The 67,870-nt window shown below is 38.6% G+C and overlaps 1 protein-coding gene across 3 annotated transcripts; it reads left to right on the forward strand.

Annotated features, from left to right (window-relative positions):
- The first annotated feature begins 16,184 nt into the window (after window positions 1–16,184).
- LOC143861780 (uncharacterized) lies at window positions 16,185–40,948 on the forward strand. Of its 3 annotated transcripts, none has more exons than XM_077372705.1 (7): window positions 16,185–16,391; window positions 19,037–19,418; window positions 19,595–19,751; window positions 32,835–32,879; window positions 37,201–37,366; window positions 39,961–40,331; window positions 40,502–40,948. In XM_077372705.1, exons 1-7 carry the CDS (start codon window positions 16,221–16,223, stop codon window positions 40,818–40,820), a joined length of 1,611 nt encoding a protein of 536 aa, XP_077228820.1. In that variant the 5' UTR covers window positions 16,185–16,220; the 3' UTR covers window positions 40,821–40,948. The 3 variants fall into 3 exon arrangements, with proteins under 3 accessions (XP_077228820.1, XP_077228821.1, XP_077228822.1); XM_077372706.1 differs by having other exon boundaries at window positions 16,186–16,391; window positions 39,964–40,331; XM_077372707.1 differs by having other exon boundaries at window positions 16,251–16,391; window positions 19,029–19,418.
- Window positions 40,949–67,870: the final 26,922 nt, after the last annotated feature.

Here is a 67,870-nt window from a genome sequence, read left to right on the forward strand (position 1 = left end):
GGGGAAAAATTGATTAGATTAGAAGGAAACCTAACTAAGAAGCAAGCCCTAATCTAATAATAAATATATACATATATATACATCCTAACCAGGGGCACCAACCCTAGTCTAATCTAGCGGAGTCGAGAGAGTCTCGACTCATGACAGACAAGTGAGTGTACTAGGACTGCGTCTGTAGCCACATAAGGTGGGCTACAATAATCTATAGATAGGACATGGCTCCTAAACCTAGGCTCCAACATGTGTAAGCCACACATGTTCGTCCTTATATGAATGCAATATACTTATATAAACACGGGTACTTCCTAGTTGGGTTTCACTAGGTCAGTAAGTATATACATAATATATAAAACAAAGTAGGGCTCCGAACTCAATCTATCGGGTACTATGCGTATGAAACATACTTAATATGTATAACTCAAGTGCACCGAGTGTTATACATAGTATGCTTCATTGCTCATCGGCTGCTGTAAACACAAGTGCACCGAGTGTTTACGGCCGCAGCGCTGGCGCATAGCTTGGAAATAGATTCAACAGCACCATCAGGGTGTAATGACATCCCAGTCGGGCACGCATCGAATCTATCCCGTGGAGCCAATAATGAAAAACAACGAAAGAAATAAAGAATGAAGGATATGGCAACATATGATGTGCAGTGTGTGAATCCCTCGTTTTATTTACGCACCTACTTGGTGCCCCTGGATTTCTAACGATAAAGTTCCCATTTAACTTGGTTTTGACCCAAATTTCTTCAAAATTAGTAAAAATGGCATTTTTACAGAGTTAGGCAATGTTTCAAGAACTCCCCAGCAGAGTCGCCAGCCTGTGGAACCAGATCCGGGACGGGCGTGAGGGGACGGGCCCCCGCGCGAGTCTCTAGATCATCCACGTGAAGGAGAGCCCCACCAAGGAACCCTCGAAAGAGTGCCCCTCACAGCATGAGCGGCGATGTAAAGTGAGATACCTCTCGATTCGGGAACTAGCCCGGATTCGAGACGCACCTTAAGCAAAGAAAGAGTCGCCATCCAAGGAAGTGGGCCCTGGATCCCATGCTGTGCTCTGTCGCAACAGATAACCAGAGATACAAAGGGTTCGTGCCTGATGACGAATGGGGAAGGGATTAGGCGCCCCCAATTCGCCCAAGTGCTAGCACCTGGTCTCTTATGCCATTTATTATTAATTTTGAAGAGTTTTGGGAGAAAATCATGTGAAATGGGAACGAATATCTCCGAGATAACGTCTAGCTAATCATGCATGTCTCGGAGATGAATAAGAAGCACACACAAAAGAAATGAAAGATATGTCGCCTAAGAATAGTTAGATTATATGTGACATGCCTAATTGGTGTCTAAGTTCTGGTGGACAAGCACATGCATGCTACAGCTAAAGGTATAGGATCTGTACATGAAAATAAGAAAACACAGCAAAATACGCAACACACGACTCAACAAGACAAATCCTAAAATTCTAATGTAGGACTTGACTCGGACCAGGATGGCCATCCATCCTAGCTGCACTACGTATCCCGGCCTCGGGAAGAATCAGAGCCAACGTAGTTCGGTGTCCTATGCTAAACTACAATGCCTAAACCTCTAGGACCGCTATCCTAGACTCGATCAACTAGACTCGACTAGTTTTTAAAGCTTTTTCTGCGATTGCTTAAATTCAAGTGGATTGTGATTTTTAGGACTCTCTATATGTCCTAACTAATGCAGGTTGTTTAGCCTTAAGCTAATGCAGGTGGGCCCTACATCCTATGTGTATCTAGGCTGTGCAACATAAAGAAAACCATGGGCTGACTATATGCTTCCTAGTCTAGCCATCGGTTCGACTAAGTGTCTGACCGATCGACTCGAGGCCTCCTAACTCTAGGGACACTCACACGACAGGACACACCACATCAATACAAATCAAGACCGACTCCTAACTCTAAAACACCCTAAATATCTAGGACAGACTCCTAACTCTAGGGGAAGATCTTTTTGAAAAGGTTTTGAAGTTTTTTGTATTTTTTGGAGGTTTTGAAGTTATGAAAAATGGTGAAAGTTATGAGAAATATTTACAAAAAATGGTGACTGAAAATGGTGAAAGGGTGTAAAGATGGTGTCTAAAAATGGTGACTGAACTCAGGGTGCCAGCAGCACGCCTGAGCTGCCTACGTACCCCTCAGCTAGGGATCAAGCCATCCGTAGTTCGGACCAGAATTCCTAACTACTCTGCACATGACTCAAGATTTTTTTTGAAATTTTGATTTTTAAAATGTTTTTGGATTTTGAATTGTTTTTGAGATGTTTTTGAATTTTCAAGTGTTTTTTGGAATGTTTTTGTTGTTTTCAAGTATTTTTGAAATGTTTTTATTGTTTTTTGACACCAGAGAATAAAATCCTATCATCATACGGGTAGGGAGACTTCTGGAATCCCGCAAAGGTTGGATAGCATCCTATGCTTTGCGGGGGAACGAACAGGAAAATAACTCGGCAAGGGTTGGACAGCATCCTATACCTTGCAGGAGCGGGTAAAGATCACGACTTGATGAGAGGATGGACAGAATCCTAACCCCTATGATGATAGGAAAAACTCCTGGACTGACTGAAGGACTGACTCCTGTGCTGAAGACTGTTATAATTACTATTTATAATTACTATACAAGATTACTATTCAAAAATACTATTCATAATTACTATTTATAGGTACTATTCAAAACTACTATTCATAATTACTATTTATAAGTACTATTCAAAACTACTATTCATAATTACTATTTATAAGTACTATTCAAAACTACTATTCATAGTAGGACTCGTTGATGTGGGACCCGCTGTTGTGGGACCCGCTGCGGGACCCGTTGTGGGACCCGTTGTGGGACCCGCTGATGTGGGACCCGCGGATGTGGGACCCGCGGATGTGGGACCCTCTGTGGGACCCGCTTTGGGACCCGTTGTGGGACCCGCTGATGTGGGACCCGCTGATGTGGGACCCTCTGTGGGACCCGTTGATGTGGGACCCGCTGTGGGACCCACGGATGTGGGACCCGCTGTGGGACCCGTTGATGTGGGACCCGTTGATGTGGGACCCACTGTTGTGGGACCCGCTGTTGTGGGACCCGCTGCGGGACCCGTTGTTGTGGGACCCGTTGATGTGGGACCCGTTGATGTGGGACCCGCTAATGTGGGACCCACTGCTGTGGGACCCACTGCTGTGGGACCCACTGTTGTGGGACCCGTTGTGGGACCCGCTGTTGTGGGACCCGCTGGGACCCGCTGTGGGACCTACTGATGTGGGACCCGCTGTAGGACCCGTTGTGGGACCCACTGTGGGACCCATGTAGTGCAAAGAATGAATAATTAAAAAATAAAAAATAAAAAAAATGAACTTACGCCACAAGAGATCCAGGAAGGTGTTGACAGAGTCGTGCTTGTGTGGGGCCCGCTGATGTGGGACCCGCTGATGTGGGACCCGCTGGAGGTGGGGCCCGCTGGAGGTGGGGTGGAGGAGATGTGGATGCCGGTGGAGCTCCGGTGGTTGGTTGGGAGGATGTCGGAGAAGGTGGTGGTGATCGGTGGATGGCCGGTCGGAAATGGGTTTGGCCTCGCCGGATTCCGGCTGGGTTGCCGGAGGAGAAGACTCTCTCTCTCTCTCTCTCTCTACAGATCTCTCCTCTCTCTCTCCCCTCTGCAGATCTCCCTCTCTCTCCCTCTCCCCTCTGGTTTTTTCTTCTTTTTTTTTTTTTTTCTCTTCCCTCTGGTTTTTTTCTTCTCTCCCTCCTCTCTTTTCTCCCCTGGTCTTTTGGTTTTTTCTCGCGAGAGAGAAAACAATCATGAGTCATCATGATTTTTTTTTTCTTTTTTTTTTTTTTTTTTTCGTCAAATGGGAGCTGTGGGCCCAAGAAAGGAGAAAAAGGGGGGACAATGATGATGGGTTTTTATTTTATATTATATATATATATATATATATATATATATATATATATAAGAAACCGACGATTCGCTTCTCTCTCTCTCTAAAAAAAACGGATTTTTTATTTTTTTTATTTTTTTTATTTTATAAAAACAGGGTGGTGATATTGGCACTACCAATATTGATGGGCGCACTATTGGCGGAAAAATTGATGGGCGCACCATCCAATCGTGTCTTATTCGAAATCTGCTCTGCACCGTTCCAGGATAATTCACCCCCCTTTTCTGGTTTACACTACGGTCCTTTCTCTGCTCGTTCGCTAGGCGAACGTACTCGGATTTTGACGAAATTTTGCGGGGACCTAGCTGGGACCCAAAGCTAGCCTAGGGTTAAGTTTGGGACCCTAGATCATTGATCTGATGGGGTTTTGCACAAAATTGGAAGGTTTAGGGCACGGTCAAAATGGGGTGTCTACAACCCCTTAAATATTGATGGGATTTTTGAAATGGGATTTTTTTACAAAATAAGTTAAAACACATAAAAACCCTCATCATAAGTTTAGTTCCACATCACTTATTAAAAAAAAGTCAAAACATATTCTTAAGTACCATCGCCATGTCTAATAGACTGCATACTTTTATATAATTGGGAAAATGATCAGAAAAATGTACCTTTTTGTCTGAAATTGTCAGAAAGGGGGCTATTTTCTAAATTACCAAAGAAGGGAGCAGGGAGAAAACTTAGACCAATTGAGGACGAAAATACCCCCTTCCCTCTTGGACCTTCCCCATCCAATCATCACTTTTGCACATTTTCCAAAAGTCACCTTTTTACCTTGTTGTCATGATTGCTGCCTTTTTTACCTTCTTACCTGTTTTCAATCTTCTGATTCCATTGAGTGAACAATAGCTCTTAAAACTTCCATCATAGTACTCTCTGCCATTGTCCATCTTAAGGCACTTGACTTTGTTCCCTGTTTCAGTTTCTACAAGAGCTTTCCACTTCTTGAAAACATCAAACACATCAGACTTATTTTTAATTGCAAAAACCCATGTTTTTCTACTTGCATCATTTATAAACGAAACAAAGTAAGATTTTCCACTGAAAGAATTTACCTGAGCTAGCCCCCAAACATCTGTATGTACCAGTTCCAACCTTTTTGTTTTCTTCTTATTCCCTCATTTCAGAAAGCTAACTCTCTTCTGCTTTACATACACACAATCTTCACATAACTTAAAATCAACCCCCTTTAGACCAGGTAACATATTTCATGAGTGTAAGTTCTTCATGCCAGTCTCACTCAAATGCCTAAACCTGTAATGCCAAAGTGTGGTATTCTCATCTGTAGAAGCTAACGAAACAATATAATCATTAGTGCCAGTAAACATGTACAAAGTACCAACCAAATTATCCTTAGCCATTACTAGCGACCCTTTTGTAATCTTCCATTGACCATTATCGAAACCAACAAAATACGCTTCACTGTCCAGTTTGCTTGTTGAGATGAGATTCTTCTTTAAGTCGGGAACATGGCGTGCCTTTTCCAACTTCAAGTGGACACCATTAGACAATTTTAACAAAATTGTACCTTTTCCTACAATCCTACATTCTAGTCTGTTTCCCACAGTTACATGTCCATAATCACCATAAACATAATCATTAAAATAATGCTTATGAGAAGTACAATGAAAAAAAGCAGCAAAATCTATGAACCAAACTTCATATTTAACATCTATAGATGCAGATAAACACAAATCACCATATACCTCATCATTCGTTGACACTATGTTTGCTTCAACATCATTATTCTGTTGACCTTTTTCATCGTCGTTCTAACAATCTTTTCTCTTGTGTCCAGTCTTGCCGCAATTCCAGCATTTTCCTTTGATTTTTCCTTCAGTTTTTCCTTTTCCACTTGACTTTGATCTGCCTCTGGATTGTGACTTTCTGCCCTTCGAAGTACTTCCTCTCTGTTGTTGTCCGCCCCTTGTTTCAACTGACAGAATAGTGCCAGATGAGACCTCTAAACTTTTTATGCGCAGCTCATCACTCACTATACAACTGACAACATCGTTGAATATAAGTTAGAATTTATTGAGATTTCCTCTGACTCCGAGGAAGAACTGGAAGAACAAAAACCAGAAGAAAAGGAAGACCCGGAAGAAGAGGAGCCTGAAGAAGAAAACCCAGAAGAAGATGAACCTAAAGAAGAGGATTCAGAAGAGGAGGACCCAGAGGAAGATCCTGAAGAGGAACCTGCTCATATCGAACAAGACATCATCAACATATCATCTTACTCATTCGGCGATCATACGCCCCTACATTCGGAAGATGAAGTCACTAGCAAACGTCGCAGATTGTCAGCCTTCGGTAATGTACTAGATGTATATGAGGACGACGATTACGACAGTGGTAGTGATTGAGAGGTAGGTATGTACCATTATTTCCACTCCATTTTGATGCTTAGACACTATGATATCTAGGTTATTGGCATAGGAATTTCGAGGACGAAATTCATTTAAGGGGGATAGAATGTAACGACCACGAATTTACCTAGTATTGTATTGGTATTGAAACCCTACTAAAACAGTAGGATATATAAATAAAGACACCCTTATTTCAATAAATTAGTATGTCCGTGATATGAACACTCAAATTTAAAATCCCCAAGATCAAATTTAGTAGTCTAATTATATTATTAGATAAATTCTTGTAAATCCATAATTTTAGCCATTAAGTGTAGCCTTAAGGCATCAATTGCTCACTAAGAAACCTAATTTAAGTAAACCTAGGATTGATAAGATAATCTAATGTAATTGAAGGATTTACTTCCAAATATATTTATCTCAACTTAAACACTTCCTAATAGAGCCACACCAAATAAAGAAAAAATATGGGAAAATGGAAACAAGATTTAGAAATTCTATTGTGGGTTTTTAAAAAAAAAACCCAACATATGGGTTTTGCTACCCATTTTTAGACCGCCCAAAAAGAGAGAGAGTTGGACGAGAGAGAAAAAGAGAAGAGGCGTGAGAGTTTGGGAGCAAACCAAGAAGAAGAAGGAGAGGGATTGAGACTCACCTTCGAATTCACAAGTAGGTACCATCAACTGTGATTCTTTCCTTCCTTGTTATTGTTTCAATTGATGTAAACCCAAATTATAATAACCCATTTAAGTTCTTGGCAACCATGAAACCCCAATGGAATACCACCATCAATCCACACATCCATGCTCTTGAACCAAAAGAAAAAAAAAGAGAGAAGGGAAAAAGAAAAGAAAGGGGAAAATTATTTCAGCCCATCAAAACCCCAACCGATCCATCTTACTCCAAAACTCTCCATGCCAAACTCCCTTTGAAAAGAACTGGAATTTGAGATGAGGAGATGAAATGGGTATAAGGGAAAGAACAGTATAAAAGAGAATGTAAATTTTGACCCCTTTTTATTCCCTTTTTGCACCCCTTCTAGTGTATTAATGGTTGCACGTTTTACCACTAAGGGGAGTGGCTCGGGTAGAAACAGGGGAGGTGGATTATTTATTAGGTTATACTGTGAACCATCATAGAAGGAATTGAAGGCCGAACGGTTCACGGACATGCAGCCACTTCGAGTGAAATAAATGAATAAGATAGAATCTGTTGCGGTCACACGAAATTGTTCATCTGCGGATGGTTTTGTAGCATTGGTCTCTAGAAAATAAATAAAAAATAAAATAAAAATAAAAATAAATATTTACATAAATGGGGAGACATACTCAAATTAAGGGTGTTTATATTTTTACACCCCTAGGCTTTATGAGTACACTAACTTTCCCTTTTGACATACAAGAATTTATGTTTACAACTTTCCCATTCAAACATAAGCCCGTTGAAATAGTAATATATCTAGACACATGTAAAGCCGGACACCACCATTCGCTCCTCCCCTCGAGTGGCCGACCCCTGCCTTGGGATTTTTATAAGACCAGTAGCCACCTTCACATCCTCTTTGAGAAAGAGAAACCTGAAACATAAGTAAACCCAAAAGTTGTTAGAACCTACAACCTAATAAAGATGGGAACAAAGGATAAAATATGGTGAAATATATATATATCCGGTCATCAATGCCTTAAATTAATTAAGTACTCATTGCATAAATAAACTGAGAAATATATATATATATATATATATATATATGTGTATATATATATATATGTAGATATGTAAATAAATAAAAAAATTCTAACACCCGAGTAAGACGTAATTAACTTTGAAAGACAAACATAGTAGTAGGAAGAAAATGGTTAACGTTGTTGATATGAAATTTATGCAGGGCGTCTTTTTCATTAATTTCTAGAGACTTCGGATTTGTCTCTTAAAAACTTCCTCACACCGTCAGTTGGAAAAGGCAGGTGATACCTAACTTTGCTCGTATGGCTTTTAATTTGTCCAACAAGAATGGTGAAGTATTTGATTTATATTGATTCTAAGTTATTCTATAAATAAATGAAATTATGTCTTTTATATTATATGTTGAAATGGATTCTGAATTCTGATAAAAATATTCAGTTTAAATTGTATTTCTTTTTAACCATATGAAATAACGTGGAAGCCGTATGTACACTTAAGAAATACCCAAAGAAGAAATGGGAAAGGGTGATGGGAAGCCATTGAGCTATCCCCGTAAACAAAGGTATACAACTTGGGAGAACCGCGCAACTCCAAGTTGATGTCGGAATCCTACGGAGACCAAGAGTCCCGAGGCGGTATGATCTATCGTAATAAGTCCCCGCGGAATCGACCGTGTTGGCAAGGGCAACAAGCTAGTGGGAGCTGGAGTGCCCTGGGAATTAAATTAAATCGTTATAATGAGAACGTAACGGATTTGTAATTATTCTGGTTGTTAGTTAATTATTCTCGTTCAGTTCTCAGTAAGTTGTTCACTTTAAAAATGATCTTCTTATATTTAAATTTGCAAGTAGTTGTATTTCTTTAAAATGAATTCTCTTATTCTGGTTTAGAAAATCTCTATAAATTATCATGTTGGAAAAGTATTTGTTCAGTTTATTTGAATTAATAAATAAATATGGATCTTGATCTGTTGTTTAGATTGAACTATCATACCTGCCAGGTTACTATCACTCTGCTTGACGTTGTTTTCTCCCCAGGATTAGAGGATGCCCACGAGGGTGCGTTTGCGCACGAGGACGTTTAGGAGCATAGAGCGATGGGAGAAATAATTGAAATGACGATACCTTCGTCGACGTCTCGGTTTTATTTAAGAAATTTCTAGTTTGGATTTTATTTAGTAGAACATGTTATTGAAATGTCGATGTTATTGTAAGGAACATTTTAGTTATGGAATAAGAATGGCAGTTGTTTAAGTTTCATAGATGGTTGTTTAAAAAAAAAATATTGTGAGTATTTTGACTGGTGTTTGCTTGTAGCGATCCGGTCACGGGAATCGGGTCGTTACAGTTGTGGTATCAGAGCCCGGGTTTACGGAGAACTTGGTACCTGTGGGTTATGTCGTTAAGTAGGGTTAGATAGCTAATAGGTGACATATGATGTGTCACATTTCAAGGGTCAACCGAAAAATTCGAACGAGATAGGAGAACTACCCTAAAAACTTTAGTAAGTAAGCAATTGATTAGAGACTTCATGGTACCTCGAAATTTTAGTTGTGAAATAAAGAGATTTCATTCTGACCCATAGTTTTCTCCTCATTCCATGTTATTCTTGTATCTTATAGATGTATCCAAGAAGGAAGCGAACTGGCAGGAATGGCAACACTAACCAAGCTCCTGCACCTGACAACAATACCCAGGGCCCAACTCAGACTCAGAATCAAGATGGTCTACAATTACTGGCTAAAATCCTCAAGACAAATCAAGAGGCTAATCAAGCTGCCCTTCAGGCTATTGCAGCCAGCCTTGGGACTCGTCAGGAGCCGAGACCCCGTGACAATGCCTCGCAGGTGCACTGTCAGTTCCGAGATTACCAACCATCCGAGTTCAATGGGACAGGCGACCCCTTAACTGCAGACCATTGGCTTACAGAAATAGAAGGGATCTTTACAGTAATTGAGTGCACCGACGTGCAAAGGATCCGTCTTGCTTCCTTCCTATTAAAAGGAGAGGCGGGTGTCTAGTGGCGGACTGTGGTTCAGAACTATCCCGCAGTCTTGTCTGGAACTTGGGGACAATTCAAATCCCGTTTCAACGAGCAATTCTTTCCTACGCGCATCAAGGATCATTTGGCGGGACAATTCGCTGATCTAAAACAGGGAGTCTTGTCCGTGGCTCAGTATAGAGCCAAATTTAGAGAACTTTCACGCTTTGCACCCGGCTACGCAGCCACTGAATCTGACAGAGTCCGAAAATTTATTAACGGCCTTCGCCCTTCCATCAGGGCGAGTATTATTAACCTTGGATCACGGACGATGGCCGAGGCATGCGAGAAGGCAGAGGTGGCAGAAGACTGCGAAAAATCTATGCAAGTAGCTAGATCTTAGTCGATTGCTAGCAGAAGCCAACAACCTCCACCCAAAAAGCCGAGAACGGATAGTGGTCCACCATCAAAGAACTTGTGCCCCCACTGTGGAAAGATCCACGCTGGGCAATGCTGGAGAACCATGGCAGTATGTTTTAACTGCGGAGACCCTAACCACAGAAGAAGGGATTGCTCTAAGGCACCAGCCTACATCCAAAACCGCCCACCTCCGCCACAATATCAACCTGTGCAAACAAATCAACAGAACCAGGGAAGAAGAAATCAGTACCGCCCTTTGACCCAAGATAAGAACGCACAGCCAGGAACTGAGAAGCGTTTCTTCGCCCTAATCAACGATGACAACGAGGTACAGGATGGGGCAACAGAAGGTCAGAAAACTTATTTATAAATTATTATTTTTATTTTTATTTATCATGTTGGTTACTATCTAAAGTTATAATTGGTTTAGAAATTTCATTAAAGGTATGGATTATGGGAAACAAGGGAAATCATAGGAGTAAAATGTCTGCTTAGAATAGAAGGTTAGTAGCGTTTAAGAGGCAGTGTAGGTATGTCAGAAATTGGGATCAGTAAAAGCATACGATCTACAGAGTTAAGGAGCCTAGAGGTGATTTTATCGATCTCGGAAGAAATAGTTAAAACCTGTTGCGCCTTAGATCGCCTAAAAGGGAAAATTTTGAGAATAACTCGAGGAGATCGAAGGTTTGATGGATTTCACAAGATGTTGATTTCTAATCAAAATTAGGACTTACAGAGTAAAGGAGATGATCTTAAATTATCATGTGTCGAGATTCTGATTATCAAGATATCAATAACTGTCACCATACTATAAAGCAAACCTTGACAAGAAAGTTCTATGTGATGAATCATAAAGAAAATTTTTGTGATTGATTTTAGTTAGTGATTTCAAGATGATGATCATGATGAATGAATATGTATGAAAGTTGATGATTTTGGAGAATGGAAATGCATTAAGATCTTATCGACAAAAATATTGATGGAATTGTGAAGATTTTTCCCTTGCATATGGTGATATTGTGATTGTATGCTGGGATCTCTGATACTATTGTTATAAAATTCTTGAAATTTCAGGATGGCACGTACCAAACTAACAGCCAGGAAATGTATGTTGAAACCAAGACTCTGGGAAAAGGCGAAGAAATCAGGAATTGGAAGAAATAGCAAGGAATGAAAGGATTGCAAAAAATGAGTTAGAATTTATTGAGATTTCCTCTGACTCCGAGGAAGAACTGGAAGAACAAAAACCAGAAGAAAAGGAAGACCCGGAAGAAGAGGAGCCTGAAGAAGAAAACCCAGAAGAAGATGAACCTGAAGAAGAGGAAGACCCGGAAGAAGAGGAGCCTGAAGAAGAAAACCCAGAAGAAGATGAACCTGAAGAAGAGGATTCAGAAGAGGAGGACCCAGAGGAAGATCCTGAAGAGGAACCTGCTCATATCGAACAAGACATCATCAACATATCATCTTACTCATTCGGCGATCATACGCCCCTACATTCGGAAGATGAAGTCACTAGCAAACGTCGCAGATTGTCAGCCTTCGGTAATGTACTAGATGTATATGAGGACGACGATTACGACAGTGGTAGTGATTGAGAGGTAGGTATGTACCATTATTTCCACTCCATTTTGATGCTTAGACACTATGATATCTAGGTTATTGGCGTAGGAATTTCGAGGACGAAATTCATTTAAGGGGGATAGAATGTAACGACCACGAATTTACCTAGTATTGTATTGGTATTGAAACCCTACTAAAACAGTAGGATATATAAATAAAGACACCCTTATTTCAATAAATTAGTATGTCCGTGATATGAACACTCAAATTTAAAATCCTCAAGATCAAATTTAGTAGTCTAATTATATTATTAGATAAATTCTTGTAAATCCATAATTTTAGCCATTAAGTGTAGCCTTAAGGCATCAATTGCTCACTAAGAAACCTAATTTAAGTAAACCTAGGATTGATAAGATAATCTAATGTAATTGAAGGATTTACTTCCAAATATATTTATCTCAACTTAAACACTTCCTAATAGAGCCACACCAAATAAAGAAAAAATATGGGAAAATGGAAACAAGATTTAGAAATTTATTGTGGGTTTTTAAAAAAAAAAAACCCAACATATGGGTTTTGCTACCCATTTTTAGACCGCCCAAAAAGAGAGAGAGTTGGACGAGAGAGAAAAAGAGAAGAGGCGTGAGAGTTTGGGAGCAAACCAAGAAGAAGAAGGAGAGGGATTGAGACTCACCTTCGAATTCACAAGTAGGTACCATCAACTGTGATTCTTTCCTTCCTTGTTATTGTTTCAATTGATGTAAACCCAAATTATAATAACCCATTTAAGTTCTTGGCAACCATGAAACCCCAATGGAATACCACCATCAATCCACACATCCATGCTCTTGAACCAAAAGAAAAAAAAAGAGAGAAGGGAAAAAGAAAAGAAAGGGGAAAATTATTTCAGCCCATCAAAACCCCAACCGATCCATCTTACTCCAAAACTCTCCATGCCAAACTCCCTTTGAAAAGAACTGGAATTTGAGATGAGGAGATGAAATGGGTATAAGGGAAAGAACAATATAAAAGAGAATGTAAATTTTGACCCCTTTTTATTCCCTTTTTGCACCCCTTCTAGTGTATTAATGGTTGCACGTTTTACCACTAAGGGGAGTGGCTCGGGTAGAAACAGGGGAGGTGGATTATTTATTAGGTTATACTGTGAACCATCATAGAAGGAATTGAAGGCCGAACGGTTCACGGACATGCAGCCACTTCGAGTGAAATAAATGAATAAGATAGAATCTGTTGCGGTCACACGAAATTGTTCATCTGCGGATGGTTTTGTAGCATTGGTCTCTAGAAAATAAATAAAAAATAAAATAAAAATAAAAATAAATATTTACATAAATGGGGAGACATACTCAAATTAAGGGTGTTTATATTTTTACACCCCTAGGCTTTATGAGTACACTAACTTTCCCTTTTGACATACAAGAATTTATGTTTACAACTTTCCCATTCAAACATAAGCCCGTTGAAATAGTAATATATCTAGACACATGTAAAGCCGGACACCACCATTCGCTCCTCCCCTCGAGTGGCCGACCCCTGCCTTGGGATTTTTATAAGACCAGTAGCCACCTTCACATCCTCTTTGAGAAAGAGAAACCTGAAACATAAGTAAACCCAAAAGTTGTTAGAACCTACAACCTAATAAAGATGGGAACAAAGGATAAAATATGGTGAAATATATATATATCCGGTCATCAATGCCTTAAATTAATTAAGTACTCATTGCATAAATAAACTGAGATATATATATATATATATATATATATATGTAGATATGTAAATAAATAAAAAAATTCTAACACCCGAGTAAGACGTAATTAACTTTGAAAGACAAACATAGTAGTAGGAAGAAAATGGTTAACGTTGTTGATATGAAATTTATGCAGGGCGTCTTTTTCATTAATTTCTAGAGACTTCGGATTTGTCTCTTAAAAACTTCCTCACACCGTCAGTTGGAAAAGGCAGGTGATACCTAACTTTGCTCGTATGGCTTTTATTCTATAAATAAATGAAATTATGTCTTTTATATTATATGTTGAAATGGATTCTGAATTCTGATAAAAATATTCAGTTTAAATTGTATTTCTTTTTAACCATATGAAATAACGTGGAAGCCGTATGTACACTTAAGAAATACCCAAAGAAGAAATGGGAAAGGGTGATGGGAAGCCATTGAGCTATCCCCGTAAACAAAGGTATACAACTTGGGAGAACCGCGCAACTCCAAGTTGATGTCGGAATCCTACGGAGACCAAGAGTCCCGAGGCGGTATGATCTATCGTAATAAGTCCCCGCAGAATCGACCGTGTTGGCAAGGGCAACAAGCTAGTGGGAGCTGGAGTGCCCTGGGAATTAAATTAAATCGTTATAATGAGAACGTAACGGATTTGTAATTATTCTGGTTGTTAGTTGATTATTCTCGTTCAGTTCTCAGTAAGTTGTTCACTTTAAAAATGATCTTCTTATATTTAAATTTGCAAGTAGTTGTATTTCTTTAAAATGAATTCTCTTATTCTGGTTTAGAAAATCTCTATAAATTATCATGTTGGAAAAGTATTTGTTCAGTTTATTTGAATTAATAAATAAATATGGATCTTGATCTGTTGTTTAGATTGAACTATCATACCTGCCAGGTTACTATCACTCTGCTTGACGTTGTTTTCTCCCCAGGATTAGAGGATGCCCACGAGGGTGCGTTTGCGCACGAGGACGTTTAGGAGCATAGAGCGATGGGAGAAATAATTGAAATGACGATACCTTCGTCGACGTCTCGGTTTTATTTAAGAAATTTCTAGTTTGGATTTTATTTAGTAGAACATGTTATTGAAATGTCGATGTTATTGTAAGGAACATTTTAGTTATGGAATAAGAATGACAGTTATTTAAATTTCATAGATGGTTGTTTAAAAAAAAAAATATTGTGAGTATTTTGACTGGTGTTTGCTTGTAGCGATCCGGTCACGGGAATCGGGTCGTTACAGTTATACTAAAGGGAAAAACCCTAATTCATGAAAGTACAAAATTACCCCAGTATAAAAATACCTTAAAGTGTAGAGTACTTTCTAGATTAGACTGAGATCAGGTTTCACCAATAACATATATGGTTTTAACAACTGAAACAAGTATTAAGAAGGTTTGTAGTGCATGAAACTCAACAGATAGAGATTGAGCAATTATAAGATGCGAGGACTAGCACATGACATCACCTGCCAAAAATCAGAGCAGGTGAGCACCAAATCTCAAGGCCGTTCAATATTGATTGTATGGTCATGCAATTCATGAGATGGGAACTTGAGAAATCCAGGTATCAGCCTAGGCCCTGGCTAATACAGCAAGCATGTAGGAAAAAAAAAAATAAAAAATCTTCCGTTCCATTATTCAAATTGCAAAAAAGACTAAACATAATAAACATGGGAGGAAAACATTTCTTCAACCAAGAGGTGAGGAACAAGGAGGATGTGATGATTGAGAGAACAAGGAGTGATTGCAATAGAACATAAGTTGCTTTAGTGATTATTAAAGATCATTGAGCCGTAATGCCGGGTTGGAGAAGGGCAATAACCGTTGTGTATAATCAGAGAGACCTAAAGGAAGAAACCCGAGAGAGAGAGAGAGAGACCCAGGAATCTTGTCGATTTCCAATTCGATGCCATCACGGGCCAAGACGAACATCTCGTTGACGGAAGGAACAGGCATCCCGTTGCCATTGGTATAGAGTTGAGGTTTTAGAGCAGGCACTGCGAAAAGGCAAAATTCGAGAACTAAACCTCAACTTTCTCACAATTTAAAAGAGGAGGATTTTCTAGATTGCTCCCTTCACCGCTTTAAAGTTTAAACCGTATCTCCCAAAATAACCGCCAAAAAGAGAAACACACTTTACCTTTCCTTTGAGACACCAGTGCTAACAATTACAACCCATGAAATGAAATTTGTTATATACGACCCCCTTTTTGCTGTCTTTTTCTGAAAATGATTGCTGTGAGGGGCCCACATTTTGCCTCAAAAGTTGATCCTAACCGATCATTTGTTGGGCCACAACAACGTTAACTGACTCTGAGCCTATATACGTTGTGGACCAACAAATGAAAGGTTTGGATCATCCTTTGAAGTGGGCCCTACATACTGTAAACTCTGAAAAGATACTGGACTTCACGCGCGCACACACACCATAAAAAATCTCCCGTATAAAAATAAAAGTCCCTTCTTTTATTAGGGATCATTGCCCTAGTGAGAGCGATGAACCCGGTGTTGAAGAAGGCCAAGGTGGAAGAAGAATCATCATCGAGGGAAAATGAAGGCGGTGAGTCATCGTTGGAAGAGCAGGAAGAGGCACTCGTCGCTCTCATTGAGCACCGGACTAAAGAAGTCGATCATCTCAACAAGAGGTTAACGTATTATAAATCTCAGGTGCTTTTCCTATTCATTGATGAATGTGCAAATTGCTCTTTTATAATTTCATATTTCCACACCCAAGTCATTACTATCAACAAAAAAGATTGTTAACGATTCCTCCAAACCTGATCTGCAGCAATTTTATTTCGATGCAATGCGAATTTGCTTGCTTCTAATGTGGTCATCCGTATAGGTAATCTTGTAGGATATTGGCCAAATTAAGCGGTTGATTTGGTGTACAAAATATTCATGGGAATGTTGTAAGCAATAATTGCATCCTTTACTAGAAGGTCATGCCGAGTATTATCCTCCTCCATTGCAAAGTTATAGAGATAGTCTTTTTAAAGCACTTATCTTCCCAAAATTTAATATTGCCGTCCCCCACCAACCATCTACTATCATCATGCCAAAGTCGGTATATTTTCCATAATCTCTCCATTGTTTACTTTAGAGAAACTATTTATACTTTCCATATCAATAGAGTTCATGTGCTAGGTGTATGTTAAATTAATGAATCTGCTCTAGAGAGAGAGAGGGAGGGGAGGGATGAGAGGCCGAGGCGAGGCGAGGCGGACGTGGTCCCTAGGGCATCGTAACCCTAGGGCTCTGATACCATGTTCGAAGAAGAAGAGGAGATGAGAATGAGAGAAAGAAAGAGTGAGTTGTGGATCGCTCCCCCTCACTTATGTATTTATATAAAGAGAGAAGAGTACAATGACCACCATGCCCTTAGGCATCAACACACACATGCACATACTTCTAACAAATGCCACTCACTAGAGTCTGAGATCAATAACTGGCTTTATTGATTCAGTGCCCAATATTTTCTTTCAAGCAGTTGCAAACAGTTTTCAAACAAATTCTTTAACAGAAAAGTGTGATTTTAACTTGGAAGCTAGATCTGATGAAACCTGAACTCGTAAATAAAAAATTGGTCTGAGGAATTCTAAACTCGGGCTTTGCCAATCCAAATCATAATATAACTTATAAAGACAGAGTATTAGTTGATTAATTTATATTTTCAGAGTAATTTATTAGTATTAAAATGCTTCTGATGGCTTGTCAAACAAGATAAAACTTCTGAGAAAGAGGACAATCCCCTCCCCCCCTATGTGTTAAGGCTTACTTGATCTAACTATATTCTTTCGTTATCGGATGTTAGGTAACCACATCTATTATCCGCAACTCCTAAGCAGTTTTATCTCTGTAATCGAGTGCTTCAATGTGACTCCTTACTCCTAAAATGTTTGACCAGGGGTTGACCATGGTGCTACCAAAGTTAGTCATTAACTTTTTATTTTCCTTTTTGAAATCAAATGAGAATCGTTAAAGGGGAAGAAAATGTCACACTAAATACATAAAAATAGCTATCTTGTGTTATTCCACAAATGTTCAATGGATACATTGTTGCATTTGTAGTGGGCACACATGGATTTTACTTGTGATCTTTCATGCAATTTAGTTTGTAATGCGTGAAAATTCTTTTGAATTGGAGTGACAAGCAAATAAAATCTTTTGGCAGTCATTTTGAATTCATATGTGATTAAATAATCTAATTTTGAGTCCAATAATTGGTTTTGGACTCACAATCGGTTGTCAAAAATCTAAAAGGACAGGGCCTAAAAGTTGCAAAGAGATCCAGATAACTTACTAGAATATTTTATGAGTAGTATAACACCATATGAACCTTGTATTACATCGAAAGAGAGTGAACTATTACAACCCAAAAACAAAGTTCATAATCCTTAACGAATTATGAGTACACACGTATAAATGTATAAATATATTCATTTTTTAAAAAAATAGTGTATAAATATATTCATATACACACACATCCATACATATATGTATATATGTATGTATCTGTCTATGTATATGAGCTCAAATCCCCTAAAACTCCAATACTTTATAGTAACATTGTCTTAGGCTCAATTTTAGCCCATAGATCAACCTATCAAATCTTAACTTATGTATTAGATCAACCAAAATAGGTTCGAAAGTGAGTTACATGTTGCTGCGCCAAAACATAACTCATTGGGGTTGAGTCTCTAGCTCAATTGGTTAAGGCGTTGTTCTTCAACCTGAGGTCGGTGGTTCAATCCCATCTTACTCAACTCAACGCAACTCAACTCAACTCAACTAAGCCTTTGTCCCAAACTAGTTGGGGTCGGCAGTTCCTATAATATAAATCTGTCTTAAGTTGCCTAAATGCCTAACACAATCAAAAGACACCTACCATTCAAAAAAATAAAATAAAAATAAAAATAAAAATAAAAATAAACCTATTTCAGATCTAATAAAAAAAATCTCAATTCGGAAATATTTCCTAGTCATGTACCAAAACACATTATTCATGTTTTCTTTGGCATGGTTCACCAGAACCACTTTTACTTGATCCAAAAGTTATATTTAAAAATTATTAAAAAATTATATTATCATAATTACCTGGCCTACCATTTTTGTGATTAGTGGGACTTTATTTCCACTCAATTGACTCGTTCAAAAAACTCACTCTGCTCTTTTCATTTTCTGTTCTTGCTTTTCTTCTCTTTTTTCTCTTCATCTTATTCTTCCTTTCAGCTCGATGGATACTCTTGCATTAGTCCAGATACTCATATTTTGAAGTGATTACTGATTGTGTGCTTGGAAAAGATATGCAGCTGCAAGAAGCTGAGAGGAGATTGCGCGATTCGGAATCTCAACTGGCCCGTCTTCGATCGCGACATAATGTAGCGGGATCTTCAAAGACTATGACCAATGGTGTTGGTAATGTTAAAGTGGAACATAGATCAGCTAGCCTTATCCACATTGAAGATAATCCTTCTCAAACGCATATCCAAAGTAGACCTCAACTTCTGATTCCTGCAGTCAACCCCAAAATTGCGCCATCCGTGAAATTGTCAGAGGCTTTTATGAAAACGTCAGTTGCCCCTGCTAGTCAATCTAGCAGTGAAGGAAAGCAGAAAGGAAATGCATCTCGTAGACCCCTTTCTGAGCCTGAAACCATGGAATTGCAAGACAAAGTGACTAAAAGGAAGTTTGGTAATTTTTTTTGCCACTGGATGAGCTAATGCTGCTGTCATTATGCAACTTTCAATGGTTCATTTTTGTTGTGCCTGGTATTATTTTTGTCATGTTTTACTCATATAACATGTTCTTATCAAATGGTAGGCTTTTATAGGATTTAATACTGTTATAATTGCTTTTGAGAGCTGCAGAACAGAAAGAACATAAGGATTTGATTCCATTGATACGTAAGTGTTCATCACCATGCATAATCCGTTTCCATCAGGGTGCCCACATCTCTAGTCAGCACAAGAGGAAGTTGAGAAGTCTCGCCTTAAATCCAATTAATGATCGGCTTTTCGTGACAAGGTAACCTTATCTGTTGGGGAAATAATGTTTCAGATTTTATTATCAGACTGTTAACTGCCCTAGTTTTAATCATTTTTTGAGAAAACGGATACAAGGATTTGTTACATGCATGAATTGATGTTTCACAATAGCTGCATTCTAGTCACTGTTATTAGTGGATATTGTAAGGTCAACTTCAGTGCCTCATGCCTTGATTAGAGTCCGAAGGCCCACACTTGATGCTGCCTCAAAGGCCCACACGTGGGTTTTGTAAGCTTTATTACCCTAGAAAGTCACACATGTTGAAGAGAAATGTGATTGATTAGTGTTAAATCATTCCAAATTAGGTTAAATCACTATTATATAAAGAACCTACACGAGTTACATCAAATGTTATTTAGTTAGGGGCAAAAGGAGAAAAAGGTACATAACTGATAAATTACTGTTAAACCCTAAAATATCAACCGTGTATAATGATTTCATATCACTTCTGAAGTTGGTGTATAAATGTCAATCGTATCTACTTTCTTGTTATGTTCCAACCTGTATCTACCAACAGGCAAGAGCTTTAGTGAGCAATGCTAGTAGCCAAACGACTTTTAGGCCTCACGAATAGAGTGGTCCAATCTACACAGTTTTTCACAAAACGACATTGAATCTTGATATATTGATCCTCCAATGTAGATTGGTTTGGTGGAGAAATACATTGCTGCCTGATTGTTACAAGATGGATCTGTAGGAATATAATGTTAGATGCCATTATTTGAACTTATTAGTTCTTAAAGGCATTTTTAGTCATTTTACTTCATGTTGCTCATAATGTGTTTAAATAGCTTTTGCTCTATTGGATCAATCAACGAAGTTCGACCATTATTATATCTCCCTATCTTTCTCCACATTTCTTTTATTCTTTCTTTTTTTGAGTATAAAAATTTTATCGAAAGGGGAAAGCCCGAGGGATCAAGATGGTCAAAAGACATGCCAAGGCACAAAAAAAAAAAAAAACAACAAAATGCCGGAAAAAATACAGCCTCAAGGGGGAGAAAATAAAAAATCTCCAATTTAATCTTACCAGCTTGATGATTTACTGAACGATTCCCCCAATCCCAAATGTGTTGAAAAGCCATGGAATAATCGTTGATCTAGGCCAAAATATCTTCAATCATATCAACAAATATCTATGGGAAGAGATCCTTGCTATTCATCCATCTAATAACATTGAAAGCATTGTTCCACAATCGATTGTTAAGGTCCGTCGAGTCCGAAAAACGAAATTCATTTAAAAGAGCGTGGACTTTAGCCTCATTAGCGCCCTCGCTGTTGGGGGAGACAAAGCCCACTTAGTAATCCCATTCTCATCTTCGAAAAGGCCACTCACTCCTGCTGGGCATGGGTTTCCCATACTGAATACGTTAAAATTCTGATTAGGATACCGTTTTTTTTTGGTGCGTGTGTGTGTGTGGAAGAGTACTGGCTAGATAATCGATCAACAAAACAACTTTATGGCAAATAGCATTCACTCCTTTGAAAATGCCCCCATTTCTTTTTTTTCCCCGATTGCCCAGTTAACGACAAGAAGAGCCAAACTTTAGATAAACCTTTCCAATGTTTTGAAATTTGGAATCGGTAAATTGTAGTGGGGTCATATCGTAAATCGTAAGATTCATTCAGATTTCTTTTGAATGGCAAGATTCATATTGATTTATATATAGATATTATAAAAAACTAGAGTAAATTGTTAGATCCATTCACACACAAATACACACACGAATACACGATCGATTAGATAACTTATCTACTTTGTCAGCTTAAAATATAGTGGGCCCACACATAGTTACCGGATTCGCCATCCGCCCTCCAACCCGCGATCCGGGGTCGCACGATCCCAAACGAGGTTTGCTAGCGACCCGGATCGCCAAAAATGACGACCCGCGGAGACCCACAGGAGAGAAAGAGAGAGATGCATATAGACTAAGGGAGAGATGGAGAGAGAGAGAGATAGCTACAAATCTTATATATTTTGGGTTAGATTAGAACTAGAGCTTTCTTTTTGAAAAAAAAAAATGTAGGGCATACATGAGATTTTATTTTATTTATTAAATGGATGTAGTTTGGACTATGGAAGGATATTCATATATTCCAACGGGAACGTTCTTTATGAAAAAATATGTATGACATACATGAAGTTTTTATATTTTGTGTATTAAATGTATGTAGTGTATACTATGGAATATTATTCTTGTAAAATATTATATATATATTATATATATATAATATATATATGAGGAATGCTAAGATCATGCGAGTAACCAGCCGCTTGTAGACACCTGAACGCTCATAGGTCCATGTGTAAAGTAACGTAATCCAAAACAATAAATCAGCTCCCTCTTTTCCGTTCAGCGCTCTCAACTCGTCAAAAGATTCCTCTCTCTCTCTCTCTCTCTCTCTCCTTACCGATGAGCATTCTTTGTTAACCCTTCTTAACCCAACTTGTGCTTCTCTCTTTTCCTCGTCCCCTCAATCCCCACGCCTGTGAAAAGTCCATAGCCATCATTTCATCTCCTACCTATGTCTCTCTCCACCTTTTCTACTATTCATTTTTTTAGGAACCCCCCCCTCTCCCGCTTTAATCAAACAACAATGCACAGATAGAGATCTTTCTACATAATAGAAAAAGGAAAAAAATAAAATCCCTCTTTCTTCAATCAAGTTCAAACAAAGGTTAACCGAGAAAATCCAATGATCATCGCAGACCTTGTCGTTGTTGAAAGTAATAGTAGCTCCAAAACTACTGACGTAGTTGATACCATTTCTAATAATATTTGCAATGGTCCCCAGATGCACCATGAAAACAGCAAACCCAAGAGGCGAAGGAGCCAAACCCAAGAGCCTCAAGAATCGATTCCTCCAAGAAGAATATATTGATTGAGTTGAAGAACTTACTTTGATTCTCCATGATTGTTCTTATAAGATCATGAAATGGGGATCTATTGCATACTGTCTAAGAGAAGAAGAAGACCAGAAATTTGGAGAAGAGGAAGGGAGAGAAAGAAGGGTTAAGAAACAACAACGCTTTTCGGTCAGAGAGAGAGAGAGAGAGAGAGAGAGAGAGAGAGAGAGAGAGAGAGAGAGAGAGAGAGAGAGAGAGAGTGTTACCGTTTAACCGGTTGAGAGAGTTCAGCGGGAAAAAAGGGGGCAGATTTATCGTTTCCGATTGCTTTTCCTAGTTTAGAGTTACAAGTGGACCTATGAGAGCTCGGCTATATACAAGCAGCTGGTTACCTGCTCGATCTTAGCATTCATCATATATATATATATATATATATATATATATATATATGAGAAAACTGTTGGTGAGCTTTAGTTGTTATAACACCTCCCATTGGTGCGCTTAAGCGGGACCCAAACATTTAAACGAATGGGAGGCGCTATAACAACTTAAGCGCACCAAAAAAATGGTGCGCTCAATAGTTTTCTCTCTCTCTCTCTCTCTCGTATGATGAGGGTATGCTATGTTGGTTCGCTATTCGGGGTCGCGGGTCAGTTTAGAGTGCTAATTCAAACTCTCACACACACTCTATATATATATATATATATATATATATATATATATATCTGTGTGTGAGTGTGTATAGAGAGTGTGTGTGAGAGTTTGAATTAGCACTCCGAACTGACCCGCGACCCCGAATAGCGAACCAACATAGCATACCCTCAACGTACCGCATACCGGGCTACCATAGGGCTTAGATCAATCAGATGAATGTTATCTGCTCAGTCGGCCAGAAACACAGTGGGCCCACATTTTTTGGGTGATCCAAAGCATTCATTTGATTGGGCCTCACGTACATAGGGTGTGCCCCCAAAATCAGTCCCATAGGATCATCCTAACCCTTCGAATTGTGGAGGTAAAAAATGGACATGTTTGTGGAGGTTTATAACCCGTCCATTTTAACCTCTACAAATCGAAGGGTTAGGATGATGCTATGGAGCTTATTTTTCGGGCACACCCTATCAATGTAAGGGCCCATCAAATGTGGTTTGCATCACCCAAATAATGTGGACCCCCATTGTTTTTTGGCCGACTTTTTCTTTTATATATATATATATATATATATATATATATATATATAAAAGGATTGTATGCTTAAGCGTACCAATCTTATATATATAATGAAAAAAACTAGAGCATAATATTATTCGAATCATTCATTTATTTAATACCCTAATATGTTTGGTCTGTAACAAACTTGTCACATATTAATCATTTATTTTTATCATTAGAAAATACTACTAATTTATCTTCCATCCAAACCCATGCACATTGGATAATAATCTTGAAACTAATAAAAGACACATGATCATATCAATTCTCAAAGTCTCAAACAACAAATGAAAAATATCAATTATAAAAAATTGGTAAATCGTCATTGTTGTCCTCATTATACCCCCTTCCCTCCTCGATGTGAGTAATTCCCTCAGGAATATGCATTGTGCTCGACTGGTTCAAACTGGTTCGATTCATTCGAACTCCTCCTATGTCGCCTTCCTTCTCATGACAGGGTTTTCGAAGGTTTCTTCTAACGTAGAAGGGAAGAGGGTCTTTTGAAAGAAAGTCCTATTTTCTTTTATATAGAACTTAATTAGGATAAATCGCATGAATTGTATGAATCATACGATTTATGATTGAATTGTAAGACTCCATAAAAAATTGCAAGATTCATACAAATGAAGATTCAATCGTGGGATTCAGATCGAATTCATAGGATTTAATTTGAATCCCATTTTGCCATTTAAAAAAAAAAATCATAAGATTTTCAAAACAATTGCCCTACCTCCCATAGGCCAAGGGGCAAATATCCATTCATCGAAGAGCTTGGATAATTTGTTTGGAAAAACCCAAGCAATACCAAACAAGTTTAGAATGAAGGTAAAGATCTTGCTAGTAACCCTGTAATAATGAATGTAAATATGATCATCATTCTCCCCCGCCCGATGGAAAGAGCGCAATGGTCTACTCTAATAATGTTTCGACTGTGCAAGTGATCGACCATCAAAATCTTGTTCAAAAAAGCAGTCCAATCAAAAGCACACTCTTGGTGGGGCAAGAATTCTCTAAATCTTGTAAGCTGACGAGGTAGGTGCTGCCGACACAAGACTGGTAGAAAGAACAGACTGAGAAAATCCCATCTCGGGCCAGTATCCAAATTCTCTTATCCTTGCCATCCCTTCTGATTTATGTCGTTTCCAGTGTCTCCATCAACAACAACACCCTTTCAAGCCCCTCTGTTGAAGAAATTTCTCTAAAAACAATCTTCCAATTCACCCTACCATCTTCAAAGCTGAAGGAATCTTTCACATTGATCTCTTTATTATTCACCACAACATGAAGTTCGGGGAAGAAATCTTTCAATGGCATCTCATTACACTAAGGGGCCATTTGGATACTCGGATTTTAGAAACCAGGTTTTTACTTTGAAAATGGTGTAAAAGAGGGTTAGAAAAGAGGGTTAGAGACGAGAAGAAGTGGACCAGCCGTCGTTTTTGACTCATTTTTGACTTCTCTCCCTTCTTTCCATCAGCAAGAGAGTAGAAGATCCTCCCATTTTCCTGGTTTTAGAAATCTCAGGTTGCACGAGAGATTTTTAAAACCTGATTTTCTTGCTTAAAATCCAAGAAATGCTGCCAGGACAGCACACAGCAGCCTGCACTGATTTCAAACTAAAAACCTGGTTTCTAAAATCCGCGTATCCAAACGGCCCCTAAGGATCAAGCCAAAACTGAACTTCATCTCCCTTGGACACCCTGTACCGAATTCCTCTTTGTAAAGGAAATTTAGATTTTAGGATACTCTCTAAACTGTGACATCCAAATTTCTGTAATTATCAAATGAATTGCAGCCACCAAAACCTGCTCTATACATCACTTAAATCATCTAGTCCAAAGATGAGACCTTTCCTCCCCAAACTTCCACAGTACCGTGCCCAAAAGCACTCTGTTCATGACATATAGATATCAGATATCAAGACCCCCACCATTCTTTGGCTGACAAACCTCCTCCCACCTAACAAGTTGAAATCTCCTTCTATTGGCTGACAAACCTCCTCCCATCTAACAAGGTTGAGTGCACTTGATGGCCCCAACCAGGCATTTGAAAAGAGAAAATCAATCAGGAGGTACCTAAGAGGGATATCTTTCTCTATCTTGGTTCAATCCTACAGAAGGACGGGGAGATTGAAGAAGATGTTAATCACAGAATAAGAGCAGGTTGTTGAAGTCGAAGCATGCTTCAAGAGTGATGTGCGACCGTAAAATACCTACCAAGTTGAAGGGAAAGTTTTATAAGATAGCTGTGAGGCCAGCCATGCTGTACGGCTTAGAATATTGGGCCACTAAGAAGCAGCATGTGCAGTAGATGGGTGTAGAGGAGATGCGAATGCTTAGATGGGGTGGCACCAAATGAGGAGAAGATGAGAGAGCACCGCTTAAGATGGTTTGGGCATATCCAACGTAGGCCTTTGGATGCTGCAGTGAGAAGAAGTGACTCGTGCCAAGTTGATGGAGTAAAAAGAGCTAGGGGCAGACCGAAACAACTTGCGTAGAAATAGTGTGGAAAGACTTGATGGCTAGGAACATAACAGAGAACATGACCTTGGATAGGAGAGAATGGAAGAAAATGATCAATGTAGACGAACCCAACTAGTGTTAGGATTAGACTTAGTCAATTTGAGCCGGGTATATTCTTTCACCTTCTTCATGAAAATTTTCTGAAGGATTCATTAGCGGACTCCAACTAGTTTGGGACAAGGCTTAGTTGAATTGAGTTGAGTATTCTTTCTCCTCAACTCAACTCAACTCAACTAAGCCTTTGTCCCAAACTAGTTGGGGTCGGCTTGAGTATTCTTTTTCCTAAGGACAACAAATTTCTCTTCCAGGATGAAATCTGCTCTTCCATTCTTTCAATGGTAGGATCCCAAAGCCGTTTCTTGGGTCTCCCACCACATAATGGAAAGCTCGTTCCACTTTAAAACCAAGAGCAAAAACATTTCTTTCCTTGTCCTCTTCACTAACTCATCAAAATTGCTTTACTGAAGTTAAGATATCAAGACTAAAAGAGCCATTTTGAGTTGGTTTGAGGCTATTTCAGGGCTGAAGATCAACATTTTGAAAAGCTCTCTTATAGGCGTCAATGTTGACAATTCAAGATCTTCTTTTATAAGCGGTACCCTTGGATGTAGGATTGATACTCTTGTGATCACTTGCCTTGGTCTTCTTTTGGCCATCTCCCCTTCTTTGTCTATGGCCTGTGGTAGTGGATACTGGATAGAGTGGAAAGAAAACTTGTCTCATGGAATAGAAATTACTTGTCTCATGCAGAAACATAGAGTAGACAAATGTTTTTTGGCAATTTCGAAGAGTAGTGATATCTGAAATGATTGGGCAGCGTGGCTCTGATTCTTCTCGGTTGTTCGTTATAACCACGTTTAGTTCGTGGGTAATCTATCCACAGATGAAAGGGAATCCTCAAGGTCTAGGCCTATTAGGTAAGGGTCTGGGTCTAGGACAAGAAGTTCATGGAAGCGGAGATTACTAAGCATACCGCACCAATAATGCTGTTCTGGTTGGTAGTTGCCCCTTCAATATAATGAATAGTGGTCCAAATCTATTGGGAGGTGGGCGAAGATCCCATGCCATCCCTTGATGAATAGCCAACCGAACCCGAGTACTAGGGTTTATTCGTAGGGGTGCAACTCAGGCGGGCTCAACCCGAACCCGGCGGGTCAACCCGGAAAAAACTCGGGTTGGGTTGAGTTCAAGTCAGGTTCAGGTTCGGGTTCGGGTTGGGTTTTCTCAACCCGAGTTGAGTTCGGGTTGGGTTCGGGTTGAGGGCTTGGGCAACCCGACCCGAGTTCAACCTGAAATTTTTTATAATCTTTTTAGTTTTTAAGGTTAAAATCTCGAGTTGGGTCGGGTTGAACTCGGGTTGGGTCGGGTTCGGGTTGGCAAAAAGGGTTGCTCAGGTCGGGTCGGGCTGATCCTCGTCGGGTTGGAACTCGGGTTGGGTCGGGTCGGGTCGGGTTCGGGTTGAGTAAATGGTTGCTCGGGTGGGGTTAGGGTTGGCCTCAACCCGAACCCGACCCACCCGAGTTGCACCCCTATTTATTCGGTTGTATCGAATATAAGAGATAGAAATAGCCTTCATTGCGCAAGCTTCTAATCATTCCATTAATAGTGGGCGCCTTCCTTTTCCCCTTCTATTTGGCCCTTCCTTATTCCTGGGGTTAGGTGGGGCACTGGTATTAGTGATCTCGAGTCGCTTCTAGTTGCAAGCTTCTAATAATTTATGTTTCCCTTCTCTTCAAGGTTGCTAGTTTCGGGTATTAATATTTCTAATGCCTTAGGTATCTAAGCCTGACTTCTCCCCTTGATTCTTGAGATTAGCATCTAAGCTTTTGATTTCATTTCATTTCCAGTTCCCCGTTGACCGAGAGGCAGAGTGAGTTCTAGGGTCACCATCGGAGCTTGAAGGCTTCACCACTTATGCTCGACATTAGGAGAGAGTTGGGGCTTCGCTCTTTAGCCTTGACTAGTTCAGCCTACTACCTTTCCTTAGTAGTCTCCACAACGGACGTTCATAACCAACATCTCACTTTCTTCGACTAAGTTCTTCCATAACCTTAGCTCGACTGAAAGGGGAGACCTTTACCAGCAGAAGAGTCTTTAGCTCAACTGAAAGGGGAGACCTTTACCAGCGGAAGAGTCTTTAGCTCGACTGAAAGGAGAGGGTCTTTAGACACAATAGTCGATCGTGGTGATAGACACTCGACTGAAAGCGAGTAGGGTATATGAGTCAGAGGAATGAAGTTTTCTTTGCTTTTTGAGACGGCGCTTGAACTGGAATTCGTACCTTGGCAATCGGAGATAAACTATTTATATACCCATGGTTTTAAATTTCGGCCGAAATGTGTCGGTTTCGGTCAAGTCCGACACCGAAAGTACATGGATTCGAAATATTACATTGTGTCGGCCGAAATTTCTTTGAATCAGTAATTTCAACCGAAATGTAAATTTGGAGTACTGAAATGCAGCCAATGCAGCCACAAAAGTCAACAAAATAAAAAAAATAGGCTGCTTTTCGCCAGAGATCTCTGCCCAAAGCAATTTGATATTTAAAATAATGAAAAAAATGATTTACACCATTTAATGCAAGCCACAAAAATCAAAAAAATCAAATACACAGCTTGTGTTTCGTCAGAATCTCTCTGCCCAAAGCCATGTGACATTGATCTGATTATATCTTAACTATAATGATTGTATCCACCCTGTTTTAACTGGGATAGCCCCTCTACTGTAAAAGAGTGGTCATAAATACACAAAAAAGGGCTGTCCCAAGTTAAAAAAAAAGGGGCGTACATATCTCTTAAAAAATCACCAAATTTATTACTGTAACTGGGACAACCCCCTTGTTTACTTGGGGCAGCCCACTCCAATGAATATTTATTACTTTTGTTTAATACTAGAGGGGCTGTCCCGAGTAAAAAAATGGGGATGGAAAATGATAACACCACAACCATATGCCCCCTTTTTTACTTGGGACAGTCCCCTCCAGTGTATTTATTGCTATTGTTTAAAACTAGAAGGGGCTGTCCCAAGTAAAAAAAGCGGATGGGAAATGATAACACCACAACCATATGTCCCTTTTTACTTGGGACAGCCCCTCAAGTGTATTTATTACTATTGTTTAAAACTAGAGGGGGTTGTCCCAAATAAGAAAGGGGATGGGAAGTGATATTACCACAACCACTGCAAGTGTTTTATCCATTCAACCGTTAATACATGGTTGTGCTGATATGATTTCACTAAATGAAAAAACAAAAATTACCATTAAGTGTTATACCTGCGCTTGTTTTTCAATTGGGACAGCCCCCACTAGTGTATTAATGACATCTCCTACACTATAAGGGGCGGTCCAAGTAGAAAATAGGGGACTGTTTTTTAAGACATGAGCTCATCTCACAAGATGTTCACATTCGTAAACAATTATGGATGACTCTCTTGCTTATGTGATGGTTTCTAAGTGTATATTTATGCTTGTTTGAGCATTGCCTAAAGTTTCATTTTAAAATTCCATCATTTGGATATGTTTCCATGCATTTCCATGATTTTACATGATTTCCACCGAAATTTCCACCGAAACCGAAATATTTCCATTTCCTTGAGGTCCGAAACCGAAACCGAAACCGAAATTTAAAACCTTGTATATACCTTAGTATTGACTATTGATAGAAGTTTTGTGTGACAGATAAGTCGACGTTCAGTTAAGTTAAGTGAAGTCGCCCCTATTCATTTCTTTCTTATTCAAATGACTTGAACCAAGGAGGAAGGACTCGGGGAGACTTTACTCCCAGCAAGTGAACATCACTTTCTGATTTATTTAAGGGAATGTACCGTGTAAACGGAGAGAGCGAAGCGCCCTAGCAGGTGAACTATCAATAGCGATTGAAGCTCCTTATGCCTAGTTCCGCTCAACTCTCCCTTCAGAGCTACCCTTGCCTGAAAGCGGAAGAGGTAGGTTACTAACCAACTGGAGTAAGTAGTTGGTCAGGTGATGTTTGATAGTCAAATGCCCCCTTGGATTGCCTAAAACTTACCCAATGGTAAAGGTTTGATAGTGTGGCAATTGATCACTTCGATTGTGGAGAATTTCCTTGAAGGAGTTATACTTTCCATCTATGATTTGGCCGACACTTTGGATTTATTGTTGACACATGTGTCGTGTCGCGACACGACACCTGTGTCCAGACGTGTCGACAGTCTCTTAGACACTTTTAAATGTACTGCAAACAGTGTTAGTAACTTTATATGCATATACACGTGTATGAGTGTGCACTATTTCTAGATTTTTAAGGGTTTCCATATTAGATACCTCGTATCCATGTTGAAACTCGGCACACGAATTCGTATCCACAAATCATGATTGTATGTACTTTCTATTTTAGCTGTGTCTCCGTTTCTAAATTTTGGGAGTTTGCCGTGTCCGACACTCCGTGTCCGTGTCGGCACGTGACACTCGCGTCCGTGTCCACAAATCATAGCTTTCCATTGATAAAGGTAATACTATTAACCTCTAGGAAGATAGATGGCTGGATAGCGAGCCCTTATGTGACAAATACTCTTCTATCGAATCTTCAAGAAGATATTTTGCAAAGTGTTTGATATGATAAAGTGCGTTAACAAGGTCGAGTGGAATTGAAACTTTTGCCGATTCTTCAGAGATCAGGTTAAGCAGCTCTTTCTTGAGATTATTTCTAGAATGGACCAACCCTCTGATTTGGCTTTTGTGTCTTCTTCTACGGGTTTCACCCCTCATTCTTCTTCTTTCTTCCACAGATTTGCCTCTCCTACTCTTCAAGAAGCAGCCCAAGAATCCGTTGTCTTCCCGACTTGTTTCGTTGCAGTCTCCGCGAGAACTTCTGTCATGGAGAAATTGAGATCTTGCAGGATGTAGGAGGATCTTTCTGAATAATTTTTTTTGAATGGTAGAACCTTTCTGAATATTCTTGAGTTTTTTCAAGGTCCCCTTAGTAGCCATGCCGAAATCCTAGTTCCCGAAACCTTAGGTCGAATTAGTTGAATGCTCGTAGTCGCGGCGAGCGGCCCTATCCCGCTGCCGTTCTCTCTGGTTCTTCCACACCTCCTGCTGGTGCTCAAGGAAGAAGAAGGGCTAAAGGGTTTCTGCCATGGAAGGAACTTATCCCTTTCTTCTTCGGTTGGAACTTGCGCCTTTCTTCTCCGACAGAGACCATCCTCCATGGTTGCGGCCAAGAAGAAGAGTCGGTTTCTTTTTTTCCATGATCAAGTAAACACAATCTTTTTTCTGTTCTTTTTTATTTCTTTCCCCCTTCTTTTCTTTTTTGCCACATCATTTCTTTCCTTTTCTTTTCCGACCACCAATGGCAACTGAACAGACCTATCACGACTCCTATTCTTTCCACTTTCCTCATCCAAGGTCCTCTTCTCTAAACTTTATCCAATAAAATAAACAAACAAATGTTGGATCTAGGAGTCTAATGATGATTTCTCGACTAGGCCTTTCTATAAATATTTGAACTCAAAATACATTGCTCATCATCCTAGAAGAATGGCCTGGAAAGATGTGATACCCTTACAAAATAAAAAACAACAGGGCAGCCTCTTCCCCCTTTGTAATCTTTTCTTTTCTTCATTGGCAGTCGTCCTTACAAAATAAAAAATAGAAAGAAGAGAATGTGCCATCACTATGAAGTGTAAAACTTGCACGTGCCAGTTTTAAGAATTTTGAAATTAAAAACCTGCTCCTGTCATTTTTTTTTTAATGGTAAAATATCATTGATAAAAAGAAGGGATTGTACAAACCGGACCGAGGAAGTCAGGGAAAAGAGATGGAAGAAAGAAAAAAGGAAAACGGTGAAACTATCAAGGAGGGAGATAATCAAACAAGGCAACTCCTTCCCTAGCCAGTCTTTCCGCCTCAACATTAGTGGACCTCTTCACATGCTGAAAAGAAATCTCCAACCTAACAATGTGGTCTCTAATGTCATCCATCCAACAAGCAAATCTCGAAGGATACGTCTTTTTACCCTTTAACCAGCCAATGACATTGGGCGAGTCACCCTCCAATATAACCTTAGAAGAGATATGATGTCACATTCTTAAGAGAGTGAAAGGGAATCTTTTGCACTAAATATACACCATGAAGATGGGAACTGGTGGTAGACACTTAAAATGCTATGTTGGTGTAGAAGACACTTAAAATACAATCTTGAGATGTATACGATTTTATCTCATGTTCTGATGTTTGTGGAATATAGAAGGTAGTCATGAGTGTGTAAGGCATAACATTACTGTAGTTGTTGTTTGACTGAACGTTCGTTAGTGAACCCATGTATCTTTAAGTTCCTTTTACATGATTGTCTTTATCAACAATATAAATATGATCGTGCATGGGGGTAAGAAATGTGACTTTAGATTTTGATTCGTGCTTTTTCTCTAAGACTCTGTAGATATGTATGCTTTTTGTGAATGCCTTTGTCTTGCTTGTCATTAATTATAGCCTTTTTTTTGCAGTGCATTGGATGGTGTCGTGAACTTATGGCAATTACAGGGCAAAGGGTGTGCTGCTTAACCCTTCCACTAAATTTCTAAACTATACTGTTTTTAAATCTACTAAGCACCACAACTAACTTAGCCTTTTTGTAGCGAGACTGTCTTTTTTTTTCTTTTTGAGAAGAAATTAAGTAGTAAGAGTGTAAATAGGTAATAGCTCATTATCTACAAAATACTAGAACTTATTCTTTTTATGCAAAATTCAGGAAACAATTGAGGTGCTAACCACTTTGTAGACTGTCAATATGATTGGAATATCAAGTGAATGATTGCAAGTATTTGCGAACATGTCAAGCATAATTATCTACAATTGGGGCTCTTATAATTAATTCCCCATTAATTTATAATCTCTTATATCTTATTGCTGAGATCATGTACCAACATTGTTTCTATGCTGATAATTTATAGTCTCATTTCTAATGCTTAATGTAATAATCTAGTGATATAAGATGTAAGAGTAGCTTCTTAAGAAATGTTGTTCGAAGTACATACAGGGGAATGCTAATGTTATTCAAAGTACGTACTATATCTAAGTACATACTCTATGTAAGTACATATGAAGTGTTCTTTAGCCTCTTTAGTGGAATTCATCGTGGTGGTCGTTGCAGCCATGGATTTTGGCGTGATAGCAGCAGCAATAGTAATGGCAGATGCAGGCAGCCAAATAAGAGGTCGTTGGGTTTCTTTCTTGCCACACAGATAGGTACAAAACCTGGTGCATCAGAAATGTGGGTAGGGCAAGGATAAAGAGTAGGACAAAAGTGCCACATGGTTAGGGGTAGAGGGGGCGGAAGGACCACTTATTTGGCAATTAATACTCTCTAATACCTTGTATAAAATGAGTGAGTTGAGCAGGGCTCGTTCCAGAATGAATGTGTTCACACACTTCTCGTTCTTTCTCTTTCAGAGTGGGCAAAATGGCATTTTCAAGTTTTATATCACTGCATTTTTGTTGTCTTATCCGTGACGGTGTCGGTGACTGTTCTGCTATTCAATAGCACCTTGGGATTAGGTTGTTTTCTCCATTCAACGATCTTGGTTATTAATTGTTGTAAGCTATGATCCGCGGACACGGATTTCACATGTCGATTGTTGCTACAGATACCTCCTACGGGGAAACTCCTAAAAATCTAGAAACGGGGTCACACCCGGAGACATACTTATAAAATTACTAATTTGCAATAAGATAATTGTGGTTTTCGTTTAGTTCTCTTCGGTCTCCAATATGCAATGAAAAAGAGAGACCAATAGATTACCATGGATATGATATTGGGGCTTTTATGTTTTGCAAGGGAGGTGAAAAAGGGTGGGGGGGTAACAACAAATATTAGTTAAAGAAGGGTTAATATCAAAATTAGAGTTAACATATTTCTAATTTAGAAATCCAAACACACTAAATTGGACCCATAAAAGACTTACTATAAAACTTCTTTTCTCCCTTAGGAGTCAGCAATCTTGGTTAGTATCTGTTTTAATGGTTTTGTTTTTTTGATAATTCTAGTAGCTAACCACATTTATTTTTCAAATCTTAACTTTGAAAAACGGAACTTTATCTCTACAAGACAATTACAATAAATTTAAGGGCATTTTCCCTACTCTAAACGTCCACTCGTAAACCCGTTGCTGGTGTCATCATTACAGGATGATGTCATCATATGAAGGCCTATTTCCAGACCTTTCTCCTTTTATTTTGTCTATCCATTCTAAGGGAGATAGGAATAGGTGTTTTGAGGCTTCTCTCTCTCTCTGAATTGCATCAGCTTGGCATTTGGGCATACCTAAAATCATGTCAAATTCACTTGTGATTGATTTCTCGGAGTCAATTCATCATGTGCTCTAAGGTAGAAGTTGTAGTTGTGTCCTATGTCACAAATATCTCCGATATTTTTAAAATATAGCGTTTTTATCGCGAGATTTTGATAAACCGACAAAATCCCGAATTAATCCTGAGATTTTAAAAATATAGCTATATTTTCGTTTTCATCATAAAATATCCCGATAATATCCCGATATTTTTACGATAATTTTATTTTATATTTTTTATTAAATTTAATATTTTTATATATTTTTAAATAGTTTTATTTTTACCGTTTATTTCCCGATATAAACCCGAAAATAATAACAATTAATATATCCTGAGATTTTCCCTTGCCGAGAAATTCCTGATAACAACATTTGTGATATAGGTTGTGTCATTGCTAATGCCCATTTCACACAATAGATGAAGCCTACATATGTATATGTATGTGTGTGGGTGGGTGGCGGGGTATATGTATATTTCTGGTGGATCTAGTTCTGATCTTGTCAGGATAATTTTTTGAACTTCTGGAACTTCATTGAGATTATTGTTGACTTTTGAATTCTGACTTCTTCATTCATACACTTTCTCTTACCTGGGGATGAGTTGGGGCCTTGTTTATGTTTATAGCATCCTGATAATATCATTTTCTATGAGTTTTGTTGAATTCTTGTTGCATTTTTGCACGAGGCATAGTGTTTCTGATGTTCATGACGTATGGAAATTAATTGAATTTTCTTGCCTTGGTTTTGTAGAATGGTACAATTTACTCTTGGCACTATCTGATGGCTGTTCACTTCTACTACAACCTTGCCATATCACCTTCATCTATCTGAAATCTTCTTCTTGTAATCTCTGGTTTGGAAAGTTTAAGCACGATACGTTTCATTTATACCTTCTCAATCTCTAACTAATGCCCATTTATTTTAACTTGTAGGAAGGAATTCCATGCACCCATTCTTCACTAGGGTCAATCAGGGCCAGCCCGGCCCGGCCCAGCCCAATCAGGGCTAGGCTGAGCCTTGCAGGGTGGGCATTGGGTTGAGGTTTCTTAGGCCTTGACTCAGGGTCAGGGCGGGCCAGGGCTAGATAATGGGATTTAGGGTTGGGCTAGGGTTTTTGAAAAGCCCGGCCCAACCCGACCTTGTTGTAGTCCTACTTCATCTTTAACATATTTCTCCTAGAGGAGAAAGATCTTCTCATTTTAGGGAGTCTCTGGGAAGAGATCCTAAATGGACCTTTAGAGAGTTTCTGGAAAGAGATTCTAAAGGGATTTTCTTTCGTCTTCCTTTTGGGGAACCTTCATCTCTATCATCTCTCTCTTGGAAGAGAAAGGTCTTCTCCCTTTAGGGAGTCTCTGAGAAGAGATCCTAAAGGAACATTTAGAAAGGTCTTTGGATGAGATTCTAAAGGGATTTTCTTCATCCTTCTCATGAAAGAGAAATGTCTTCTTCTCCGGAGAAAATTTGCAAAAAGAAAGAAAGAAGAAAGAAGAAAACAGTTAAGTCAGTAATCCTTCTCACCTTTCTTTCTTCTCTTTCTTCTTTTTCTTCTTTCGCGTAGCTTTTTCTCTCATAAAAAAAATCCGATCATTTTCTAAACGATCTTCCCTCTATTTATAGAACTCTCTTGAAGTGGTTGGCAACTGCCACCTCACTCCTTCACGATCTCCACTTCCCCTTTTGTGGGGAGTTACACAACTTTCTCTTTTTTTGAAAAGTGGATGACTCACTTCTTCCTTCGCGAGAGTTATTTGTTCCCTAAAATTTAGGGATTTCTTTTCCTTTAGTCGTGGCTCCTTTTTTTTGTTTTCTTTTTTATTAAAGTACTTTAAATAGCTTACATTGAAAGCTCGGATCTATTTTTATCTTATGAAAATGTAGTTATAGGAGCACATTATTTGGACCTGTGACCTTTCTGTCATGGTGGGTTTCCTATACCCATACATTCTGTGGCCGTGTAGCAGTTTAAGTTTTTTGATTAAACAAAATAGTGACATAAATAACAAAAAGGGCATATATTAAGTGTATTCCACACATTGGATATAATGATATATCATCCTAAGAATCACAAAATGTGGAACAGTTGAGACATGCCTCACATTGGATATATATCATCCTAATAATCACAAAATGTGGAACTGTTGAGACATGAGAACAACTTATAGTCGAACTCCCTATATAAATTTATATTTGCAGAGAAGTATAATGTGAAAATAGTGTCTTACAACACTTCGTCTTTTAGTTTAATTAAAATACTAGAAAACCAGGATCCTTGGATCTGTTTCAAAACGTACTTCTGTGAAGCAAGTAGCAATGCAGTAGATAATGGATCCTAGAGGACGTGTATTGGATTATCTTCTTAATGCAGTCATGTGAGGTGGTGTATTTAATGCTGATTGTTTATTCCCTCTACCAGAAGAAAACAAATCTTTGTTTTAATTCTCTGATGCTATTTCAAATTTGATAATTCCCTCGTAAATATTATGTTCTCAAAGTAAGGTGTCATTAATATTTTCTGATATTGCAGATCTAGTGCCTCATTACTTAGTACCGCAGATTGTGTCTCTCCAAAGCAGAGGAGATGGCCTGAGGATGTGACCTGGCATCCACAAGGAGATAGTCTTTTTTCTGTGTATACTGCTGATGGTGGTGATTCCCAGATCTCAATCCTAAATCTCAATTCATCACAGCAAGTAAGAAGGCTTATTTATTTATTTATTTTCTCCGGTTATTCACTAGATTATGCATGTCACTATAAACTATGGATCAAAGTCTATGAATTAGTAGGTGTAGTGGTTTTGAGCAAAATTGGTATGGATCAGCAGTTAACAATTGTTATCGGTTGACATGCTTAGGATTTTGACTTAGAATTCGCTCTAGGTCTGTTTCGATGCACAAAAAACTGGGAAAACTAGGAAAGTAGAGTGAAAAAAAATCATTATTCCCCTGAAAAGCAGTTGATGATGGGTTTGGAAAATTGTTTTTCGATAATCGTAATGTTTCTTGTTGACGCCTTGTCGGCTGACATGAAATCCAATTTCACCCTGTTTATTTTTCTCCTAATTTGAGAGGAAAAGGAGGAAACTCTCTCTCTCTGTGATGATCCTCTTCTTCCACCTCTGAAAATGACAGATTTTGTATCATCAAAACAGCATATCGACTATCCTCTTCTTCCACCTCGAAGATTGCCATGGCACTGAAAATCTTCGGAGCTGGTTTGTGCAATTTCGTCTCCTCAAAACAACACCTTGACAATCCGCCAATGAGTGCCCAGAAAATCCGGAAAATCAAGAGATTTCAGGACATTTCAAGACCGCAAATGGGGAGTGTGTTCAATTTTGAGAAGACATGATGGTTAGGTCATTCATCCCCTTGCTATAATATCCCAGGCTCCATAGGATAGCTTGTGTAAAGGATAGTTGGGTGGTTGATTGCTATTAGAGAAGGTCAGGTAGGGTCGTTTGGATTTGGGTGTGTTGTTGTAAACTTGAGGAGCAGATGGAGTCCTTCATTTGACTTCTTTTGCTGCTTCTCTAGGGGCCCTTGGCCATCCATTTGGTGGTGTCCATGGTGTGGCTTTTGTGTCTACCCCCCAACCCCTAAAAACACACACACACACACACACACACAAAACCACCACAAACGTTCATGGTCTTTGATGGAAAATGGTGTCATTCATCCCCTTGCTATAATATCCCAGGCTCCATAGGATAGCTTGTGTAAAGGATAGTTGGGTGGTTGATTGCTATTAGAGAAGGTCAGGTAGGGTCGTTTGGATTTGGGTGTGTTGTTGTAAACTTGAGGAGCAGATGGAGTCCTTCATTTGACTTCTTTTGCTGCTTCTCTAGGGGCCCTTGGCCATCCATTTGGTGGTGTCCATGGTGTGGCTTTTGTGTCACACACACACACACACACACACACAAAACCACCACAAACGTTCATGGTCTTTGATGGAAAATGGTGCCAAGGGGATGTGAAAATTGAACGAGTCTTCCTGTGGGAGGGAAAGGAACTTGGGGAAAAAAAAGCACCTTGTGAAATGGGAAAATTGTGTGCCAATCTGAAGCGGGGGGCGCTTTGAAATCAAAATGTCTTAGAAATAAAGCTTTGCTTGGAAAATAGTTATTGAATAATGGGATGCAACTCGTTTGATTATGTTTTACCTTTGTTGGAGAAACTAGTAACTAGGCTTTATTTCTATTTTTAGTTCCATTTTAGTAGGGTACGTTTCTATATTTATGCTAGATGTGGGGGCTGTCCACATTATCCAACCCACCCAAGATACAAGAAACTTGTCAAATTCCACTTCCCAAATCTATTCAGAAACTATGACAAAAATATAAGCACTTTAGGATAAATTGGAAGAACCAGTCAAGTAGTCCAAAATTAACAAGCACTAGAAATTCAACTAATAAGAGATAACTTTATGAACTTTGAAGATAGCTGCATTTGGCTTAGAATCCACTGAAATTTCCTTTGGAGAATGAGGCTCACTTGTAAAGAGGCTCGAATACCAAATGACATATGCATGAAACCAAAAATTCGAAGGGAGAGCTATGAATGTTGTAAATGGTTCCATCTAGCTCCAAGTGTTGACTTTCCAAGGATAGACTGGTGTTGCCGTGTTGGTAAAGTTCCAAAGAAAAATCACGGTTGAGGCATGTCTCTTTTCACTTGAGAAGTATAAGCTTGGAAATATTTGCCTCCTAAATAGGTGATGGTATTCATAAAACATCCAGATAAGCACTTATTTATATGATGAAATATCACTTTCAGCCCTCTTCCATATGACTTTAGTCAAACATCATCATGCACAAACTAATGCATTTTTCTAATACAAATCAGTGCAATGCAAACATAGACAGATGCCATTTGAGCTTCAGCAAACCAATGCAATGGCATAGGCCTCATTGTTGTCTTGCAAGTTACAACTCTGGCAGATGATATTTAAGAAGTTTATGCCTCGTGTCTCCTTATTTTGTAGAAACCTGGCCTTTTCGTGCATGTTTGAATTGGATAGCATGTTTTGAGTGTAGACATATTTTCTCAATGTGTACTGCTTTTTTACGGGACCCATAAGATTGTTTCTCCACCTCTTTAATCTGTGCATCTAATTGCTGCATCTTGAATGCCATTAGTCATTTGAATTTGCCATAAAATCATGATTCTATATGGGTTTTATGCACACACAAACATACTCTTCCACTCTAGTTTATTGTCTTCTATATAGAAAAGTGATATTGACTTGTATGCAACATTAAAGTTGATTCTAAGATGATTGTGTTAGCAGAACAGAGTTACTTTCTTGGAAGGAAAATCTCATCTCAAGGGTATTATAAACAGTATAATTTTCATGCCCTGGGCGGATCAATGTTTTGCAACTGGTGGGAGCGACCATGCTGTGGTACTTTGGAATGAGAACGATGGTGAAAACTTATGGAAACCAAAGCCGTTGCACAGAAACTTGCATTCTTCAGCCGTTATGGGGGTTGCTGGTATGCAGCAAAAGCATATGATAATATCCGCTGGTGCAGATAAAAGAATTATTGGATTTGATTTACAAGCTGGAAGAGCAGATTACAAACACCAAATTGAAAGCAAATGCATGAGCGTTCTGCCTAATCCATCTGACTTCAACCTATTCATGGTGCAAACAGGGTGAGCAGGCCTATATAACCTTCGTTCTCATGTTATTTTGTCAATCATATCCTATCCTTGCACATTGTTTTGTCCTGAAGCCCAAACCTAAATACACTGTTCAGTTACCTAAATACAATTTTCAGCCAAGGTTCCTTGAGCTTTTGCTGACCAAGGTTTTCCATTTTCAGCACTCCTGAGAAGCAACTCCGGCTGTTCGATATCAGGCTAAGGCAAACGGAGATTCATGCATTTGGTTGGAAGCAAGAAGCGAGCGAATCACAATCGGCTCTGATAAATCAGGCATGGTCTCCTGATGGTTTGTACATCACATCAGGCTCAGCAGATCCCATGATCCACATATTTGATATCAGATATAACTGCAGCAGACCCTCTCAATCGGTGAAAGCTCACCAGAAACGAGTCTTCAAAGCATTATGGCATCACACACTCCCACTTCTCATCTCCATATCTTCTGACCTACACATTGGATTACATAATATTGCTTGAAATGTCTGTCTTTTTCATATCCATGCCATGGATTCCACTTTTTGTTTATGGGAGGAGGAAAACAATCTCACCCAACTAAGCAGTGGGTTCACCAAGGAGTTATAAAGTGAAGGACATATATCGCCGAACTGTTGCATCTGTTACTATTTCTCTTCGTTTGGAGAAGTGGAAATTTCGAGGTAACAGAAAAGAAAGTGCAAGCAAACAAAAGAAATCCACCAACATATATGGGGCAAACAATGTTTTAGGTCATGTTCGACAGCAATAAAAGTTTCTCCCATAGAAAAATAGTTTACTAGTGGTAAAAGGGCACGGATGGCGGGAGAGGGAGAGAATTGAGAGGGCATCACCTAATAAGTGTTCCTCCAAAGATCATATTCATAATGGTAGTAGTCTAAAGCTCATCACAATACGTCATATTCTATTCTGTAGAATTAGTCTTGTGAGCAGGTGATCTAATTGAAATGGGTGGCTTAGCTGTGGACGATGCAGTAAGGATGAAGATATAACATTCACATTCACATGCCTTTGTAGAAGGTGCCCCCTAATGCTTTTACTTTTGATTAGGTTTAGGAAACAACCAAACTTTCAGAAATTCACATGCTAGGCCGGGACCCAAAAATCCCACACGAAGCAACCCTAACCCTTCAATTTAATTGTACGATCAAAAATAAAAACTCCAATTGTCTACATTGGAATTTTTTTTTTACAGATCAGAGGTTTTCTTTAGAAGAGATGAGAAAAAAAAATAGAGAATATAGAAACCCAATGCTGGAGCTACTGCCACCAACAGTACACTCTCAAGGTGTTTAGGGTTTAGGATTTAGGGTTTAGGGTTTTGGGATTTGGGATTTGGGGTTTAGGGTTTAGGGTTTTGGGGTTTTCGGATTTTGAGGTTTCGTGGTTTCAGGGCTTTTGGGGTTTGGATTTGGGGTTTGGGGTTTTGAGGTTTGGGGTTTGGGTTTGGGGTTTGGGTAAAAGGGTTTAGGGTTTAGGGTTAGGGGTTTAGGGTTAGAGGGTTTGGGGTTTGGGGTTTAGGGTTTCGGGGTTAGGGTTTAGGGTTTGGGATTTAGGGTTTCGGGGTTAGGGTTTAGGGGTTAGGGCTTCGGGTTTAGGGGTTTCGGGTTTCGGGGTTAGGGGTTAGGGGTTAGGGTTTAGGGGTTAGGGGTTTCGGGTTTAGGGTTTAGGGTTTAGGGTTTCGGGTTTTGGGTTTTAGGGTTTCGGGTTTAGGGTTTAATGTTTCGGGTTTCGGGATTAGGGTTTAGGGATTAGGGGTTTAGGGGTTTAGTGTTTAATGTTTAGGGTTTAGGGTTTGGGGTTTTGGGTTTAGGGGTTTTGGGTTCAGGGTTTGGGGTTTAGGGTTTCAGGTTTAGGGGTTAGGGTTTAGGTTTTGGGGTTTAGGGTTAGGGTTTAGGGTTTCAGGGTTAGGGGTTAGGGTTTCAGGTTTCGAGTTTAGGGTTAGGGGTTAGGGTTTAGGGTTTAGGGGTTAGGGTTTCAGATTAGGGTTTGGGGGTGTGGGTTTAGGGGTGTGGGTGGGTTAGGGTTAGGGTTTAGGGTTTCGGGGTTAGGGGTTATGGGTTTAGGGTTTAAGGTTTAGGGTTTTGGGGTTAGGGTTTCGGGGTTCGGGTTTAGTGTTTTAGGTTTCGGGTTTAGGGTTTCGAGATTCGGGATTCAGGTTTTGGGATTCGGGTTTTGGGTTTAGGGGTTAGGGGTTAGGGTTTAGGGGGTTAGGGATAGGGGTTTAGGGTGTAGGATTTAGGGTTTAGGGTTTAGGGGTTTAGGGCTTAGGGCTTAGGATTTAGGGTTTATGGTTTTAGGGTTTAGGGGTTAGGGTTTAGGGTTTAGGGTTTAGGGTTTGGGATTTGGGGTTGGGATTTTAGGGTCCATCGTTTGAAGTAGAGACGGTCAAATCGATTCAATTTCTCGAACTCAATGGTAGGAAGCTTCACACCGCTTGTTGCCATTGGGATTGAAGAAGATTTACTGTCTTAAAAGCTGATGGAAGTATAGATAAATATAAGGCCAGATTAGTAGCCAAAGGTTTCAAACAAAAGAAAGGAATTGAATACTTTGAAACATTTTCTCCTGTAACAAAATTAAAGAGCAAGTCGCACCACTTAAGGTACTGTCTTTAAGACAGTAGATTCCTCCACAACAGGATGATATCCAAAAACCATTGCAGGTGCTCTAGGAATCTCTGTCCCTAGAATACAATGCCTGACACTCTCTTGAAAATTAACAGCTGGAGTCTGTTGATTAACAATAAATCAATCGCCCAAAAATAACAAGAAACAACAAATAATATTGGTAAAGGTTAAGTCAACAAGAGCAGTTAATGGGAGATAATAGGAGAGAGAGGGTACTATTTCAAAGTGAGTGTACTGTTGGAAAGAACACTCCCTTTTGTAAAGTGTTTTTTCTCTTTTTCTCATGCTAGTGTTCTGTTTTGTTTTTCACTCTATTTATAGAGTTATAGATTTCTCCCAACGTCTTCTTTTTTCTCAAAGGGATGTGTCTTTTAAGACACAAATTTCCCCTTTTTTCTCCACCAATGGATGTGTCTTTTAAGACACAAATTGCCCCTTTCTCTCCATCAATGGATGTGTCTTTTAAGACACATCTCTCTCTCCTCTTATTTCATCCAATAGGAGAGATTCTCTCTCCTAATCACAACTAACTAACCCATTTGAATTCAATGGGTGTCTCTTACTACTCGCCACTATACCCAAATGCCTTTTGTGAAAAATTATGCACTATTAATAAATTTAAGAAGATTTCTTTTGAAAATACCCCAACAATCCCCCACCATTTTCAAAAATTTTGAAAGTATAATAACTTTAAAATAGAGTAAAAACATAGAAGTGTAATGTTTACCATTGGCTGAACGAATCTTGAACCTATGGCTGAACATAGTTCACTACATCTAGTCGATTAAGAGGATAAAACCTTGATCTTTGTAGATCTACTATATTCACACTGCACTTGGGCTATTGATTCTTTCAAGGCCGCGCTTTATTGGTCTGCGCTTATCCTAGTTTTAGTGAGAGCTTTAGAGTTATACTGGATTAACCCATAGGAAGCAACCCTGATTTCCACACTCACAAAGGTGAATTCATCAAGAGTGCCTTCGCTCACTCCAACTATACATATAGTCTATAAATTCATTAACAATAAAGTTCAACATAACTTTTGCGAAAGTTTAAAGTGCATTTGACCAACTAGAAATGGGATCTTATTTATAAGGATATGCACTTGAAATGTTGTCTCTCACAACATTTCTATTACGGATGATTTATTGGCTAAATTTCCTTTGAACTCTAACTTGAAATTTCAAGAAGAGTAGGCTACAACCAATATCATCTCACCTCATCAATTGTAATCCCATATCTCTCGAGATCCTAAAAATTCTCTCTCTAGATAGAGGTTTAGTAAGAGGGTCTGCTAGCATTTGATCACTTGGAATATATTCCAACAACACTTTTCCCTTCTTAACTAATTTTCTTATATGATGATACTTTAATGCAATATGTTTTGCATTACCTGTAAACCTTTTATTGGTTACAGTTTGTGTTGCTGCCTTATTATCACAATACAATGTGATAGGCTGTATTGGTTTGTCTACAAAAGGAATGTGTCTTAGAATTCTTCTCAACCATAATGCTTCTCTTCCAGCCAGAGACATAGAAATGTAATCTGCTTCCATGGTTGATAAGGCTGTATAAGTTTGTTTCCTTGACATCCAAGACACAACATGTCCTCCAAATGTAAACAAACACCCACTTGTAGATACTGAATTTACCTTTTTGTTTGCCCAGTCTCCATCACTATAACATTCTAACACAGAAGATATACCAGTATAATGCAATCCATAATCTATAGTACCTTTTAAATATCGTAGTACTCTATATGCTGCTCTCCAATGTTCACTACTAGGACATTTATTAAATTTACTTAATTTACTTACAACATAAGCATTGTCAGGCCTAGTACAATTCATTGCAAACATTAAACTACCAATCAAACTAATATATCTTTTTTGTGCGATTGATTTATTTTCATTTTTCATTAATTTATTATGTGGATCTAAAGGTGTATTACTAGGTGTGCACTCAAAGCAATTGAACTTCTTTAATATTTTCTCAATATAATGTGATTGACTAAGGATAATCTTTCCTTCTTGTCTAATTACTTTTACACCTAAGATTACATCCACATGACCTATATCTTTTATTTCAAAAGCTTGAGATAGAAAGGCTTTAGTTTCATTTATATATTTAATATTCAATGAAAAGATAAGTAGATCATAAACATAAACAGTAACAACAACACTTGATTCACCAGATCCTTTACAACACACACAATTATCTACTTTGTTACTCTTGAAACCAAATTTCTTTATTTCTCGTTTAAACTTCTTATACCATTGTCTAGGTGCTTGCTTAAGATCATATAATGATTTATTAAGTTTACAAACTTTATTTTCATATCCTTGTTCAATATAACCTTGAGGTTGATCAATATAAATTTCTTCTTCCAATTCACCATATAGAAATGCGATTTTCACATCCATTTGGTGAACTTCTAAATTCTAGATAGAAGCTATATTGCAAACATTAATCTAATGGGAAAATTACATTTACACCCCCTCTAGTTTCTGACACATCCACTGTAATAACCGGTAAAATATATATATATATATATATATATATAAATATATATATATATATATATACAAATAAATAAAAATGGCCTCATAGGTGGGTAATCATCGGCCATTACTCATTTCCCCCCGAGTTAATCGGGCATGAGGACATCTGGCATAATGGGGCGTACGCGATTCGAACCCAACGCTGAGCGAGGATTGAACGGCTTCCTACCACTAAGCCACCGCCCCAGATGTCAACTAAAAATGAGTAGATACTTACACATATTAAAAATTACCAATAGTCACTATTCATAATTACTATTCACATTAGTCACTATGCAAGATTACTATGCAGAAATACTACGTAAGATTACTATGCAGAAATACTATGCAAGTTCACTATTGAGATAAACTATTCAAAATTACTATTCACAGTAGGACCCACCGAGTACTATTCACAAGCGGGTCCCACCAACAGTGGGTCCTACATCAGCGGGCCCCACACAAGCGGGACCTACCACCAGTGGGACCCACAACAAGCAGGACCCACAAATAGCGAGACCCAACGCCAGCGGGACCCATCACTAGTGGGAACCACTACCAGAAGGACACATCGCAACCACTTTCACTAAACTTTCATTAACTCATTGGTTAAGCGGGTCACTCCACAACCACTATCATTAATGAGTAGTTGCGCTTCACCGACGAAAATAATAATTAAATAATATTAATCATCCTGTTACTATTCAAGCAGCCTTTACTATTCATTTATTTATACCTTTACTATTCCTATATTTTTGTAAAAGCATTTAAGAGAGTAGTTGTGAATTTAAGACTGTAGTTTAAGAGAGTAGTTGTGAATTTAAGACTGTAGTTGAAAAAAATACCTATAAATAGAGGAAGAGAAGAAGAAGGAAAATGAAATCTACTTCATCATTACCAAGGAGAAGGAAAAGTAAACTTTAATTACTACCAAGGTAAGTCTTTCATATAGACAGTTAAAGTATTTATTATGGGTAATATGGTTGGTTCTACCACCTATGTAAATATTAGGATAAAGCATGCATAAGAGGTGATAACTCGCTATAGATTATGCAAGTTTTATCATCTTATTTGAACGGTGAAATGCTAGCAGAGTAACCGTAAAGTAAACTTTAATCAAAGAAAGGCGAACTGCTGAGCATAGTAGCCCATCTTATTTGAACGGTGAAATGCTAGCATAGTAACTGTAAAGTAAACTTTAATCAAAGAAAGGCGAACTGCTGAGCATAGTAGCCAATAAATAAACTAAATCAAAGAATGGTGAACTGCTGAGCATAGTAACCTGTGGGGTCCACATGAATAGTAACATGTGGGGTCCATATGAATAGTGCATGCTGGGCCCCATGATTTTAAAAATTTAATAGAAAGAACACTGAACACAAAGAACATTATTTTGGACATAGATGGACATTACCTGGACAGAAAGGACACTGCCTTAAAATATGAATTTGATAAAATTAGAATATATTTACAGGTTATCCACTCCAAGGTGTAAGCTCAAACAAACCTGTGACCGGAAAGTTATATGTAAGGGTCCCCTATCTTTTGATTCTCTTTTGCTATATATAAGGGTTTTCTTCCATTGATTCTCTTTTGCTATATGTAAGAGTTTTCTCCATTGATTCTCTTTTGATATACTGGATGTGAATATTTCATATTCCTTGATTCTCTTTATACGCAATTGCTATAAGAGTTTCTATCCTTCTAAGATCCACAACTGATGAGAATCCAAGGGGGATCCTTTCTTTCAGACCCCATTCCTTTCAGATAAATGATTTTACTGATAAAGCTATAATTCTATTTTGTATCATCGAAACTTGTTTCCGTGAGATATGTTTATGTTTAGGGTTTATCTTGTGATACCCTACTTCTGAATATGGACTGAGTTATGATATGATGACGGGTGGACGCGTTATAGTCCTCCATGTGCACGTGGGTAAAGACGACTCTAGAGAGTGTAAATCTAGAGGATTATGAGCCGAGGTATGGCTATGAATGGGCCGAGATATGGCTATGAATGAAAGCATCTATGCTTAATGAAGTCTATATATATAATTCTATATATAATTCTTGATATCAAGTTCTGTAAGTTTTCTCTATACGTTTGGAAAGTATGTTGTGCTTATTCTTTCTTTCCATGTTTATAATGTGAGATGTCCTATCTGCAAAATATCATGTTCTTATGAGCTTGACAATTCTACATCACTTGTTGTTTATACCCTACTGGGCTATTTTCGCTCACCCCTTTTTCCTTGTTTTATTGTTCCAACCCCCAGGTGAAGTATAGATGAGAGATGAGGAATGCTAGAGTTGAATGCAGAACTGTTCTAAATGACAAATACGTTTTAAATATGTATCAACTATGTCTTGAATTAAGATGTAATAAGTTAGACCTAATTTCTGTAAACCCTCTAAACGTAGTTGTTGTATTTGAGATCTTGGGAATAATGAAAGTTTTTGAGAAAGATGATGTAATATTCTTCTACGCACCGAGTTGGTATTTCTAAAAAAATCCGGGGCGTTACATCCACTTCCACCCCTATAGTTTAAAACGTGACAAATACACCCCTGTAGTTTCAATTTGTTTAAGGTAGGCCCCCTCAGCTGAAGGTTCGTCCATAGATTGAAGGGTTAGGATGATCCGATGGAGCTGATTTTTTGGGCACACCCTATCTATGTCAGGACCCATCAAATGAACGCTTTGGATCATCCAAACAATGTGGGCCCACATTATTTGGATGATTTTTTGGTAGTGTTTGGATTCGGGTATGGGCCCACATTATTTGGATGATCCAAAGCGTTCATTTGATGGGTCCTGACATAGATAGGGTGTGCCCAAAAAATCAGCTCTATCGGATCATCCTAACCCTTCAATCTATGGACAAACCTTCAGCTAGCTGAGGGGGCAAACCTTAAACAAATTGAAACTAAAGGGGTGTATTTGTCACGTTTTAAACTATAGGGGTGGAAGTGGATATGTCAGAAACTAGAGGGGGTGTAAATGTAATTATCCCTAATCTAATGGAAGTAAATTTTGTCACAGGAGAAGAAGTTTCAAAGTAATCAATTCCTTTCTTTTGTTTGAAACCTTTGGCTACTAATCTGGCCTTATATTTATCTATACTTCCATCAGCTTTTAATTTCTTCTTTAATACCCATTTACAACCTACAGTTTGTGTATTAGGTGGGAGGTCTGTTAAAGTCCAAGTATTATTATCTTTTATAGACTTAATTTCATCATCCATAGCTTTCTTCCACAATTTAACATCAGGTAAAGTCATAGCCTTATTATAATCTTTGGGTTCTCCTACATTAAAAGTGAACATCTCGGCTCCTAGATTTTTCTCAATATTTCGTCTTTTACCTCTTCCAAATTCAGAGTTGGTATCATCTATTTGATTTTGAATTATCGGTAATTCTCTTTCAGGTTGACTTTCAGACTCAATCTCTTGTGTTTGTTCAAAGTCAGAAAGAGTCTCTAACTCTTGAGTATTTTTAGAGTTTATCAGTTCTATTCTCAAGTCATTTTCAAATTCTAGATCATTAGCAACTTTTATTGTCAAGTGTTCAAAGAATTCTGCAGTAGCGGTTTCTATAATAGTATTTGTTTTCAAATTTAGGAATCTACAAGCTTTAGAGTTTTGAGCATATCCTAAAAATAATGATTTTATACCCTTTGGGCCAGACTTAAGTCTTTTATGAAATGGATCTAAAGCATATGCGATACATCCCCATACTCTAAAGTAATTTATATTTGGTTTTCGATTTTTCCATAGTTCATATGGAGTTTTATTTTGTTCTTTATGTAAAATTCTATTACATATATGATTTGCAGTTAATAGTGGTTCTCCCAAAAAACTAGATGATAAATTAGCACTAATTAACATAGCACTTACCATTTCCATTAGTGTTCTATTTTTACGTTCCGCTACTCCATTTTGTTGTGGGGTTTTAGGAGCTGTTGTTTGATGAATAATTCCATGAGTTTCATAAAATTCTTTAAACTCATTGGATAAGTATTCTCCTCCTCTATTGCAACAGCCGGCCTACGAAATGCCTTCTGCAATGCTCCCTAGCAAATCCTAAATTGCATGAGAGAACAGCCGCCTGTGAATTAAATGAATTTGAAAAAAAACTGAGCCTATGTGGCTGCTCTCTTATGCAGCAACCCGTTGTGAAATGCCTTGTGCGATGGTCCCTAGCAAATCCCTTTTAATGTTTATAACAATTTCTAATGGCTATTGATATTGGCACTACCATGTTTTGATAATTGCACTAACACACCTTGTATTTTCTTTTAATGTTTATACCCTTTGACAGCCATTTAAATACTAAAAGATAGGGATTTGCTAGGCAATCTTGTGGAAAGTCATTTCGCGGCTGGCTTTTGCATGTGAGAACAGCCACACATGTTGACTTTTTGGCAGATTTTGTCTTATTCATTTAATTCATCAGTGGCTGTTCTCATATGCAAAGGCCAGCCGCGAAATGGCTTCCCGCGAAATTGCCTACCAAATCCCTAAAATATAGGGCGAGTTAGTGGAATTATGAAAACATGGAATTATTAAAATCTTAAAAAACCATGTTTTTGTCTCATACGGACGACCCTAAACAACGGACGTCCGCGGAGTGTCCTATCGCAAAGAATCATGATTAGAAAGGGGAAACGTATGAGAAATGCCACACAGATTGATCATTGAGACATTCGAGGGGGCTGATGAATCCTTGGGTCCTATCGCACAACATTTTTACTCCTGTTCATATATGGATGTGTTTCATTTATAAATTGGAAGTGGAAACACCATTATATATTCATTTTTCTGTTCCTTCTAGGCAGCTAATGTTCAATACAGACATGATGAGCATTAGTTTTCTGACCTGAAATCATCTAGTTCTTCCATTCTAAATGGACGATCTTTTTCCTCAGGTTTGAAAATTTAGAAAAACTGGACAACACCTCAGTAAATAATTTATTTTCTACGAACTTTAACCTTAAGATTCCAGTGAAGCTTCCCCGCAGGCAATGGAATTGACTTTGGCAAACAGAGAGGCACCTCAAACTCTCCCAAGGTCGTCAAGCGCAAATGTAGGTGCAGATTTTCTGGTTGTATGCTCACACCAAGTTGCCTTGCCACCTGGTGCTTGGAACATTAAAATTCAATCTAAAGAAACAAAATCCAAAAATGATAAACCACACATCCCCATCACACATTTTCAATACTTTCCATCTGTTTTCAATCCATAAGTATGTGTCACTAAGGAAACTGATAAACGGGGTATGTGCATGCACCACAACCAGTAATATGTGAAATATGCATGTAACGAAGGCCCTCGATAATAGTTGGAAAATGGAAGTCTGGGATTATCTGTTCCCATGTGCAAACACAATCAGAGGAACAACATTTTATCAATTCCTAAATAATAGGCTGAAAGGCTCCAGTGTAGAGCATACATTCTGATCAAGAAGCGAAACAGGGTAGCAGATAGGAGAAATCATTCATCATAATTATCATGTGTAGGGCATACATTCTGATCAAGAACAGAAACAGTTTAGCGCATAGGAGAAATCATTCATCATTACTATCATTTATATATGGGATTTGGTAGGGATCATTGCAGAAGGCATTTAGTGAAACGGCTGTTGCATGAGAGTGCAGCCACACAGCCTCAGATTTTGTCTTATTCATTTAATTCATCTGAGGTAGCTACACTCTCATGCAACAGCCGTTCTGCGAAATGCCTTCTGCGATGGTCCCTAGGGACTCCCTCCTTCTCCCTCACCTCTTCTTCTCATACATGGTGAGATGTCCCTAAGGGACTCTCTCCTTCTCCCTCACTTCTTCTTCTTCTCATCTCTTGGATTCCATGTTGTCTCTAACACATATTTTCCAGTCATCATTTGAGGAATGCATATTTTGTTAATTTTCTTCATGATATAAAACTGCTAATTTTGTTTTACCAAAGGCGTCTCAAAGAAGAGAGCTACCACTTCCAACAAGGATGCACACAAAAAGGAAGGTTAGATAACCTTTAAGCAACCACAATTGCGTTAATTGAAAGGACAATGTCAGATAATATTTCTCAGAAGTTCCATTTCTTCTTCCACGCTCTTGATTATTCAAGGAAAATTGAGTTTAGGATATTTTCTTCTTTATAATTGGATTAAAATGTATGACCAAAACAAGATACCGCCAAATAGCAGTAAACATGTATATATACTGTTACTGGCATCACATAAATAAAGAACTCCAAGACCCATTTGTGCTGATACATGTAAAAATAAGCCATATAAATGAGAAATAGCAGCTAGTCATAAAAGGGCAAAGTAGCACACCTCAGCTACAAGTTCATCTTTTGTCACAGGTGAACGCAATTCATTGTCTACCTTGATGAACCTCCTCGGCCCCTGTAAGAAACTTATACTAGTTACATTACCTGATCTTGCAAAAAGACAACATAAGACTGATATTTTTTCTCAAAATTATCATGAGCCCCGCCTGAATTTTAGAGAAACTAATTGGCAGTCTTGGTGAATAGGTTTCCAATGGCACTCCATATGGATGTCTTGGAAACATTAATTCAAAAATTTATGGAGAATATATCTATCTGTGTGGATAATGGTTCAAAACCTTCTTTTGGCTGGACAAATGAGTGGACAACGCTCTTTGGCTAAAGAACTTCCCAACTTGTTTGCAAGAACTATAAACCCTCGGACTTCTGACTAATTTTCTGAAAGGTTCGGACTTTAGCACGGTGGTGACACCCATTATTCGGTGTCACTCATAGAATTGAATGAATTCATTTTGCTATCCAGCAGCTTATTAAGTTATTAGACGATTAGTGTACTTATATAGGTTAACCATATGAGATAATCTGGTCTTCTTGTCAAAGTGGAATTTTCATTGTTAAATCCTATTATGCGTTAGTATCGAATTTGTAGAAAACCGAGAAATACCTTCTCAACAAGAATCAACCATGATGTTCAACAAAAAGACCAAAAGAACGATGTAAAGAAATGCAACCACACAAGAAACACAAGATTTAAGTGGTTCGGCACTGCCTGCGTCCACGGGGAAAGATTTTTCACTTTTTCGGTCTAGGGTTACAAAATCCTTCTTGGCCAAGAAAACACAAAAGAAAAACCTGATCCTGTAACCCTAACATGTCGCTTATATATCAATAACACTACATGGAGAAATTTACCAAAATAAAAAGACATCTGCACAACAGAATTGCCTGCCCTCTCCAATATTCCCTAATATTCAAAAGTCCACGACGTCTCTTATCGTTTGGTGCATTTTGCATGGTAAATTGGCAGCCAGGTCGTTAAAGAAATATTTGTGATCAGCAAGATTGTTGTTTCTGCAACTCTCCCAATGATCTTCACTACCACATCTTCATTCATTTCCCTTAGGTGACTCACATTTGGATCTTCTATTTTGGTTTATTCAATGTCTAACCTGACCCCTTGATCCTTATGACCAGGGGACTATTTTGGTCTTGCTGATGTAAACCCACAGGAAACAAGAGACTTGCTTGTTTGAGTGAAATTATCTACCATTCAGTTATTTATATAATTTGGAAAGAACGGAATCATCACACTTTTAATGGCAAGAGAAACGGCTCGGGAGGGTGTGGCTCTTTGGCGTAAAGTCATGGGTATGCTCCCCAGTGACAAGCGTTCGAATCCCCCCTTGTTCAACTGATGCGCGTGGTCTACCGAGTGCCTGCGTGCATCCCTAGGGACTAGTCCCGCCCCACGAAGTGGGGTGGGGATACCCTATGGCATCAAAAAAAAAAAGAGAAACGGCTTGGGCTAAAGTTGGATAATTATTGAACCTTCTAAGTGTGTCCAAGTGCATAATTTATGCCAACGTTTCCCTTCACAAAATCATCAAAGATTGGACTGTTTTAGTATTGATTAGTGATTACTCTCCCCTAATCACTAAAGTACATCATTTTAGTATTTAGGCCCATGTAAGTACACAAAACTTATTTCTTGTTTAGCTTGTTGGCCTACTTTCAGAAAATAGAGTTAGAATGGAACATACTGACAATGGACTCGTAAATTTCAATTGGTTCACTTGAAATTCTCAACATATTGTTTGAGGCATTATTTAGAAACTCCCTGAGAAATCATCGACTTGAGCCTTGGCAAAGTTCTTGTCCAATTCCGAGTTTGCCCCTACCAAGTCAACGAAAAACTCCTTTGACTTTCCCGAGTTAATGAAAGATTGTGTTTTCATCGGAATCTGATTTTTAATCTCTGGCTTGCAGTTCCAACAATGGACTATTTCTTATGTGTGGACTGTCTTACTTTTCTTTATTCCTGAGGATTATATATTATCTGTGATTGTATCCATCAGAGCTACTAATAAACCTTGTTAAAGTGATGCTAAAACATTCTCATTGGAATGATTTTGCAGGTGACTTCAGATAGACGAACTTTGGTGAAGCGCTGCTGGTACTATAGAGAGTTAAGCTCCTCAAGTTTCCATCAAAATGTCTGTTTACGTCTTAACAACTTATCGTTATCACGAATTGGCTTTGTCGAGCGTTTGTTGTGGGTTCAGATGCTAGATCTCAGCCAAAACGACCTTCGATCAATTGAAGGTCATTTGCATATTATTATCTTAATTTTATTTGCTTAAATAGTTTTGTTTGGATATTCCTCTTTTATAAGAATCTGCAGTTTCTTTGTCTTACAGATTAATTTGCACAAATTTCTCAACTGTAATTATTTTGTTTATAAGACCAACTTGTTATTAGAAGTTGTTGTAATGAGAAACTTGTCTAATGAAGTCAATTTATGAAATATCTTTTATTTGTAAGCCTCTGTCTACATAATCACAGTTCCCTTACCGGCTAATATTTGGCTAGGAATGAAATTCATAGTCATTGGTAGAGAGCATTATGTAACAAAGGACATTGCAGGCATCATTTTCACCTTAAAGTTGAATAATTTGAGTCTGCATTCATATGGGGCTTTGTTCATCTCAGAGCTGCACAGTCTACCCCAAGTGCATCTATGCCTACTTGTGTGTGTAGTGTAAAGCTCATAATCAGATCATTGAGTTACAAATGTGATGTAGTATATCCTCTTGTAAGGATTGAAAATCCAAGAGAAGAACCAAGGCATCCAAGAAAGACAATTGAAAATATTAAAGGCTACTCAAAGGAATGGGAATCCATGTCTTACGAAATTAGGGCCCACTATCTTATTTTATTGGAGTCTGTTTAAGTTGTTTTAAGTTGATAGCTCAATGCATTTTGTCTTTAAAGTTACAAGTTAAGTTAGGATGTGGCTCATCATCTTTTATTTCCTTTAAGTCGATAGTAAGTTATTCGACTTTTGAATAAAAGAGAGTCCACTTCACTATTCATGCATTGTTCATGTCAGTATTTACTAGTATTGTATGTAGATAGTTTAAGGCCCTGTTCGTTTAAGATTATGACAACCAATTGTGAGTGCCAAACCTATTATTGGAATCAAAATTACTTTTAAATATGAGTCCAATAATCGGTTTAGCACTCACAATCAGTTGTCATAATCTTAAACGAACTGGGCGTTAGTGTTTTACTTTTATTAGGAGAAGGTTTAGAGTGGGTGTCATCATGACAGAGTTACAAATACCAATGTAAACCCACTTTGGGGTAGTTTTTTTTGACGTAAGCAAGGTTTTGGGATTTTCTCGGTGTTCAGCTTTGCTGTGTACATCTAGCCCTCCCCAAACCCCGCTATGGCGGGAGCCTCGTACACTAACACTTTCTCGACGTCATAATTGAGAGTTGACAATATTGCCACACTATCACCATTTACTAGAAGAAGAGTAATAGCACTATGAGTAATGACTAGGGTTGGTTCGTGTATAGAGTTGAGGGAAAAATGAAAAAGGGGTCCAAGAAACCAAAAAGGTGAAAAATCTTCCTTACAAGCATTTCAATAGTAATGCATCCTTTTGTAGTAAACTTTTCACGTTGGATATTATTCTCAGGACTTCGGAGAGAACTAAGATTTACCTCATGATGATAGCTTTCAGCAACACATGCTTCTTATTTGTTTTGTTTAGTTTAGTTCCATGAATCCACGCAGTAAACTTTTCACGTTGGATATTATTCTTAGCACTTAGGAGAGAACTAAGATTTACCTCATGATGATAGCTTTCAGCAACAGGTGCTTCTTATTTGTTTTGTTTAGTTTAGTTCCATGAATCCACTCTTATTCTTACCGCTGTCTAGAAACCTTGTCGAGTAGGTTCCAGACTAGGAGGCTTTATTTAGGTGGCTGGTAAGTCAAGCCCACTAGCTGGAGTGGGAGGGGTTTTTAGAGATGGGAATGGAGAGGTGCTCTTTTCCTATCTGGGACCTGTTGGAAGCTTATTCCATTGAGGGGGAAATCAGGGCTCTTCTTACTGGTTTGAGGATCTACAAGAACCGCTTCAACGCACCCCTTATTGTTTGAGGAGATTCATCTCATTTCCATTTCATTTCATGGGCTGAGAGGAGGAGTTCGGTCCGTGGAGATTAGCGTTATAAGTTGATGAAATAGTGGGCTGTTGTAAAGACATGGATATATCTTTCTCTTGTGTTCCTCGATTGACCAACGAGTTAGTCGATTTATTGGCTAACGAGGGCAATCTCTGCCCCCTTTGTAGCTCTATTTTAGTAATTTGAGTTTTTTTTTTCTTAAAAAAAGAAAGAACGAAAAAAAGTTGAGCCCACTGAAAAAAATTTGAAAAGCCAAAATCCCATCATTTAATTCAGCAACCGAGACAACCGTAGACTTCTATCAATTGTCTAGCTGTTCTATGTAAAATTTCGCTTTTGAGTAGGCATGAGAACTCCAAATCCCGTCATCTGAATCTCCGACGTTACAATGCTTTTCTTAATTTCTAACTCTTTACGAAATCTCACCTTTAAGATTTCCATGAAATTTCCCAGTTCATACTTTTCTCCACTTGTTGAATTCTTTCTGTAGAAAAGAAACATAAAAACTTGTTGGTCAGGCGAGTCCCAGAGTGAACTTGGTTTGGGCTATAATGGACAAGTCAGCTCTTGGTATGAAGTTTCGAACTTTGATTATGTGCTATGCGTATGCATTTTGAACTCTGAATATGTGCTGTGCATATGCTATAATTTATGTAGATTTGAATGAGTTGGAGGCCATGTACACAACGGATAACTAGTTTTATCCAGAACTTGTTATTAATTGTGTTGCTTACCTTTTCTTCTTGTGAACTTCTATTGTCAATAATCAAAAGAGTTTCTATGATAAGATATTTTCGACATTCTGTTGGCTTATGGATGCCTTGGTGTCTTAAACTTTCTGAATCATGAGTGATAAAATGTGTGTGATCATATGCTACTTCAATTTCATAGGAACTAATATTCGACAATTCACTGATTTTCCATTCTTTTACCTAGGAGTAATGCTTCAAACTCCGAAGTGCAAACATTTGACAGCCTTCATGCTTTTCAGCTGTCTATGATTCTCATGTGATACATATAAGCAATGTGCCCTGAGATGGGTATTTTTCAGACATCATTCTGCTCTGCCCATCCAATTATTTCTGCTAATCCGTATAAATCCTGTTCACTTATGGGAAATATTTTTGCCCTGATTTCTTGATGAGCTGCACTTAATTAACTTTGACAGCTTGAAGATAATATAAACTTCTCTAATCATTTGCTTATTTGTAAGAACAGCATGCAAACTGCTCTGTTTTGCTGACTTAATTCGGCCTTTTTGACAGGTTTGGAGGCAATGCAACTCCTCACCAGTTTGAATCTAAGTAACAATAGAATCAGTAATTTCACTGCATTGGAGCCTTTGAGAATGATAAAGACACTAAGAGTATTGAATATCTCCTACAATGAGATTGGCGTGCACTCTATCGACACAACGAGGTATTTATGTTCATCTCCATTGTCTCACACAGTAGAAACCAACCTTAATTTCAAAGAATATGCGACTGATAACATCGAGGTGACAAATTGCTGGGAAGCCATATTGATTGTTAAAGACTTGTGTTTAACACAATTAGATATTGTGGGAAATGCAGTTAATGATGAGAATTTTAGAATGTTACTGGTGAAAGTTCTTCCCAGCCTTAACTGGCTCGACGACGTGCAAGTGCAATAATGTTCAAAAAATTTGCTAGACATTTTTTTCCTAATTTACCTTACTTTGAGCTGTACTATTGTACTTATTTGTAATTATATGATTGATTTATTAAATGGTACATGCCTCTTGCAAGGCGGTTGATTAACTTAGTATATTAAGCAAGTTAATCGCCGATTATTTGGTTCCCAGGAAAGGTCTTTCCAACCAGAAATGGCTTTTTTTCCAAGAAATCTCTTTCCTCATTACTTCCCGAAAAAAAGAAAATAAAGAAAATAAAAAAAAAATCTTTTTAGCTGTTTAATTCAATAAGCAAACAATTTTTTTGAAAAGGAGTAATAAGCAAACATTTATTCTTTTCACTGCTAAACACATTGTCTAACATAGGGGTGCTTGCCTATGGCACCTAGCTAATTTTTCTTGAAGGGGAAAAGTGTGGGCATAAGACTTATCTTTACAGTCTCCTGGCACAATGGCAGTTGCACCAACAATTGCTGGGATCCTCCCAACAAGTGTTTGGAATCGAAATTCTGTTCCAATTCCTATTTTGATTCTGGGATGGAAAAAAAAGTAAAAAAATGTGTGCATGTGATGTGTATGAATGAGTACATTACATTCACTTCTTCTCACATGCCTACAGAAGTTCGTTTAAGAGGAGCTCATATATGGTGTGTGGCCGTATAGTCTATATTTTTTCAAAAAGGTACTGTACGGCACACTCCATAAGATGATCCAAACAGTCCATTTGTCGGGCCGCAACATAAGTAGGATGTGCCCCCAAAATAATTTCTAACAGCTGACTGTGAGATTTTATATGGTGGCCGACCTTTACATGTAAAGTTCGGAGAGAGAAAATCTCCCCTCCCCCCCAACCGGTTTTTTATCCAAAAAAAGCCCCATTCTTGGATCACAAATCAAGGGTGGCAAGTTTTCTCTCTCTCCGCCCTTGTTACTACACGGTCGGCCACAATATAATTTCTCTCTTTACGTAGAGGACCTGCACATTATGTAAACCTCAACAGATCAAAGGTTAGAATCATCATATGGAAATGATTTTACTTATTTATGAGGGCTAGGATCATCTTATGGAAATGATTTTGGGGGCACCGCCTGTTTATGTTATGGTCCAACAAATTGACGGTTTGGATCATCTATGGAGTAGGCCTTATAGTACTTTTTGAAATTACTGGATTACACGCCACACACCATAAAATTTCCATGTAGGATTAAGGCTAATGGATGTAAGGATTCTACAATTAAAAGGGCTAATAAGGGTTAATATTTTATGAAAAATATTTTTTAGGCGTGTTTGGCAACAATGAAAAACTATTCCATGGAATATTAGTCGCGCCAGTGGTGAAAGATGGTGGAGGGGGAGAGGGAGATTTGAGAGGGGTTGAGTAGGTGAGCATATTCGAATACAAAGATGAACGTGATTCACCGAAAGATAGGTCCAACTGTTGTGACCAAATCCTACCCAGTTAAGTCCAGGCCCATCCTTTGGAACCGTCGGACTGTCTGGGTCCATTGACTCTCATATCAATCGGAATCGGGCAGTATCAACTCCTATCCCAATAGACAAGCAAGAATTCTGGAAAAGTTTTTGTATTCCTTCTTTTTTCAGACACTTCTCACCCTTTCCTCACCCATGCCCTCTCAATTCTCTCACTCTTGGACCCTCCTTGCCCCCTCTCGATAAACTAATATTCCATGGAAAAAATGTTCATGGCCCACAAACAACTTTAAATTTACTTTGATTTCATTTCTACCCTTGGATGTTTACATAAAAGGAAAGACAAAGTTTCATTTCATCAAATTGTCCTTTGTTAAATGTTTTTTTCTTGTTCCCTCCTAATACAGAATTTATTCATTAGATTTGTCCCACCATTGTGGGCCATACCTCCAAAAATCATTTTAGTCTTCGTTTTTCGTCGAATAATCCTATGTTAACAGGCTCCCCTTGTTTTTTTTCATTTTGATGGGGCCCATCAGTGTATATTTAGTTATTCACTGGGTCGGTCCCTGGCTAGTGGGTGATTTTTAGAATCATTTTAATCAGACAATCTCAACCATCTGATCAGAGGACTTTCGAAACAACACAGGGATTTAATCCAAAACCAAAACCAAAACCATCAACGGTCCACACTCAACATCGACAAATTTCCTCAATTTGGATGGTTAAGATCCCCCGATCCATCTAATTCTTTGACATACAAAGATGCACCGAAAGAAAAGCATCTTAAGTCAAGAACATCAACCCTTTTTGTCTCGAAATCTATGACTATTTATATCCATGGGCCCACGTTTTGATCATAGAATGTCAAAGATGAGCGCTGTATCTCACATTCTCACTGCAACAAGTTAATCAGAGGAATGATTTATGCAAGGGCGCCCTTGCATAAAGAGCCTTCAAAGGGCCCTTCATTGGATCCACCTCATTAAGTGTAACTCACTTTACTTTTCCAACTGATTTTAAAATGTGAGTAACAGAAAATGACGTGGATCTAATCAAGGGCGCTCATTATGCAAGGGCGCGCTTGCCTCTATCATCCCTCAGTTAATCATCACTTTGATCACTAATTAGGGATTTGTGAGGCAATTTCATAGAAAACCATTTCGTGGCTGACTTTTGCATAAGAGAACAGCCATATAGGCTCACTTTTAAGCAGATTTTGTCTTATTCGGTTAATTCATCTGAGGTGGCTGTTCTCACATGCAAAAGTCAGCCGTGAACTGGTTTTCCGCAAAATTGCCTGTCAAATCCCCACTAATTAAGATACATTCAACATTGGTCACTTTTACAATCAATGCTAAAAGACAAATTTTGGGTCCCACAAGGGTGTGGATGTGAAATCAAGATCGTTGATCTTATAGAACGATTTAGGTTTTCTTGATAAAACTCTAAACGAGGCTTAAAGATCAAGGGCCTAGGATCGTCCCATCAAGATGTTATCATCAGCATATGGCCAATCGCAATTCTAACCAATGGATCTGATTACGGCAGAAGTGGGGCCCAATGAGTGTCTCTTTTGGAGGATTGAAAAGTGACTTTCTTCTTAGCATTTTCCATAATTATCCATTTTCTTCATTTGCTAGCAAGACAAAGCAACAACATAGCAGAGTCTCATTTATATGTGACTAAACTACTATTAGTAAACTTAGCAAGATGACAAGCACGTGCAAATCATGTCTCAACAGTTAGCGCTTGGATACGTGGATTTTAGAATCCAGGTTTTAGTTTGAAAACAGTGTAAAACAGGATTCATGATCAAGCTGCTGTGTGCTTTCATGACAGTGTTTCTTGGATTTTTGTAAGTAAGAAAACCAGCTTTTAGAAATCTCTCCTGCATCCTGAGATTTCTAAAACCTGGAAACATGGGATGACCTGCTACGCTCTTGCTAATGGAAAGAAGGGTGAGAAATCAGAAAACGATGGCTGTGTTGGAAATTAATCTTGACCACTAGATCATGATCATCTATCCACTTGATTACTTGGCTTGGAAGATTCTTGACCACATTGGAAATCTCCTTTGTGGCATTTAATGGCCTAGGGACTATGTTTTGTGTTTTGGAATTGTGCTAGTCATTTACTTTTCATGTGATAGTGTGTTAGTGGTACTTAGGGAAGCTAAGATTAGTTAAGTCTTATTAAATTCGGATTTGAAATGTAGGTTATGTTTTAGACTATGTATCTTCTTCATTTGTAAGTTCTTTAAGAAAATTTGAAGGGTTTTGAGTAGTACAACAACTTGGGTTACTTTCTTTGTGTGTTTGATATCAAGAGAACAATCTTCTTCTCTTGAAATTCATCTTCTCCCTCCAACCTCGTTGGTTTCATTCCAACAAAGTGGTATCAAAGCATAGGTTGAAGGTTGATCATGGCTTTCAATATGTTGCAACCTCAACTTCCTCGATTCATTGGCAAGAACTACAACCAATGGAGTATCCAAATGAAGGTTTTGTATGGATCTCAAGATCTATGGGATATTGTTGAGACCGGCGTTGAAGAACCGGAGGATCAAACGGCTCTCACTCCACAACAACTCAATGAGTTGAGGGACAATCGAAAGAAAGACAAGAAGGCTTTGTTCTTTATCTATCAAGCGGTAGATGAAGTCATCTTTGAACGAATTTCATCGGTGACTACGGCAAAAGAAGCATGGGATACACTCTATACATCGTACAAAGGAGAAGACAAAGTAAAGTTGGTAAGATTACAAACCCTTAGATGTGAGTTTGATGCATTAAGGATGAAAGATTCGGAATCGGTTGAAGATTTTTTCAATCGTGTTATTTCTCTTGTGAATCAATTGAGAGTAAACGGTGAAGATATTCAAGATCAAAGGATAGTAGAGAAAATCCTTAGAAGTTTGACTCGAAAATTTGAGTATATTGTTGTTGCAATTGAAGAATCAAAGGATCTTGCTTCTTTATCCATAGAAAGTTTGTTGGGATCACTCCAATCTCATGAACTACGAATGAAGCAATTTGATTCTTCTCCTCTAGAACAAGCTTTTCAAACTCAAGTCTCTTTTAAGGGAGGCTCTAGAGGAAGAGGAAGAGGAAGAGGAAGAGGAAGAAATTCTTTTCGTGGAAGGGGGAGAAATGGTGGAGAAAGAAATCAAGAATATGAAAAAGATGAAGGCGGTTCTTCTACAAGAGGAAGAGGGAGAGGAAGACCTCTATCCCAAATTCAATGCTATCATTGTCAAAAGTTTGGTCATACCATGAAGTATTGTAGAAAGAAGATTGCGGAAGAAAGCAAGAAAGTCTCCACCTTCATGCATGAGAAAGAAGAAAGTAAAGAAGAAGACACACTTTTTCTTGCTTGTAATGTGCAAGAAGTGGCTCTTGAAGAGACGTGGTATATTGATAGTGGTTGTCGTAACCACATGACCGGCAACAAAGGCGTATTTGTAAAGTTGGATGAATCTCTCCAAAGTGAAGTTCGAACGGATGATGACAAGAGGCTTTCCGTAAGGGGAAGTGGTGATATTCTTGTTCAAACAAAGAAAGGCGTCAAGCGCATCTCCAATGTTTTTTATGTTCCCGGTCTAAAGCACAATCTCTTTAGTGTTGGGCAACTTCTAATGAAAGGGCACGATGTTCATTTCAAGGAAGATGTATGTGAAATCAAAGACAAGAATCATGTTCTCATAGCCAAGGTGAGAATGACTCAAAACAAGATGTTTCCTCTAAAGTTTCAAATTGAAGCTTTTCCTTGCTTCTACACTGTTGTCAAAGATATGTCATGGCTATGGCATCTTCGCTATGGGCACTTGAGCTTTAGCACTTTATCTCTCATGAACAAGAAGCATATGGTGAGAGGCATGCCGAATATCGACCGCCAAGATCAAGTGTGTGAAGGATGTGCACTTGAAAAGCATCAAAGAGACTCTTTTTCCATTGGAAAGGCATGGAGGGCATCAAATCCTCTTGAGCTAGTGCATTCGGATTTATGCGGGCCTATGCAAACAACATCAATTGGAGGTAATCGATATTTTCTCACCTTCATTGATGATTATAGTAGAAAGACATGGCTTTATTTTCTTAAAGAAATATCGGAAGTCTTTGGATGCTTTAAAACTTTCAAGAGCTTGGTTGAAAAGCAAAGTGGTTTCATGTTGAAAACTTTGCGTTCCGATAGAGGTGGTGAATATGTTTCTCATGACTTTGAGAATTTTTTGAAAGAGAATGGGATTCGGCATCAACTTACCACTCGGTACACACCTCAACAAAACGGGGTTGCCGAAAGAAAGAATCGGACGATTATGGAATTGGCTAGAAGTATGTTGAAAGCTAAAGGGATGCCTAATATGTTTTGGGCGGAAGCCGTTGCATGTGCTATTTATCTCTTGAATCAGGCATCATCAAAAAGTGTTCAAGGTATGACTCCTCAAGAAGCTTGGAGTGGTCATAAGCCTTGTGTTTCTCACTTGAGAATTTTTGGTAGTATTGCCTACTCTCATTTGCCGGATGAAACAAGAAGAAAGTTGGATGATAAATCTGAAATATGTATCCTTGTTGGATATAGTGAAAGTTCAAAAGCGTACAAGTTGTTCAATCTCATGACTAAGAAGATTGTCATAAGTAGGGATGTGAAGTTCAATGAAGAAGAATGTTGGAATTGGAATCAAAGTGAGAAGAAGAAAGAAGTTTTGGTAGATATGGATGAAAGCAAAGATATTCATGATGGTGGAATTGAAGAAAATGAAGAGGATGTGGCTCCTACTATCACTCCATATTCTTCTCCATCTTCTTCGGCTCCATCATCTTCATCGTCTTCAACAAGCCCTGACTCTCTTCCAAGGAAGACGAAAAGCATAAGAGAAATTTATGAAAAGTCTAGAAGAATTACCGATGAAGAGTTGGCAAATTTGGCTTTGTTTGCCGATGCCGATCCGATTAGTTTTGAGGAAGCATGTCAAGAAGAAAAGTGGAAGCAAGCAATGAATCAAGAAATGTGTTCAATCCAAAGGAACAATACTTGGGAGCTAACGGAGCTTCCAAATGGGCAAAAGACTATCGGTGTGAAGTGGGTTTACAAGACAAAGTTGAATGCAAGTGGTGAAGTTGAAAAGAATAAAGCTCGCTTAGTAGTAAAAGGCTACAAGCAAAGGTATGGCATTGATTACAAAGAAGTGTTTGCTCCCGTTGCTCGTCTTGAGACAATTCGTATGGTTCTAGCTTTGGCGGCACAAAATAGTTGGAAGGTTTATCAAATGGATGTCAAATCGGCATTCTTAAATGGGTTTCTTGAAGAGGAGGTGTATGTTGATCAACCTCCCGGTTATGTGAAGAAAGGTGAATAAAGCAAAGTGTGCCGATTGAAGAAGGCTTTATATGGCTTAAAACAAGCACCAAGGGCATGATATAGTCGCATTGACGAATATTTCATGAAGAATGGTTTTAAAAGGTGTCCTTATGAACACACCCTCTACATCAAAGAGAACACTAAAGGTGAGCTTTTGATTGTTTGCTTATATGTTGATGATTTAATTTTTACCGGCAATAGTTCAAGTATGTGTGAAGAATTCAAAAGAAATATGATGCAAGAATTTGAGATGACCGACATGGGTCTTCTCCATTTCTTTCTTGGTATTGAGGTCAACCAAAGAGAGGATGGAATTTTTATTTCTCAAAAGAAGTATGCAAAGGATTTGCTAAAGAGGTTTAGAATGGAAGATGCTACACATATTAGCCCACCTATGGAAGTTGGTTTGAAACTATGCAAGAATGAGGATGAGAAAGGAGTTGATGCAACTCTTTATAGAAGTCTTGTCGGTAGTCTCATGTACTTGACGGCTACAAGACCGGATCTTATGTTTGCGGTGAGTATGCATAGTAGATTTATGGAATCACCAAAAAGAAGTCATTGGGAAGCCGGTAAAAGAATCCTAAGGTATGTAAGTGGAACGGTTGATCATGGGATACGTTATGGAAAAGTTAAAGATTCAAGTTTGATTGGTTATTGTGATAGTGATTGGGGCGGAAGTGTTGATGATAGCAAGAGTACTTCCGGCTATGTTTTTAACATTGGTTCAGGTGCAATTTCTTGGGCATCAAAGAAGCAATCGGTTGTTTCTCTTTCTACGGCGGAAGCGGAGTACATTTCATTATCTTCGGCGGGTTGTCAAGGTCTTTGGTTACGATGGATATTAGAAGAACTCAAACATCCTCAAGAACGTGGTACACATTTATTTTGTGATAATAGTTCGGCTATTTCACTCACAAAGAATCCAGTTTTTCATGGCAAAAGCAAGCACATAAGGTTCAAGTATCATTTCATTCGAGACTTGGTAAATGGTGGAGTTGTCAACGTTCGTTTTTGCAAGACTCAAGATCAAGTTGCAGATATTTTTACAAAAGCTTTGAAGACCGATACATTCATCAAGATGAAGGCAAAACTCGGTATTGTAGTGGTCTAGCTTAAGGGGGGCTGTTGGAAATTAATCTTGACCACTAGATCATGATCATCTATCCACTTGACTTCTTGGCTTGGAAGATTCTTGACCACATTGGAAATCTCCTTTGTGGCATTTAATGGCCTAGGGACTATGTTTTGTGTTTTGGAATTGTGCTAGTCATTTACTTTTCATGTGATAGTGTGTTAGTGGTACTTAGGGAAGCTAAGATTAGTTAAATCTTATTAAATTCGGATTTGGAATGTAGGTTATGTTTTAGACTATGTATCTTCTTCATTTGTAAGTTCTTTAAGAAAATTTGAAGGGTTTTGAGTAGTACAACAACTTGGGTTACTTTCTTTGTGTGTTTGATATCAAGAGAACAATCTTCTTCTCTTGAAACTCATCTTCTCCCTCCAACCTCGTTGGTTTCGTTCCAACAGGCTGGTCCGCTTCTTCTCTTGTCTCTCATCTACAATTTTGAAGAACTATCGGATTCTAAAATCCGCGTATCCAAACGGCCCCTTAGAGAATCCAACTCCACCCTGACTTTGTTTTTAATGGCGAGTAAGATCCCTTGGTGAATGGTATTAATCTCTAATTCGTGGATCTCTTCCTGTTCAATGTTGATTGAGAACATGCCCTCGACTTGGCCTTCTTAATTTCTCAAGAGGCCACCTATCACTATTCTATTCCCTTCCAATGAGGCGTCTGTGTTGAGCTGCAAGTTCCATCCCCGTTCTGATCCAAGAGCAAGTTTTTGGGCTGCTTTGTTTACGGTGTATGTAGCATCCAAAGTTCGCAGCAATCTACCAATTCCTATCCTTGCATCATCATCAAGCCAAAGGTAACTAAGCCTGTCCCTCACGTTCTCTATGATGTCTTGCACTGCCTGTCTCTTGTGCCTCTCTTGCTGCTTGTGGATTCTTTGTTTCATTCAATCCAAATATGGTAGATGATGCTCCGAAGGCTAACTTGGCTGCGGTGGTGGCTTGGCCTTTCCCCTTGAAGGTATTTCTCATCCATTTTTCTACATCTTGGAGCCGATTGCAAGGCTTTCGTCTGTAGCTGAGTCGCCAAAGCCTGGATCTCTAAATCTAAGATGAATAAGAGCACTTGAAGAACAAGTGGTCAATGTTTTCCCCATCTGCTTGGTATAGGTGCAGGTGGGGTTGCGTTTGGCTCCTTAAAAGGATAGGCGATCAACGGTGCTGGGCTTCTTTTGGATGGCCTGCCATATTATAAACGCATGTTTGGGGACGTGCCAGGAAACCAAAGAGTTCGAAATAACGGACGGCCGAAATGTTCTCGGACGTCCGACATAAAGGACGTCCGAAAATTGCGGTCGTCTGCGATTCTCACTGGAATTTTTTTAAAATCTACTTGGGTAAACCAAGACACTCCGCGGACGTCCGTTGTTTAGGGTCGTCCGTATGAGACAAAAACATGGTTTTTTAAGATTTTAATAATTCCATGTTTTCATAATTCCACTAACTCGCCCTATATTTTAGGGATTTGCTATGCAATTTCGCAGTTGGCCTTTGCATATGAGAACAGCCACTGATGAATTAAATGAATATTGACAAAATCTGCCAAAAAGTCTACCTGTGTGGCTGTTCTCACATGCAAAAGCCAACCACGAAATGACTTTCCACAAGATTGCCTAGCAAATCCCTATCTTTTAGTATTTAAATGGCTGTCAAAGGGTATAAACATTAAAAGAAAATACAAGGTGCGTTAGTGCAATTGTCAAAACATGGTAGTGCCAATATCAATAGGCATTAGAAATTGTTATAAACATTAAAAGTGATTTGCTAGGGACCATCGCACAAGGCATTTCACAACGGGTTGTTGCATAAGAGAGCAGCCACACAGGCTCAGTTTTTTTTCATATTCATTTAATTCATAGGCGGCTGTTCTCTCATGCAATTTGGGATTTGCTAGGGAGCATTGCAGAAGGCATTTCGTAGGCCGGCTGTTGCAATCGAGGAGGAGAATACTTATCCAATGGGTAAAACAGGACACTCCGCGGACGTCCGTTTTTTAAGGTCGTCCGTCTGAGACAAAAACATGGTTTTTTAAGATTGTTTTTTTAAAAAAAAACCACTTTGTGCCCGAACAAGAAAACAAGTCATGAGACAAAAAATGCGCTATTAAACGAAGTTTCCTTCATTCCTGCCAACTGCTACACCGTATACACAAAAACAAGGCAGGAGTTCACACGACAAAAAATCTCTTTGAGCTCGAATATTTTTAGTTACATGGTGTGGCGGTTATGTTTGTGAGCTCGTTGTCCGTTCTTCTTGGATTTCTTCTAGCTCTTCATTGTCGCCCCTCT

This window comes from Tasmannia lanceolata, unplaced genomic scaffold (genome assembly GCF_043159265.1).
Source record: "Tasmannia lanceolata isolate RefF3 unplaced genomic scaffold, GAP_Taslan_0.1 ptg000037l, whole genome shotgun sequence".
Taxonomy (NCBI): domain Eukaryota; kingdom Viridiplantae; phylum Streptophyta; class Magnoliopsida; order Canellales; family Winteraceae; genus Tasmannia; species Tasmannia lanceolata.

Bases quoted from the DNA above. Each gene is read 5' to 3' on its own strand.
- LOC143861780 (XM_077372705.1), top strand. From the start codon at position 16,221: ATGAACCCGGTGTTGAAGAAGGCCAAGGTGGAAGAAGAATCATCATCG. The intron at 19,419-19,594 runs GTAATTTTTTTT...TGAGAGCTGCAG, and splicing joins AGTGACTAAAAGGAAGTTTG to AACAGAAAGAACATAAGGAT. The intron at 19,752-32,834 runs GTAACCTTATCT...TTTTTTTTGCAG, and splicing joins GATCGGCTTTTCGTGACAAG to TGCATTGGATGGTGTCGTGA.